Consider the following 72,089-nt stretch of genomic DNA (forward strand, 5'->3'; position numbering starts at 1 on the left):
TGCGGGGCGCTGCCCTGGACCCCTTCCTCCGCGGGTGTGCTCCCCTGGACCCCTTCCTCCGCGGGTGTGGAGGGTGCTGGCAGCCTCAGATGAAGTCGGAGCCCTGTCTCGCCCATACCACCTGGTGGTGTCTCCTGGGGGGTGACATTTTTTTGTGTTTGTTTGTTTTTCCCTTCTCCTCTCATAAAGGAGACCCAGCCGCTTGGACACCTCGGGCCAGGCCTCCCAGCACAGTCCCCGGCCCCACAGAGGGTGGCGGGGGGCGGGGGGGGGGAGCTGGGAGGCTGAGGGGCGGACCCGGGCCGGCACAGCAGCGGCCAGCACTTTGTCCACCATGAGTAGCCGCTCATTTTACTAAAACGGACTCGTCCTCCAAGAGGCGCTGTGACGCCCACGTTAGAGATGAATCAGGTGCAAAGAATTACAAACAAGTCATTGGAAGCGCCCTAAGGAGTGCCTTACCTCTGGTTGGCTCCTGCCTGGTAATGAAACCGATGAAACCGAGCATTTCTGTTCGTGTCTCACCGCTCCATGCAAGGGGGGAAGAGAGGAAGGAGGAAGGGAGGCTCTAGATAGGAATAAGGAAACAAAGCGCCTAGTACCGGGGATCCTGGGACACTCTGCTCCGAGAAATAAGCCAGGCACAGGCCGGCAGTGCGGGCCACCAGGAGGCACCGAGCAGCCAGCTCCTAGGCGCAGAAGGCAGAGGTGGCCAGGAGTGGGGGAGGGCCTGGGCCTTAGGGTTCCCCTTTGGGAGGCAAGGCGGAGCGCTGGGACCATGCTGCCGGCTGTACAGGGGATGTGCTTGATGACATTGAACTGTACCTACAAGCGCTGGGATGATAGCTTCCGTATTATATATATTGTCACTACTTAAAATTCTTTAAGGAGCAAACAATAAATAAAATAAAGAGCAGCTAGATGTTGAGTTAGGACCTGAGCATGATGGGGGAAATATGCAACACTAGGTCACCTCGGAATATAAACCCTAAAAGTCCAGAATGTGTTCTTATCCCTTAAGATCCCCCAGACACTCCACACCACCCACCGCCTGGGAGGCAAGGCCAGACCTGCCTGACCCTCTCCCCCTAACACTTCCTGCTCCGCACTCCCTCCTGGGCCACTGTTCTCCCAACTCAGCCCTCCTGTCGTGGTGGATGCCCTTCCAGCCCCTGTGACTATGAGGGCCTGCTTAGACTGTAGAGCAAAATACCACCAACTGGGCACTTACCCACAATTGAAACTCCTTCCTCACAGTTCTGGGTGGTGAGATCAGGGTGCCGGCACGGTCGGGGGCTCTTCCAGGTGGCCGACTTCTCATGGTGCCCTCAAGTGCAGAACCGGCAAGGGAGCTCCCTCGGGCCCCTTTATCAGAGCACTAACAAGGCTCCTCCTTTGTGACCTGATCACCTGCCAAGGGCCCACCAACTAATACCAGGCGATTGGGTGCTCAGATTCCAACAGGTGAATTTGCTGGGACACACACATTCTGGCCAGAGCAGCCAGTTTTTGTTTATTTACTTAATCCCTCCCTATTTCACCCAGCCCCACAACAGCTGTCAGTCTGTTCTCTGTATCTGTGAGTCTGTTTCTATTTTGTTAGTTTATTTTGTTCATTAGATTCCACATATCAGTGAGATCATATGGTGTTTGTCTTTCTCTGACTGGCTTATTTCACTTAGCATAATACCCTCCAGGTCCCTTCATGCTGTCACAAATGGTAAGACTTCCTTCTTTTATACAGCCATGTAGTATTCCATTGTGTAGATGTACCACAGCTATTTTATCCCTTCATCTACTGAGGGGCACTTGGGCTGTTTCCATATCTTAATAATGCACATAGGGTTGCATATATTTCAAATCAGTGTTTTGGGATTTCTTTGGAGATATTCTCAGAAGTGGGATGGATGGTCATAAAGTAGTTCCATTTTTAATTTATTGAGGAAACTCAATACTGTTTTCCATAAAGGCTGCACCAGTCTGCATTTTCACCAGCAGTGAACTAGGGTTCCCTTTCTCCACATCCTCACCAGCACTTGGTGTCTGTTGATTTATTGATGATAGCTATTCTGACAGGTGTGAGGTGATATCACATTGTGGTTTCATTTGCATTTTTCTGATCATTAGTAACATTGAGCATCTTTCCCTGTCCTCTTTGGGGAAGTATTTATTCATGTTCTTTGCCCATTTTTTAATTGAATTGTTTGTTTTTTGGTGTTGCGTTGTATGAGCCCTTTATAAATTTTGGATATTAACCCCGTATCAGATGCATCATTGGTGAATATGCTCTCCCATTCAGCAGGTTGTCTTTCCATTTTGTTGATAGTTTCCTTTGCTTTGCAAAACCTTTTAGTTTATTGTAGTCCCAGTTGTTTATGTTTGTTTTGATTCCCTTGCCCGAGGAGTTAAATCAGAAAAAAAAAATTGCTATGAGAAATATCTAAGATTTTACTGCCTGTGTTTTCTTCTGGGATTTTTATGGTTTTGAGTCTAACATTTAAGTCTTTAATCCATTTTGAATTTATTCTTGTGTGTTGTGTAAGGAAGTAGTCTAGTTTTATTTTTATTTTTTGCATGTATCTGTCCAATTTTCCCAATACTACTTATTGAAGAGACTGTCTTTACCCCATTGTATGTCCTTGCCTCCTTTGTTAGATATTAATTGACAATAGCCATGGTTGATCTCTGGGCTCTATTCTGTTTCATTGGTCTATGTGTCTGGTTTTATGCCAATACCAGGCTGTTTTGATTTCTACAGCCTTGCAGTATAGTTTGATATCAGGTATCTTCAACTTTGTTCTTCTTTCTCAAGATTACTTTGGCTATTCAGGGCCTTTTGTTGTTCCACATAAATTTTTTGGAATATTTGTTCTAGTTCTGTGAAATACACCAGTGGTATTTTGATAGGAATTGCATTGAATCTGTAGATTGCTTTGTGTAGTATGGACATTTTGATGATGTTAATTCTTCCTATCTATGAACACAATATATGCATCCACTTACGTGTATCTTCATCCATTTCTTTCTTCAGTGTCTTATAATTTTCTGAGTACAGGTGTTTTATCTCCTTGGTTAAATTTATTCCTAGTTATTTTATTTTTGTTGTTACAGTTGTAAATGAGATTGTTCTCTTAGTTTCTCATTCTCATAGTTCATTATTGGTGTATAAAAATGCCACCAGTTTTTGAATATTAATTGTGCACCCTAGCAGGCCACTTTTTAAGGCTCAGTGTCATTTACCACAGAATGGGCTCCTCAAGTTAGGGTCCTTGAAAGCTGTGATAAGAGTGACAGCTAATTTTTAGTATCAAGAGTCTTTGTGACTTGTTACATCATGACCTGCCCTGCGATGAAGGGCTAGCTAACTGAAAGATCACTTTGTTTTACTTGGACCATAATGACATCATCTTGGGTGATAATTATGCCTCTCACATGTTGCTCAGCATTATGGCTGACTCGAGCCAGATGGAAAAACAAGTGAAGTGTGACTTATTTTGGTTTGACAGATTAAGTCTTTCAAAGCATTGAGCTCACCAGAGGGTGATTAATGGGCAATTACAGTGTCGCTACTGTTAACCCCACTGGTCTGGGTGACCTCTAAGTCGCTTCCAGTTTCACCTGCTAAGACTGTAATCATGGCTATATATTTCACAGACAGCACATATCCCCTAAGGACAGGGCCCTGTGGACACTGGTCAGGCATAAAAACTGACATTCTCCTTGCCAGCCCTCCAAGCCCACACCCCGCCTCCTGCCCTCCCCGATCACCAGGCTCCCAGCTCTGGTCTCACAGGTGCCACACCATGTGCAACTTCCTGACATTTGAATTACAAGCCCATAGCGCCCTGGGCCCCATTTCTCAGGGGCTCAAGTCTACTCCATGTTCAGCAAATGTTCACGGGGTTCAGAGCCAATAAGTTAATGAGGGCCTTCTAGAGAGGGGATGTCTTTCCCTAAAGAAGCATCTCTACCCAAAACAAGCAAATGAACACAGTCCCTCTTGCCCTACTGGTGTGGCTCAGTGGCTGAGCATCGACCTATGAACCGGGAAATGACGGATCAATTTCCCATCAGGGCATGTGCCCAGGTTGCAGGCTAGATCCCCAGTGTGGGACATGCAGGGGGCAGATAATCAATGATTCTCTCTCACCATTGATGTTTCTATCTCTCTTTCTCCCTTCCTCCCTGAAGTCAATAAAAACATATTTTTAAAACAAAAACAAAACACAAAAATAAACACAGTCTCTCTCACAAGTCCACAATGACAGACCCCAAGTTCTGGTGGGCTGAATGCAGTGCACCTTGTCCAACTGTGAGCCACTTCCTGAGGGCAAACTCTCCATCGTGGGGTAAAGACCTCACAGGTGGCCTCCCGCTTGCCAGCTGTTGCCAGCTGTGAGGTCACAGGGCGTGAGCTTCAGCAGCTGGCCGGAGAAGGTGGTGGGAACCTTTTGGGTGGCATGCGGTATCTCACTTTTTTCCAGAACCTGGCCTTTGCACACGGTGACTCCGCTGTGAAGTCCCTGCTCCAATGGACGGACCCATGCTTCTGTCTGAGATACTGGATCGACTCTGGCATGGATGCATAGCTCTGGACTTTCTCCACCTCAATCAGAATGACCTTCATCCCATGCTGGATGAGAGCATTGTAGATTGCAATTTGTTCTTCGGACATGTTCTTTGGGTCAAAGCCCAGCGGTTCAGGAGCTAAGATGATGATCAGTCGCCTGCACAGCTTAATGTTTTCATCGATGACATTGGCCACAGCTGCACACAGAGAAAAAGAAGCAGAAACCTCATGAGTAAAACAGCCTGGATCTTAATGCTCTTGAGAGCATTAGAAATGGACCCTAAGAATGAACGTTAAAATAGACATGACTTAGCCATGGATTAACGAGAGTTGTCTTTTGACATGCATCACCCTCTCTGTGAAAACTTCCTCACTGTCCCTGAAACATTGGTCTTTTACACTCACGAACCATGTGTTTTGATAGTAGTTGCTGGTATGTCACTTTCCTTAGCTCACACAGGCACCGATTGCTCAGAACAGGATCTGATCATGCTAGTTTTGCCAGGCTTAGCTGAAGGTCTGGTATAAGATGATGAACATATTTTTAAAAAATAAATATGTTTTAAAAGAATAAGAAGTTATCTCAAATGTCATTTTAATCTTTATTCGTGTTTTCCTCTTATGCTTTATAGCTATTTAAATGACCAGGATTTATATATCCTGATGGTTTCTGGTGGCAGGGAAGGGAGAGTTCCTGAAATAAGTTGGTCTTTTTCAGAATAAAGACCAAGTTTTATATCCTCCTTATTCTTAGAATATATGAATAGATAACAACCTCCCCAAAAGCAGGCTTTTTATTTTTGGTTAGTTTTAACATTTCTAGAACACTCCCTGGCTCAATAAATATTTGTTGAATAAGTGAATGAATGAAGATTGATCTGCTTATGAAATAAGAGCTCTTCCACATGTTTATCATAAGCACTGGACTGAATTTTCATTTCCTCATAGAGGGTGATTTCAGAACATGGAAAGTTCTGGGTGGAGATATAGCTGTGGTCGCTCTGAGGGTATAAGTAGCCTATAAATCCAAAGAAGTTAGAAACCTTTTAAAGCAGCCCAGAATAAGCCACTACCAAATGCAATAAAGTAGTAATTTTGATTTCCTGGTGACTGGAAAATGAGACTTATTTCAAATTTCAGCCACTGACTTTATAGCCATCAAAGGGGGGATCTTTGTCCACTGAATGTCTAATCAGTACTGCTTAGGTTTAAACTCATTTAATTCTCTCAACCAAGTCAGGGAAGTATTCTTATCCCCATTTGACAGATGAGCCAAACTGAGGTTCAGAGATGTCAGCTACACAGCCCAAAGCTATACTGCTATTAAATGAGAGAGGTAAATACCTGTTCTATTTAAGTAGGGGAGGGTTAGGGGTTGAGGGTTAGAAAATCCACTTTAAACATGAGCTTATTTATATGTTCAAACTGAAAAAAATACTCAGCAGTTAGTCTCAAGGACATCAGGGCAAGCGACTACTTTCAGTCCTGTGCCACCCACCACCTGTGCACATGGAGGGGTCCAAGCCTATGCCACCCACAACCTGTGCACATGGGTGGTTTAGCCATATCCTTGCTCAGTGTGAGAGTCATGGTGTTTCAATCAGGGTCTCTGTTATCCTGTTGCAGGAATGAAATGAACGGGAGAAGAGAGTTGGGTTCTAAGCTCCCAGCTCAGGGTTGAGAGCTGGGAGGTAGAAGACTACCTGTGGTTTGCTGGGGAAGGCAAGCAGAGTCCCTACCATTTGTAAAGTAAAGGAAGGGAAAGTTTCCTTTAATTTTTTTATTCATTTGTTGTTTTTCTACCTCAATTAACACATACCTTGTCCAGGAAATTCATCCCTGCCAAATATAAATAGCTTATATCCACACTGCCTCTCCAGCACCTCGGGCAGAGCTCTCAGAACCAGCGTGTCCACATCAGAGCTCCGGCAGTCATGGGGAGACTTGGGGTACAAGACGTACGCATCATACAGCTTCCCGTCTGAAAGAGAAATGTGGCGAGTTCATGGAATGATTCCTACCAAGTCCTTCCTACATGATCAAGGTGGAAATCGGAGTTGCTACCATGCTGTCCTCTTTGCTCAGGTCTGATGGCTTCAGAGTGCCCAGCTGGCTGACTTGGTGCCCAGCATTGCTGCTCTCAGCATCTCATTCCTTTGACATTTAAATATTTCACTTCACTGGCTTCTTGCTTGCATGGTGTCTGAGAAGTTAAACATAATCTACATCTTTGTTTCTCTATGGTTAAGGTGACTTTTTGCCTCTGGTTTCTTTTGGGATGTTTTTCCTTATCTTTGATTTTCTGTAGTTTGAAAATAATGTGCCTAGGTGTATGTGAGGTGTTTTTGTTTGTTTGTTTTTTGTTTTTTTGTTTTTTTTTTTGTGGGTTTTTAAAAATATTTATCACACTTGGTGTTCTCTGAGCTTCCTGGATTTGTGGTTTAGTGTCTAACATTAATTTGGGGAAATTCTCAGTCATTACTGTTTCAAACATATCTGTTCCTTTCTCTCTTTCTTCTCCTTCCAGGACTCCCATTAGACTTTACCCCTTCTGTGGTTGTACCACAGTCATTTTATGTTTAGTTTAGCTGTTTTGTTTTACAGTCTTTGTTCTCTTTACTTTTCAGTTTGGGGGGTTTCTACTTAGTTATCCTCAAGCTCAGAGACTCTTTGCTGGGCCATGGCCTATCTAACAAGCCCATCAGAGGCAGCCTTCATTTTTGTTATACTACCCCCTGTGGTGGTGCAGCTGAAAAGGAGAACTGGAAGCAAGACTCTCCATCAATATCACTGTCGATGGGTCCTGTGCAACAGAGTGCCATCCTAACTGCACCAGGTGAAGTGGGCCAAATCCTCACAATTTAGCCCCACCGGTGAATCCCATCATTCATTCATTGAAACTGCACACTACTCTACAGAAGACTCTAGGAATTGGCTGTGCGATGCTAAGACCTCAAACACCATAGCACGTCACCATGTCAGAGTGAGCCAGTGTGTACTGACCAGCCACAGGCCACAGCCACTGTGTTCACAGTGTACAGATGAACAAGACCCAGATCTAATCAGAAGGCCATTCATAGATGTAGAAATAAACAGCATGCAGCACTGTAAGTAAGCAAATGGCTGAGTGAACAGAAGAGACCCAGCAGTTCCTCTTAAAGGGCTAGGTACATGAAGTTACACAGTTCCACTTCTCCTGAGCACCAGCTCTGGGTGGAAGCTTTGGGGGATCCAGGGACATATGGGGAGCAACTGGATTATCTGGCATCAGGGCAGGAACTCGGGGGTGGCTTTCTTGCAGACAGGGGTGCTCATAGGTGTCATTGTCCCCCATTCCAGAGCTGACTGGCAGCCATATCTGAGTTTCCATCAGCATGGCCACCATGTTCACCCCACCCTAGTGATTCCCTGAGACCTTGCCTCATCCAACTTGCAGGCCCACCCAAGCTGTTCACAGAGGCTTTTCCATATGAATGGCCTGTCCTGGCTCAGGCTTCAGACTTTGCTAAATTTTCTCAAACAAGCAGAAGGTAGCATCAGCATGCCCCAATAAAAGGCCCCAGACTATCAATAAAAGGCCCAAGACTTGGCACTAGCACCAGCCTGCCTTGCTTCACAGCTTTGCCTCGCCTGGGCACTTCCAAGCCCAATACAAGTAGCAGCCATCTGCAGATCTCTCTCTGTAGCTCCTGATGGGTGGCCCCAGGCAGTGTCTGAATTTGTACTTCCCAGGAGACCCTAGAGCCAGTACACCCAGTGGTCAGCTTCAGACCACAACAGATTACAACTGTACACATCCATAAGCAACACACTCAAGGAGAAGACTCAGTGAGCACCAAAGCTCCAATGAAGCAAGTCCTGCTCCAAAAGGGTATCTCCTGCACAGCAGCTCTCCCACTGTAGTCACAGTTGGTCCTTACAGCCAATTGGCCTAGAGGTCAACTCCTCCCAGTGATGCCAACAGCAATCAAGGCTCAACTACAAGACTGTGTGCACAGCCCACACAGGGGCACACCTACAGTGCCCAACTCAGGTGACTGGGGAGACTGAGCCACTGGGCCCTATAGGACACCTACTACACAAGTCCACTCTACCAATTCCAGGAGACATAGCAGCTCTACCTAATACATATAAACAAACACAGGGAAACAAAATGAGGAGACAAATAAACATGTCACAAATGAAAGAACAGAAGAACTCTCCAGAAAAACAAGTAAATTAAGTAAAAGCAAGCAAATTACTAGATACAGAGTTCAAAAACATGGTTATAAGGTTACTCAAGCACATTCATGAGAGCTTCAAGGGACTTAGTGAGACTTTCAAGAATCTTAGTGAGAATTTAAGACATGAAAAAGAACCAGTCAGAAATTAAGCATAGACTAACTAAAATAAAGAATAATTTATAGGGACTCAACAGTAGAGTACAGGATTCTGAGAATCAAATCAACAATTTGGAATATGAGGAAGCAAGAAAACAACCAATCAGAACAGCAAAAAGATAAAGAATCCAAAAATATGAAGATAATGTAAGGAGCCTCTGGGACAACTTCAAGTGTGCTAACATTTGATTATGGGGGTGCCAGAAAGAGAAGAGAGAGAGCAAGATATTGAAAACTTATTTGAAGTAATAATGACAGAAAACTCCCTCTACTGGTGAAAGAAATAGACTTGCAAGTCTAGGAAGCATAGAGAGTCCCAAATAAGAGGAACCCAAAAAGGACCACACCAAGACACATCATAACTAAAATGCCAAGGGTTAAAGACAAAGAGAGAATCTTAAAAGCAGCAAGAGAAAAGCAGTTAGTTACCTGCAAGGGAGAGCCCATATGACTATCAACTGATTTCTCAACAGAAACTGCTGGCCAGACGGGAGTGGCAAGAAACATTCAAAGTGATGAATAGCAAGGACCTACAACCAAGATTACTATACCCAGCAAAGCTATCATTTAGAATTGAGGGACAGATAAAGACCCTCACAGACAACAAAAAGCTAAAGAAGTTCATCATCACCAAACCAGTATTACATGAAATGTTTAGGGGTATTCATACACACACACACACACACACACACACACACACACACACACACACTAGTGGCCCAGTGCATGAATTCATGTATGGGTGGAGTCCAACAGTCCTGGCCCCAATTGGGGTGGATCGGGGCCTGGCCTGTTGGGTGGTGGGAGGTTGGCCAGCTGGCCCGCCCTGATCAGGGCCAGGTAGGCTGCAGGGAGGGGCTGTGGGTGATTAGCTGGTGGGCCCCGCCCCCGATTGGGGTGGAAGGGCCAATTTGGGGTGTTGCCACTGTGGGGAGGGGCCATGGGAGGTTGGCTGGCCAGCCCCACCCCCTATTGGTGTAGGGGGGGCTGATCAGGGACAGAGCTGGCTGGGGGGAGGGGCTGCAGGCCAATCAGGGTGGTGGGGGCTGATCGGGAGTGGGGCTGGCCGTGGGGAGGGGCTGTTGGCAGTGGGCCTGCTGGCCCTGCCCTACCCCTCGAATGGGGTAGCAGGGCTGATTGGGGGACTGTGGCCTGGGGGAGGGGCCATAGGTGGTTGGCCGGCTGGTGCTGCCCCTGATTGGAGTGGGGGGGCCGATTGTGGGTGAAGCTGGCTGGGGGAGGGGCCGCAGGCCAATCAGGGTGGTGGGGGCCCATTAGGGCTGGGGCCAGCTGGGGGGAGGGGCCACAGGCAGCTGGCCAGCTGGCCCCAACCCCTATTGGGGTAGGGGGGGTATCAGGGGTGGAGCTGCCCAGGGGGAGGGGCTGTGGGCCAATCAGGGTGGTGGGGGCCCATCGGGGGTGGGGCTGGCAGGCCAACCTCCTTGCAGCCCCTCCCCCCCAGCCAGCCCCACCCTCTATTGGGGTGGGGGGGGGTGATCAGGGGTGGGCCAGCCGTGGGGAGGGGCTGCAGGCCAATCAGGGTGGTGGGGACCCATCAGGGTTGGGCCAGCCGGGGCAGGGGCTGCAGAAGGTTGGCTGGCCAGCCCTGCCCCCTATTGGGGTGGGGAGGCAACCAGGGTTGGAGTCGGCCAGGGAGGGGCTGTGGGCCAATTGGGGTGGTAGGTGCCCACCAGGGGCGGGGCTGGCCAGGGGGAGGGGCCGCAGGAGGTTGGCCAGCCGGCCCCACCCCCCACACCTCCACCCCCAATCGGGCCAGTTCGCTGGCGGCAGTGGGCATCATAGCGACCAGTGGTTCCCATCATTACAATGTTCTGGTCACTGGCTTTTTTTTTCTTTTTTTTTTTTATTGTTTGAAGTATTACAAATCGTAGTACATATGTCTCCTTTTTTACTGGCTTTTTATACATAGAGATTTTTTATTGATTTCAGAGAGGAAGGAAGAGGGAGAGAGAGATAGGAACATCAATGATGAGAGAGAATCACTGATTAGCTGCCTCCTGCACACCCCCTACTGGGGTTGAGCCTGCAACCCGGGCATGTGCCCTTGACTGGAATCAAACCCGGGACCTTTCAGTCTGCAGGCTGATGCTCTATCCACTGAGGCAAACCAGGTAGGGCTGAGGGGCATTGAAGAAAGAAAAAGAAGAAGAAGGAGGAGGAGGAGGAGGAGGAGGAGGAGGAAGAGGAGGAGGAGGAGGAAGAGGAGGAGGAGGAGGAAGAGGAGGAGGAGGAGGAAGAGGAGGAGAGGAAGAGGAGGAGGAGGAGGAGGAGGAGGAGGAGGAGGAGGAGGAGGAGGAGGAGGAGACCGGGGAAGAAGGAGGAGAAAAAGAAGGAGAAGAAGAAAAAATCATTAACAATAAAATGGCAATAAATACATATCTATCAATAATTAAATCTAAAAAATAGAACCAGAGGCATGGAAACATCAAACAGACTGATGAACCTTAGAGGGAAGCGGGGAGGGGTGCGGGAAGAGATTAGCCAAAGATCTTATATGCATATATGCATTACCTATGGACACAGACAATAGGATGGTGAGGCCTGGGATGGGACAGGAACCAGGTGGAGCGGGGGTAATGGGGAGGAAAGGTGGACATCTGTAATACTCTCAACAATGAAGAATTAAAATAAAATAAAAAGAAAACAGTAAAAAAAAAAAATGTTTCTTGCAAAATTGTCCCCAAAAAGGCCATGTGCTCTCAGGAGCGACTGAAAGGTTTCCTTGAATAGCACATGAGGAAGTACATAATCGTGTTTGCTTCTAACGCAAGCTCACCTTTAAAACCTGCCCAAGCCCTGACCTGTTTGGCTCAGTGAATATTTGCGCCAGCCTGTGGAATGAAGGGTCCCAGGTTCAATTCCGGTCAAGGGCATGTACCTTGGTTGCGGGCACATCCCCAGTAGGGGGTGTGCAGGAGGCAGCTGATCAATGTGTCTCTCTCATTGATGTTTCTAACTCTCTATCCCTCTCCCTTCCTCTCTGTAAAAAATCAATAAAATATATTTAAAATAAATAAATAAATAAAACCTGCACAAGATTTGTCATAACTGTACCCTGGCTTGATTTTACCATTTTCCTTTTTTCCCCTGTGTTCACTGTACCTACTTGGGTTTTTGGTTTTATTTGTTCTGTTTACGGGAACTTTCTCACACATACACATCCCTTAAGGTTTGTGAGTCAGTCTGCATGCTTTGTACACATGCACCCCTGGCAGGAGGGTTTGTAAAGCGCCTCCTATGAGGAGAATAGACAGAACTCGTGGGCTTTAGCCAGGCCTATGGATGGGAACCCACTTATAAAACTGTGACTTATACACAAGTAACTGTGAGTCACGCATAAAGCCTGACTAATCCCTGGGATAGATACTGGATCATAAGAAGGGCAGCTTCTCTCTCCTCATTGTGTTTGCCATCCATTACTTCACAGGCTCCCAGGCAACCAGGCTGTCCTCCAGGAAGGAGGGCTGCAGGAGCTCGGACTCCTCGCACCGCCACCGGCTGGCTGTCCAGGCCAGCACTCCACAGGGGCTTACCCGAGAGCATGCATAGCTGAGCTGTGGAGAACTTAATCACAAAGTGCCCTAGACTTTTATGGATTAAAAAAAAGAGGAAGAGGACCACTGGCTGACTGTGGGTTCCCATCTCCCAACCCTCAGCCCCAGGGCGGGGCTCGGATCCTCTCCTCTGCTCAGCTCAGCCCGGGGCAGTGTGAGTCAGCTGCTTCCTTCGCCTCCTGCTAAGCTGGGCCTCACTAACCAGGACTCACCACCCTCCTTACTTAGCTCCTGGAGCTGCAGAGTCAGGGAGTGACAGAGTTCTGGGAACACGGCTGAGCTGCCAGTTCGGGACCGACAGCAGCGAACCGTGCACAGCTATACCAGAAAGGACAAGTGGGGCTCTCACGCTGGCCTGGAGCCCACAGCCAGGATTCTGCAATGTAATTTGTCATCATAAAAACATTGGTTTCTTTTTTGTTGTTCAAGGGCTGCCACGTTTGAATTCTAAAATTTCATGTAGAATAAAGTCCAAGTTAGGACATGTAACCCAGGCATGTGGGCAGTTCTGTTCATGTTATTCCCCATGCAAAGCAGGCACTCAGAGTAAAGGATGATGAGTAAAGGATGCCGTCTCTGAACAGGGACTCAGAAGACCATTCCATGCCTGCTTTCCTGCGCCCCTGCTCTTGTGAGCATTGCGAGGGTCTGGACTGGAAAGACTTAAACCCGTGTCTCTTCATGCACGTGAGCTGCACACGGGTCTTGCAGTCTTCTAGTAATCTTTCCACCCAGTCAGGGGATCTGAAGCAGATTTATTACTTTACTCAAGGCCGGAATAAGTCACGTCCATTCTGAGACAAGTATGCAGGGTGCAGCAAAGTAGGTTTACAGTTATTTGTAAGGAAAATAATACAATCCTATTTAATAAAGAGGGAATATGCTAATTGACCATCACACCCTCACAAAGATGGCAGCATCCACAGCCAATAAGGAGGGAATATGCTAATTGACTGCCCCACCCTCAAAGATGGCAGCGCCCAGTCCCCTCAGCCTTGCCGGGGCGGTATGTGGCAAGGGGGCGGGCCCAGCCGTGCTGCATGCCTGCCTCCGGAGTACCCCAGTCCCTTCAGCCTCCCAGCCCCCCAGGGCTGCCCTAGGCTCAGGTAACCAGGGACGGCCAAGGCTTGTGCTGCCGGCAGTGGCAGCAACAGAGGTGTGATGGGGGGGTCACCTTCCCCTGATCGCCAGGTCACCTCCTGCCCCTGAGGGCTCCCAGACTGTGAGAGGGGGCAGGCCGGGCTGAGGAACCCCCGCCAGTGCATGAATTTTCATGCACCGGGCCTCTAGTAATTAATAAATGTTAATACAAGAATAAGCTGTGTTTTGTGTACTCACAGCTGTAGACCTACTTTTGCTGAACCCTGTATATCACAGTTAAAACCACACAGGTGGTGATGCTGGCTCCTTGGTTTCAGGGTCACACTGAGGGTTTCTGTGCTGAATAGCACCGACAGGGCCCAGATCCAGCCACCCAACTGAAACCTCCAGCAGAGCAGCCCAGCAGCTGGCCTTGACCTCAGGGCAACAGGGGAGCCCACCTGTGCCAATGTGCCTGCCCAGTGCCTTTCTGGACTTCAATTCAGTTGCTCCCGTAGCACTCTGTAAGACAGGTCTGATCTGTTTCCTTCTTGCCCTCCCTCCCGCCTTCATTTTTCTCATTCCGTAACTAGGAAAGAGAAAACATAAAATACTTTCCAGGCTCACACAGGGAGTGAATGGAGATCTAAATTCAAACTCACTCTGTATCTCTTCACACTGGAGCGTTGGCGACTTAGATTTTCCAGGCACCAAGTACCCGGCCTGCACCACAGGCAGCAGGGCGTCCCCCAGCACCCATCCTGCCCGCGCACCCGTCCTGCCTACACACCCACTGTGCTGAGGGCGGTTCCTGGGTGAAGAGCACTTTGCTCCAGGAGCAAGTTCCTGCTTTTGCTCACACCAGTGGATGTGAGATCCCTTCTAAAGGCTTTGCCGGGGGACCTGGGGAATTTGCCCCCTGGGTCGCTGTGGCCTCAGGCGGGTGTGGCCGACAGCGCTGGCATGGGAAGGCATTTCTCACCATGAAAGTCGGGGGAGAGGCCTGCCTCCGAATGTGCCAACGACATAAAAGGCAGCCAGCAAAGCATGACCAAGTGTTTTCACAGTGGCCACACAAGTGGGCGAACACCAAGACGAGACCCTCGCAGGGCCTCCCCGCACTTACCTGCTATGGTCCCGGTGGAGTGGAAGGCACTTCGATACCAAAGCGCAATGTCGATCCTAAACCTGCTGGACACGCACAGGAGGAGCGCAGCCGCGCCCGCGAAGGCCAGCAGCCCGCCCATCAGGTAAGCTCGCCTGTCTGGCGCTGAGAGGAGAGCAGAGGAACAACAGGCCTGTCAGTCCTGCTTTCCTGCAGACCCCGCCGCACAGGCCAAGGGCGTGCATCCACATCAGTGAGGGAAGCGTCCTCCCCTTCCTCCTTAAGTCACAGGCCCGAGAGTAGAGGGCTCTGGTCTGACCCTGAGCCCAAGGAGGGCGGTGCTGCAGCCCGTTGCATGAGGATGCCGCCTCCCCCCATGAAGATGCCCCCCACGAGGACGCACTGCCCCCCAGTAGGACGCCGCCCCCGCATCCCCCGCATGGCTGGCCCACTGTCAGCCTCCAGATGTGAAGCCAGCACAGTGTTGGAAAGCCCCCCAGCTGGCACTGCCACACGTTCTTGATTATAATGTTGCTACAACTGCTACTCAAAATTGAGCAGCAGAACTCGTGCCAGAAATACAGAGCCTTCAGTTGCCTCCGAAGCCATCTCTTTTGGTTCCACAAGCCTGGCCTGGAGCCAGTGCCCGCCCCAGCCTCCGGGGCCAGCGCCCCAGAGGGCGGGTGTGCTGCGCTGCTGAGAGCCCCCTGCGGAGCAATTATGGAAAAAGTTGTGGGCAGCACTTGATCAAGGAGCAGACCAGTTCCCCTGGACGCTGTGTGCACAGAAACACGCTCCTTCCCACGTATCTGACAAGAGGAACGGCCCGCTTTCTTCCTCACCGCAAGCCAGCCCTGTGCTGCCAAAGGAGGCGGCTCCCAAAAGAACAGAATAAGAAAAAGGGAAGGAGGGGAGGGAGAGAAATCCTTCCCATTCTTGGGATCCACCCTACAGGCCACTTCCTCCATGGGCCCTTCTTGATCCTCCAGTCCCCCAAAGAAGGACGTAAGGGAGGGAGGAATTCACTTCTCTGAATTTCCAGAGCACTTTCACTTTAAACGAGCTTATCACAACCAGCCCTAGGCCACACCAGCTGCCAACACTCTGAGGTCAAGGACCTTCCCAGCCACCACTGCAGGTCTTCGAGTACGTGGCCCAGGGAGGCAGTATCTGGAAACAGTCTGTGTCACCACAAGGGCGACCCACTAATTCCGCCCCAGCACGGCCCGCGGGGCTGCCTACAGGGTGGCTGGTGCCCAGCTGAGCCTGACCACTTCTTTGAGCCTCTACTTTCTCGTCTTCTATGCTGCTGCCTTCCTCCCATCCTCCGCGTCTTTGCTCTTTCCCAGCTCTCTGGACGCCGAGGCCCCCCTCCCTTTGGAAGGCTCTGTTCTGGGAACCCTGACTGTACAGCTAGGGGTCTCGGTCCGGTGAATGGTCACGCTGAGGAGACCACGCTCACACAGCGTGTGAGCCTCGGAAGCCCTTGGTGAGCAGGCCGAGTGGCGGCCTGAGGTCCTTGAGCCTGCCAGTCACTGCATTCGGGAGCAGTGGCGCCCTTTGCTTTGTAAATGAGCTAAAAGATGCTGGAGTTGGAAATGAAAAACGCATGACACCTCAGAGGGAGTGTGCGTTTTGGAACTGGAAGAAGTGGAAACCTCGCTGTTGAGACACCAGGTGCCTGTTGAAGCCCATCAGGGTGGTGCTGGCCATTGGGCCCACGTGGCTGCCGCCAGCCTTAAACTGAGATGGTAGCTGAGAGTAAGTGATTAAAGAAATTCACAGAAGGGTGCACCCAATCCAAACAACTTTCTAGTGACCCAGCTTCAGACTCAGATTCATTTGGGATGTGTCTTCAACAAAAATAAGGAAGTCAAATGGAGAAGCTGCAACCTTACCTCTGGCCCCAAGCAAACTCACAAGAGGCTTGGATTTAAGAGGTAATATTTCTAAAAACTCAGGGAAAAGAAAACGAAATGCACCTGTCCAGAAAGACACTGCACGTGAGATGTGAAGTATGGACAGGAACATAGATGGATGTAGTAAAGCACAGATTTCTCAGCTGGCCTACAGCAAAGATGACAAATTTCCCTCTTTCCTCCTGCATGACTGGCAGGTGCTCACTGATCACAGCATGATTCCTCTGAGCCTAGACTGTGCCTCAAGATCCTTCTGAACACAGTGCTTCTAGGTGGCCGTGTGTGTAAGTCAGTGCTGGCGTGAAAGTCTACACTGGAGGAGATGCCACGATGGCTGCAGAGCAGCTGCAGCTCCATCCACTTTCTCCCAGCCCCTGACCTGCAGCTAAATTAGAGAGCAATCAGCTTGAAAAAGCAGTTGAAGTATAGCTGATCTGAAATATTGTAGCCAAGGAGCACGAAGGAAGACAGGAGGAGACTATAGGGGTGTTAAGACATGGAGAGGGTGGGCCACCTCATACAGCTGGTGGCCAGGAAGTGGGGGCAAAGGGGGATCGTGGCTGTGGAGCTCCCTCCTCCTGGGAGCATGGGGTCTCAGCCCTGTGTAAGGATCCCCAATCCACAGCAACAGAGATAGGAAGGGGCCCCAGGTAGCCTCGGACGTGGGAATCAGTGGGCATCCTGTCCACCTGGGAGACTCGGGCAGCACCAGCCCAGGGAAGGAGCGCTCCTATTGTTCCACCACCAGCCTGGGAAGTTCCCGGCAGTCTGCCTGCTGGTGCGTCCACAGGCCACGCCATCTGGTGGAGGGTCTGCAGTGCACTCAGCAGTGACTTTGAGGGGCTCTCTGTTCACTGGAAGGACTGTGGGCAGAGAGCCAGGCAGGGGCTGAACTATGTGGCGTGGGAAGGAGGATGGGTCTCGCCCACCCTGAGTGCCGGGCAGCACCACTCCCCCACCTGCTGAACTACTTGGTTAGCCCGTCCTGCTTTGTTCCACTGCTCAGGGATGTAGAGCAGGGCTGGAAATGTTCACCCAGCCTGCTCTGTGGTGAGACACGTGGAGAAATCAAAGTGCTGCTCAGGGATGATTTTCTTCCCCTACTTTCCTGGTTCCACAGCATGGAGGTGCCAGGGAGACTGCGCCTCTAAGGGAGGCTTCTGTCTGGGAACCAGGCAGGCCAGTGATAGGCTCTGGGGTTGCATTTAAAATTGAAAGTGAAATAAAGTGCTTCCCAGACAACAACAACAACAACAAATGGTTAAAGAAGTTCATTACCACCAAACCAGGATTGCAAGAAATGCCAAAGGGAATGCTGTAAGGAGAAAGAGAGAGAGAGAGAGAGAGAGAAACACAGGCATAAAGAAAAACAATTGCAATAAATAAATACCAATCTACACTAATAAAAGAGACAGATGCAAATTGACTGTATCCGCTACGCCCACCAGCCAATCAGGAGTAGATATGCAAATTAACCTGAAAAGATGGCAGCGTCCCGCCCCCCCAGCTGCTCCAAGCCTGTGGGAGTTGGAGAAGTCCAGCACAAGTGCCTGAGGCTGGCTGCAGCCAGGGAGACCAAGAAGCCACCTGCCCATGATCCCAGGCCGCAGCCAGTAGCAGAAGCCTCATGTCTGCCTGCCCCACATCCTGGGGGAGATCAGAAACTGGGCCACAGTGCCTGAGGCTGGCTGCAGCCTGGGAGATGAAGAAGCCACCTGCCCCATGATCCCAGACCACAGCCAGCCAGAGAAGTCGCCCACACTGCTTCCCAGGGAAGACAGAGAAGCCGTCCACCTGTGTCCAGGCACCAGCACCTGCGGCTGGCTACTGCCTGGTAGATGGAGAAGCCGCCCACCCCGCAGTCCCGGGAGCCAGCACTTGTGGCTGCAGCTCAGGCGAAGCCACCTGCCCACCATCCCCTGCAGCTGCAGCCGGCCTGGGCACCTATGGCTGACCAGAGGGAGGGAAGCCCGGATCCCGGGTGCCTGTGGTCGGCTGAAGGAGAGAATCCTGGGTCCCGGGTGCGGGGCTGAGGCAGAGGTGGTTAGGGGCAATCAAGCCAGCAGGGGAGCAGTTAGGGACAATCAGGCTGGCAGGCAGAGCAGTTAGGGGCAGGCAGGCAGGCAAGCAGTTAGGAGCCAGCATTTCTGGATTGTGAGAGGGATGTCCAACTGCTGGTTATCCCCCGAGGGGTCCCAGATTGGAGAGGGTGCAGGCCGGGCTGAGGGACACCCTTCCCCTCCCCCACCCACCCTCGTGCATGAATTTCATGCACCGGGCCTCTGGTAAATAATAACTTTAAAAGTAAATGGATTCAATGCTCTAATCAAAAAACATAGGGTAGCTGAATGTATAAGAAAATGTGATCCATATATATGCTGTCTACAAGAGACCCACCTCAGAATAAGGGACTCACACAGACTGAAAGTGAAGGGATAGAAAAAAAATTTCCATGCATGCTCTGGTCAGTGTGACCCCAAGTTAGAGTGTCAGCCTATGCAGCAATGGGCCACGGGTTCAATTCCCAGTCAAGGGCATGCACATGGGCTGCAGGTTCAATCCCAGTCAGGGAGTGTGCAGGAGGCAACCAATCAATGTATCTCTCTCACATTGATGTTTCTCTCTCTCTCTTTCTTTCCCCCTGCAATCTCTCTAAAAGTAAATGGAAAAAATATCCTCAGCTGAGGATTAACAGCAACGGAAATATTCCATGCAAATGAAAACAAAAAAGTGAGGTAGCAATACTTATATCTAACAAAATAGACTTCAAAACAAAGGTCATAAACAAGACAAAGAAGGGCATTATATAATACTAAAGGGATAAGTCCAACAAGAGGCTGTAACCCTGGTAAACACATAGGCGCATGCGTGTGCGTGCGCACACACGCATACACACACACACACACACACACACACACACACACACACACATTATTTTTTTGACAGCTCTTGGTGGACTTTAGGGGAGAGCAACAGCATTACTCTCTCCTTCTCATAAAGAAGGAGACTTTAACACCCCACTGACATCATTGGCTAGATCTTCCAGATAAAAAGTCAACAAAGAAACAGAGGCCTTAAATTAGACACTAGATTGGATGGATTTAATTGAAATTTATAGAACATTTCACCCCAAAGCAACAGAATATACATTCTCCTCTAATTTACAATGAACATTCTCAAAGATAGGCCAAATGTTTGACGCAAAATAAATCTTAACAAATTCAAGAAGGTTGAAATCTTATTAAGCATCTTCTTGGATCACAGTGGCATGAAACTAGTAATCAACTACAATTTTAAAAACCCTCAAGAAATTAAAAAAAAATGGAGGCTAAATAGTGTGTTATTAAACAATGAGTGTGTTACCAATGAGATCAAGAAAGAAATAAAAAATTACCTGGAAACAAGTGAAAATGAACACAAAATCTATGGACACAATGAAAAGAGTCCTGAAAGGGAAGTTCACAGCATTGCAGGCCTAGCTCAAGTAGCAATAAAAATCTAAAATAAATAACTGAGCCCTACACCTAAACTAACTAGAAAAAGAACAACAAACAAGGACCAGAAGAAGTAGAATAAAGGAAATAATAAAGAAGAGAGTGTAAATAAATGACAGAGAGACTAAAAAAAAAAAAAAAAAAAAAGCAAAAGATAAATGAAACCAAGAGATGGTTCCTTGGAAAGACAAATAAAATAAGGTTGATAAACCTTTAGCCAGACTCACCAAGAAACAAAGAAAGAGGACCCAAATAAATAAAATCATAAATGAAAGAGGGGAAGTAGCAACCGACACCACAGAAATACAAATAATTTTAAGAAAATATGCCAAAAATAATCCATGAAAAATATCCCCCAAAAATTGGACAATCTGGGCAAAAGGAACAAATTCCTAGAAACATACAACCTTCCAAACTCATTCAGGAAGAATCAGAAAGCCTGAATAGGTCAATAACAACTAATGAAATTGAAGCAGTAAAAAAAAAAATCTCCCAGGAAACAAAAGTCATGGACCGATGGCCTCACAGGGGAGCTTTATCAAGCACACAAGAAGAATTAACACCCATCCTCGTCAAACTATTCCCAAACATTCAAGAGGAGGAAAGACTTTCAAGCTCTTTTTACAAAGCCAGCATTACCCTAATTCTAAAATCAGATGAAGATACTACAAAGAAAGAAAATCATAGGCCAATATTCCTGATGAACATAGATGCTAAAATCCTCAACAAAATATTAACAAATTGGATCCAGCAATACATTGAGAAGATCATAGACCATAATTAATTGAGATTTATTCCAGGTTTGCAAGATTGGTAAAATATTCACAATTCAATAAATATGATATATCATAAAAAACAAATGAGAGAGGGAATAATGGCGGCGGAATAGACAGACGTGTTCCGAGCCTTGTCCTGGAGCAGAAAGAAAGAACAGCTGAGGGACGCACAAGGAGTGTTTGTTGGCTGGTTGGGAGACAGCTGAATTCCAGAAGGAGGTGGGGGACTGCTGAACGGGGTTCCCCTGACCTGGCAGCACCAACTGCGGCTGGGTCCCCTCCCGGAGCTGCGGGCTTGGACACGGAGTCTGCGCCATCTTGATCCGGAAAGTGGAGCTTATCTGAAGCCTGAGAATCCACAACTGCGGCACCCCAGGAACAGCTGCGAGCCCCAGAACAACGCTCCCCAACTGGCGCAAGCACACGGGTTCAGAGGAGCTCTACACTCCACCACGGAAAGGTCAGATTTCGCCTGGGATAAGGTGAGGTCTCTGGTCCCGGCGGGAGAGAGGAACGCGGGTTTTGCGGGAGCTGGAGGACCAGGGAAGTCTGTGCCTAGAAAAATCCGTGGCTGTAGGGGCTGGCGTGATCTGTGATTGTGGAAAGGGGTCCTCAGAGCTGCTAAGAGAAGGGCACTCTAAAAAGCAACCCATTTTGATCTGAAGTGCAGGGACACCCTAAGAATTTCAGGCTGTCCAGACTTAAGCGCAGCCCGTGCGCTCCCTTTGTGCCTGGGTTTACTCGCAGTTCCGGAGTACACACAACTGGGCTTTTTCCTCTTCAAATCCTTGCTTCTGATTACTAAGCCCAATACATAGGATCACCCAGTTGGGGACACCCTGGGAGACTGCAGGGGAAAGTTGTTTTTCTGGAACCTGGGGATCTGAGCGGGGAGTGACCATCAGAGAGTCAGCTCTGAGGCAGACCACGCCCACAGGCCGGTGGCCAGTGCCACAGGGAAAGAAGGCTCTAACACTGCCTAGAGAGGCCATAGATAGACCAGGAAGTCAATCCGGAAACACTGCCACCCAGGGGCTGAATCACAAATTGACTCTTGTGTAATCAAAAATAAAGGAATACGAGAAATTAAGACACACCGCCTGCTTAAAATCAGGACTGGCTTACAACACCGAAGAGCAGTGGATCGCAGGGAACTGCAATACTGTCTGGACTGAGAAACAGGCGTGCCAAACAGAAAAACAGAGGAAGTGAATGACCTTCACTACTTCACATTTTATTTTTACCTTTTATTTTTTTATTTTTTTTATTTTTTTTTATTTTCATTTTTTGCATCTTTTAATCAAGAAACTTTTTTTTTCTTTTTTCATCACTTGATTTTACCTTTTTAATGATTACATTTTTATTTTCAATCCGTATTATTACTACTGCTATTTTATCTTTTTTTTTTTTTTAAAGTGTCATTTTATTTTCTCTTCATTTTATTTTGGGATTAGGGTTCTACATTCTATTTTTTATCTTTCCTTCAGCATCGTTTTACTCTATCTCAACTCTACCTTTAGGCCATCACTCTCTTCCTAACCTCCCCCTTTTCAGTGTCCTGTTTGTCTTACCCTTTTACTGCTTTAGATTTTCCCTATTCTTTCTGTTTACCCCTTGTTAAAATTTCACCCTACTTACATATCTAATCTCTAATCCCCTGCTCCAAGTCCACATACACCTCTCCCTTCGCTGTCTGAGCTATCCATAAACTTGTCCTTCTCTCTGTCCTTTTGTTGTTGTTTGCTTGAATGTAGATTATATCCAATTTTTATGCTGTTTTTGTGAGATTGTTTTGCTTATTCTTCTTTTGTTTATTTTTTTGTTTGTTTTGTGCTTCAGCTTTCCCTTGCCTCAATCCATATTAGTTGGTGTTGTAGTTTGTATTAATCCCCAGGCACTTGTTGCTGGCATTTGCTGGGATTAGTGATTGTTCTATTGGAGTTTTATCCCCAATATATATAGTCTGTTCCCCTTTCTCTCTTAGTCACTTTCTTGTCTCTCTTACTTTTTTTTTTCTCTTTACTTTCCCTTTTCCCAATTTCATTTTCACACTCCTTTTTTCTTTTTTTCTTTCTTTCTTTCTTTTTTCCTCTTCTTCTTTCTCTCCTATCACCTAATTTGCCTTTCTCTGGTGGTCACCTTTATTGGAGGTTATTAATATCGTGACTACATTCCTGTTCAGTGCCTTGTGAGTTGTACCTGGTAGTGCTGTATTTTGTGCCTTTAAATCAACCCAGGAGAGAGAGAACTACATAACCAGACACCCAGAGAAGAGAGACCATGGGGAGACAAAGAAGCAGCCCGCATATGAAAGAAAAGCAGGCATCACCAGAAAAGGAAGTAAACGAAATGGAGGCAAGCAACCTTCCAGAAAAAGAATTCAGAGAAATGGTCATAAGGTGGCTGAAAAGAATGGAAGACAAATTCGACAATATGAGCAAGAACCAAGAGGAAATGAAGAAGAACCAAGAAGAAATGAAAAATGACATTGCTGCTGTAAAGAACTCAATAGAAAGCATCAAGAGTAGACTAGAAGAAGCAGAGGACCGCATCAGTGAGCTAGAAGACAAGATGGAAAAAAATACCCAAGAAAAGCAACTTCTAGAAAAAAAAATTAAAAGGCAGGAGGAGAGTCTAAGGGAACTTTGGGACAACACGAAACAAAACAACATCCGCATAATAGGGGTTCCAGAAGGAAAGGAAGCTGAGCAAGGAATAGAAAACCTCTTTGAAGAAATAATGACAGAAAATTTCCCAGATATAGGGAAGAAAAAACCCACACAAATCCAAGAAGCTCACAGAGTCCCAAGCAAAATGAACCCCAAAAGACCGACGCCAAGGCACATTATAATTAAATTGGCAAACACCAACGACAAAGTAAGAATCTTAAAAGCAGCAAGAGAGAGACAGAAAGTTACATACAAAGGAACCCCCATGACACTAGCAACTGATTTCTCAACAGAAACTCATCAGGCCAGAAGGGAATGGAATGAAATATACAAAGTCATGCAAAGGAAGGGGCTGAATCCAAGAATACTGTACCCAGCAAGGCTGTCAATCAAAATTGAAGGTGAAATCAGGAGCTTCACAGACAAAAAAGGACTAAGGGAATTTATTACCACCAAACCAGCAATGCAAGAAATGCTAAAGGGTCTACTGTAAAAAAAAAAAAAAGAAAGAAAGAAACAGGAAGCGAAGAAGTAACACAGGGGTAAAGAATAGGAATGGCGACAAATAAGTACCTATCAATAATAACTTTAAATGTAAATGGATTAAATGCCCCAATCAAAAGACATAGGGTAACAGATTGGATAAGAAAACACGACCCATATATCTGCTGTCTACAAGAAACCCACCTCAGAAAAAAAGACGCACACAGACTGAGGGTGAAGGGATGGAAAAAGGTTTTCCAGGCAAATGGAACTGAAAAAAAAGCTGGGGTAGCAATACTTATTTCTGACAAATTAGATCTCAAACTGAAGGACATAACAAGAGATAAGGAAGGCCATTTCATAATACTAAAGGGAGCAATCCAACAAGAAGAAATAACTCTGGTAAACATATATGCACCCAATACAGGAGCACCCAAATACATAAAAAAACTCCTGGAAGATATCAAGGGAGACATTGACAGCAATACAATCATAGTAGGAGACTTTAATACCCCACTATCACCATTGGACAAATCCTCTAAACAAAACATCAGCAAAGAAACATCAATCCTAAATGACTCACTAGACCAGATGGAATTAATTGACATCTTCAGAACATTTCACCCCAAAGCCACAGAATATACATTCTTCTCAAGCGCACATGGGTCATTTTCAAAGATAGACCATATGTTGGGACATAGGCAAAGTCTCTTCAAATTCAAGAAGATAGAAATCATATCAAGCATCTTCTCAGACCACAGTGGCATAAAACTGGAAATCAACTACAATAAAAACAACCCAAAGAAATCAAACACATGGAGACTAAACAGCATGCTATTAAACCATGACTGGGTTACCAGAGAGATCAAAGAAGAAATAAAAAACATCATGACAACAAATGACAATGAAAACACTACAATCCAAAATCTATGGGACACAGCGAAAGCAGTCTTGAGAGGGAAGTTCATAGCTCTACTAGCCTACTGCAAAAAACAAGAAACAGGGGTAATAAATTACCTAACCCAACAACTCAAAGAGTTAGAAAAAGAGCAACAAGAAAAGCCCAGTGTAAGCAGAAGGAAGGAAATAATAAAGATCAGAGCACAGATAAACGACATAGAGACCAAAGAAACAATACAAAAGATCAACAAAACCAAGAGCTGGTTCTTTGAAAGGATAAACAAGATTGATGAACCTCTAGCCAGGCTCACCAAGAAGCAAAGGGAGAGGACCCAAATAAACAAGATCAGAAATGAAAGAGGTGAAATAACAACAGATCCCGCCGAAATACAAAGGATTGTTAAAAAATACTACGAACAACTCTATTCCAACAAACTGGACAACCTGGAGGAAATGGACATATTCCTAGAAAAATATAACCTTCCAAAACTCAATCAGGAAGAATCTAAACAGCTCAACATGCCAGTAACTATGGAAGAAATTGAAGCAGTCATCAAAGAGCTTCCGGCAAACAAAAGCCCGGGGCCAGACGGCTTCACAGGAGAGTTCTACCAAACATTCAAGGAAGAACTAAAACCTATCCTCCTCAGACTATTCCAAAAAATTCAAGAGGAAGGAACACTTCCCAGCTCCTTCTATGAAGCCAGCATCACCCTAATACAAAAACCAGATAAAGACAACACAATGAAGGAGAATTACAGGCCAATATCCCTCATGAATGTAGATGCCAAAATCCTCAATAAAATTCTAGCAAATAGGATCCAGCAGTACATCAGAAAGATCATACACCATGACCAAGTAGGATTTATCCCAGGAATGCAAGGATGGTTCAATATCCGCAAATCAATAAATGTGATACATCACATAAACAAATTGAGAGATAAAAATCACATAGTCATATCAATTGATGCAGAAAAAGCATTTGACAAAATCCAACACCCTTTCTTGATAAAAACTCTCAACAAGGTGGGAATAGAAGGATCATACCTCAACATAATAAAAGCTATATATGATAAACCCACAGCTAACATCATACTCAATGGGCAAAAACTAAAACCATTTCCCCTAAGAACAGGAACAAGACAGGGATGCCCACTCTCACCACTCCTGTTTGACATAGTACTGGAAGTATTAGCCACTGCAATTAGACAAGAAGAAGAAATAAAAGGCATCCAAATTGGAAAAGAAGAAGTAAAGCTGTCCTTATTTGCAGATGACATGATATTGTACATAAAAAACCCGAAAGACTCCATCAAAAAACTAACAGACTTAATAAATGAATTCGGCAATGTAGCAGGATACAAAATTAACACCAAGAAATCTATGGCATTTCTATACACCAACAATGAACTTACAGAAAGAGAGACTAAAAAAGCAATCCCATTTTCCATCGCACCAAAAAAATTAAGATACTTAGGAATAAACCTAACCAAGGAGGTAAAAGACCTATATGCGGAAAACTACAGGACACTGAAAAAAGAGATAGAGGAAGATGTAAACAGATGGAAGAACATACCATGTTCATGGATTGGTAGAATCAACATCATCAAAATGTCCATACTACCCAAAGCAATCTATAGATTCAATGCACTCCCCATTAAAATACCAACGGCGTATTTCACAGACCTAGAAAGAACTCTCCAAAAATTCATCTGGAATAAAAAAAGACCCCGAATAGCCACAGCAATCCTGAGAAAGAAGAATAAAGTAGGAGGGATCTCAATACCAGATTTCAAGCTGTATTACAAAGCCACTGTCATCAAAACAGCCTGGTACTGGCACAAGAACAGACATATAGATCAATGGAACAGAATAGAGAATCCAGATATCGACCCAAACCAATATGCGCATTTAATATTTGACAAAGGAGGCATGAGCATACAATGGAGTCAAGACAGTCTCTTTAATAAATGGTGTTGGGAAAATTGGACAGATACATGCAAAAAAAATGAAACTAGATCACCAACTTACACCATACACAAAAATAAACTCAAAATGGGTACAGGACTTAAATATAAGACGGGAAACCATAAAAATACTAGAGGAATCCACAGGCAGCAAAATCTCAGACATATGCCAAAAGAACTTTTTCAGTGATACTGCCCCTAGGGTAATGGAAGCCAAACAGAAAATAAACAAATGGGACTACATCAAAATAAAAAGCTTTTGCACAGCAAAAGAAACCATCAACAAAACAACAAGAAACCCCACTGTATGGGAGAACATATTTGCAAATGGTATCACTGATAAAGGTTTAATTTCCAACATCTACAGGCAGCTTATACAACTCAATAAAAGGAAGATAAATGATCCAATAAAAAAATGGGCAACGGACCTAAATAGAAGCTTTTCGAAAGAAGACAGAAGGAAGGCCAAGAGACACATGAAAACATGCTCAAAGTCACTAATTATCCGAGAGATGCAAATCAAAACAACAATGCGATACCATCTCACACCTGTCAGAATGGCTATCATCAACAAATCAACAAACGACAAGTGTTGGCGAGGATGCGGAGAAAAAGGAACCCTCGTGCACTGCTGGTGGGAATGCAGACTGGTGCAGCCACTGTGGAGAACAGTATGGAGTTTCCTCAAAAAACTGAAAATGGAACTCCCATTTGACCCAGTAATCCCACTCCTAGGAATATATCCTAAGAAACCAGAAACACCAATCAGAAAGGATATATGCACCCCTATGTTCATAGCAGCACAATTTACAATAGCTAAGATTTGGAAACAGCCTAGGTGCCCATCAGCAGATGACTGGATCAGAAAACTATGGTACATCTACACAATGGAATACTATGCTGCCGTAAAAAAGAAGGAATTACTACCATTTGTAGGCACTTGGATGGAATTAGAGAACATTATGCTAAGTGAAATAAGCCAGTCAATGAAAGAAAAATACCACATGATCCCACTCATTTGGGGATAATGAAAAACATTATAAACTGATGAACAAAAAGATAGTTACAGAGGCAGTAAAGCATCAAACAGACTGTCAAATTACAGTGGTAAGGTTAGGGAGAGGTGGGGGAAATAAGAGATCAACTGAAGGACTTATATGCATGTATATAAGAGTAACCAACGGATGCAAAACATTGGGGGGTGAGGGCATATATGGGAGTGGGGTGGGGGTGGGGGGCAATGATAAGATATGTACACATATAATACCTTAATAAAAATTTGAAAAAACAAACAAACAAAAAAAAACAAATGAAAGATAAAAACCACATGATCATATCAATAGGTACACACAAAAATTTTGATAAAATCCAGCACCTATTTATGATAAAAACTCTCAGCAAAGTGGGAATAGAGGGAACATACCTCAGTGTAATAAAGCCCACATATGACAAACCCACAGCCAACATCATACTCAATGGGCAAAACCCGAAAGTGTTTCCCTTAAGATCAGGAACAAGACAGGGATGTCTGCTTTCAGCACCTATTCAACACAGTACTGGAAGTCTTGGCCACAGAAATAAAAGGTATCCATATTGGAAAGGAGGAAACAAAATTGTCATTATTCACCAATAACATGATAATGTGCATAGAAAACCGGGAAGACTCCACCAAAAAACTGCTAAATCTAATATATGAATTCGGCAAGGTAGCAGGATACAAAATTAACATCCAGATCAGTGGCATTTTTATACACTTATAATGAACTATCATAAAGAGAAAATGCCCTAGCCAGTTTGGTTCAGTGAATAGAGCACCTGCTCATGGACTGAGGGGTCCTGGGTTCGATTCTGGTCAAGAGAACATGCCCAGGTTGCAGGCTCGATTCCCCTAGAGGCAGCTGATCAATGTTTCGCTCTCATCATTGATGTTTCTATCTCTCTTTTCCTCTCCCTTCCTCTCTGAAATCAATAAGAATATATTTTTTAAAAAAGAAAGAGATACTATGAAAACAATACCATTTACTATTGCAACAAAAAAATAAAGTACCTAAAAATAAATTTAACCAAGGAGGTAAAAGACCTATACTCAGAAAACTATAGGACATTGAAAAAGGAGCTAGAGGAATATACAAACAAGTGGAAGTATATACCTCTAGTGCACCATGAGCATTCTCAAAGATAGGCCACATGTTATGACACAAAATGAATCTTAACAAATTCAAGAAGGTTGACATCTTGGATTGTAAAAATTAACATCATTAAAATGTCCATACTACCCAAAGCAATCTATAGATTCAATGCAATCCTGATTAAAATACTAATGGCATATTTCACAGACCTAGAACAAATATTCCAAAAATTTATATGGAACCAAAAAGACTGAGAATAGCCTCAGCAATTTTGAGAAAAAAGAACAAAGTTGGAGGGATCATAATATCTAATATCAAACTATACTACAAAATCATTGTAATCAAAACTGTCAGGTACTGGCACAAGAACAGACATATAGGTCAATGGAACAGGACAGTGAGCCCAGAAATCGACCCATGTCTTTATAGTCAACTAATATTTGACAAAGGAGGCAAGAACATACAATAGAGAAAAAAACAGTCTCTTCAATAAATGGTGCTGGGAAAATTGGACAGAAACATACAAAAAAAATGAAACTAAACCACCAACTTACACCATACACAAGAATGAACTCAAAATGGGTAAAAGATTTAAATGTAAATCTCAAAACCATACAAACACTGGATGAAAACAAAGGCAGTTAAATCTTGGACATCTTTGCATAGCAATATTTTTGCCAATATGTTTCCTAGGACAAGGGAAACAAAGGAAAAAATAAATAAACAAATGGGACTACATCAAACTAAAAAGCTTCAGCACAGCAAAATAAACCCTCAACGAAGGGAAAAGGGAACCCACTGCATGGGAGAACATATTCCCCAATGATATGTGTGATAAGGGGTTAATATGCAAAATATATAAAGAACTTACACAACTCAACACCAGGAAGACAAATAATCTAATTTAAAAATGGCAAATGACCTGAATAGACACTTCTCCAAAGAGCACATACAGATGGCCAATCATATATTAAATAATGCTCAACATCTCTAATCATCAGAAAGATGCAAATTAAAACGACAATGAAGTATCACCTCACACCTGTCAGAATGGCTACCATCAGCAAACCAACAAATGACAAGTGCTGGGGAGGATGTGGAGAAAGGAAACCCTAGTGCAATGTTAGTGAAGATGCAGACTGGTGCAGCCACTGTGGAAAATAGTACAGAGTTTCCTCACAAAAATTAAAAATGGAACTGCCTTTTAATTTCACTTCTGGGAATATATCCAGGGAGTCCCCAAACACCAATCAGAAAGAATATACACACTCCTATGTTCGTAAAGCAATATTTACAACTAGAGGCTCGGGTGCACAAAAGTCATACGGGTGGGGGGTGGGGGAGGGAGAGTCCCTCAGCCCGGCCTGTACCCTCTCACAATCCAGAACTGCTGGCTCCTAACCACTGGCCTGCCTGCCTGCCTGATTGCCCCTAACCACTCTGCCTGCCTGCCTCATCGCCCCTAACCAATCTGCCTACCTGCCTAATTGCCCCTAACCACTCTGCCTGCCTGCATGATCGCCCCTAACTGCTCGCCTGACTGCCTGATTACCCCTAACTGCCTCTGTCTGCCTGATTGCCCCTAACCACTCTGCCTGCCTGCTTGATTACCCCTAACCCCTCTGCCTACTTGCCTGATCGCCCCTAACCATCTCTGCCTGCCCGCCTGATCGCCTCTAACTGCTCCCCTGCCAGCCTGATCACCCCTAACCGCTCTCCCCTGCCAGCCTGATCACCCCTAACCACTCCGCCTGCCTGCCTGATCACCCTTAACCGCCTCTGCCTCGGCCCTGCCACCGTGGCTTTGTCCAGAAGGACATCTGGAAGACATCTGGTCTATCCGGTCTAATTAGCATATTACCCTTTTATTAGTATAGGTAACCAAGATCTGGAAACAGCCCAAGTGCCCATCAGTAGACGAGTGGATAAAAAAGCTGTGGTACATTTACACCATGAAATACTATGCAGCAGTAAAAAAGAAGGAGCTCTTACCCTTTGAGACAGCATGGAGGGACCTGGAGAGTATCACGCTAAGTGACATAAGCCAGTTAGAGAAAGACAAACACCATATGATCTCACTAATACGTGGAATCTAATGAACAAAATAAACTGACGAACAAAATAGATCCAGAGGCACGGACACATGGAACAGACTGACAGATCTTAGAGGGGCCTGGGGTGTGGGTGACTGGATGAAAGAAGGCGAAGAGAGTGGCCAGAGAGCATATACGCACAGCCTCCATCAACACAGACAACAGTGTGGTGCAGGTCGGGGGTGGGGGGTGTGAGCTATGGGGTGGAGGTGGCCAAAGGGAGGGGGAACTAGGGGACATATGTAATAGTGTCAACATTAAAAACAAAAGAAAAAGACAAAAAAGAAAATCTATGCTAGTCATTTTTAGTCAAGGTCATTAAACAAAGAACTCACACTTCTAGGTTGACGCTGATTTCAATTATAATTCCTTAAGTCTTGTGCAGTCTTGAAGGCTTCCCCAGTCTCCTCCCTTCTTCTCTCTGGGGTGGCCCTGAGTCCTCTGAGGCAATCCTACTCCCAGGGATATGCCATGGAGGACTGCCTCTCCACCTACCAACTCACAGCCTGAAATGTCCAAGCAGCATTGTTTATGAATAGCTCCAAAGTGGGAACCACTCAAATGATGACATATTTATAGTAGAATAGATAAATTGTGATTTCGTTATTCAATTAAATAGGATTCAGCAATAAAATGAACTACAGCTACATGCTACATCACCGATGCAGCAATGAGCCCCCTAGACCTAAGCAGCAACTGAAAAAACATATGACATCATTCTCTTTCACAAAGTTCAGAATCAGTCCAGCAAGCAGCTGGCAATGCAGGCCACCACGTGGGAGGTGGGAGGGAGGATGCGGCTGGACATGTGGGCTGCACCTGCACAGAGATGACACTGAAGCCCTGAGAGTGGGACGATCATCAGGGATGGGGATGCAGAAAGGACCGCACTGGTGAGAGAACCTCAAGAATCACTCAGATGTGCCACCGAGAGAGACAGATGCACAAGATTATTGGGGGGAAACCATCAAAAATTACTTTCTGCCCAGCCAGCAGGACTCAGTGGTTGAGCGTCGACCTATGAACCATGAGATAATGGCTTGATTCCCTGGTCAGGGCACATGCCTGGTTTGCGGCTCGATCCCCAGTGTGGGGCTTGCAGGAGGCAGTTGATCAATGATTCTCTCTCATCATTGATGTTCCTATCTCCCTCTCCCTTCCTCTCTGAAACCAATAAAAATATTTTAAAAATTTACTTTCTATGACAAGAGAAAGCCCTTGAGAAGAGTAAAAATGAACAATGGTGGCTGATGAGCCCAAGGCTTCTTCCACCTGTTGCAACCCAGAGAGTTCCCATGGGCCCAGGTGAGGAGAGAAGGTGCTGGGCGCTCACGCACAGTTGAAGCAGCTTGGGGCACAGTGACTATGGCCTTCAGGCCATGCACATGCATCAGGACTGCCAGATGCTGTGGGCATATCCCTACTTATTGTCATTGGAAGGGAGGCGATGGACACTCAGGAGGCCAGGGGCCAAGGCACATGCGATAGCTCCACACAGCATCCACTGAGCTAACGTTTGTGTTACATTCCAGAAACACCTCTCCAGTAGGACTTTAGCTAGACACACGCAAGCACGGTTAAACCGATCATCAAGGGACACTGTCAAGGCAAGCCCTCCCTCTTCATGTAGCATGCCAAAGAAACAAGCTGGTATTAATAGAATCAAGAAAAAGGTCTTGCTAAGGTGCACATCAGCATTTTACAGGGTCTTCAAGCACCTGTCCTTGCCCGCTGGCAGTTTAAGCTGTGCCCCAGGTTATGATTACAGCATCACGGTCTCCCCGGGTGTGTCCCATCCAGTGGGCAGCAGTAAGCTCTACACAGCGTCAGGAGAGCCATGTGTGTATATAAGGCTGAAGGCCTCTGCTCAGTGTCAGAATTCAGCCTCTACAGATAACTTTACAAACTTACCTGATAAGAATATACATAAACATTTTACTTTCATATCAAATTATTTATAACAAACCACCTAAAGGCCGAAAATCACAAGCACATGATTATAAACATTGAACAATCAGGTTTGGTACAGGAACACCTGTTTTCCAGAACTTTGGTGGAGAACACCTCCACGTCTGTTAACATGGCACTCCCACACATTCCACGCCTGTTAACATGGCACTCCCCACGCATTCCATATGTTAATATGGCACTCCCCAAGCATTCCACATATATTAACGTGGCACTCCCCACACATCCCATGTCTGATAACATGGCACTTCACATGCATTCCACACCTGTTAATATGGCACACTCCACACGTTCCACATATGTTAACATGGCACTCCCCACACATTCCACATCTGTTAACATGGCACACCCCACGCATTCCATGTATGTTTATATGGCACTCCCCACACACCCCACACTGGAGTCGCAGAGCCTGGAGAGCCTTCTCAGACTCACCCTGGACCTCATGCTGGGTTTGTCTGTATCCCACCACCCTGCTGCCTCACGCTTGCACTTCATGCCACTTGTCTTCCGAGTGTGTCCTTGCCACCATTTGAGCCCTCTGAGCAGTACTTTGGCCATGGGAACATTACCTGGGGGCTTTAGCATGAAGTATGCTGCAGACACACCAGCATGGCATGTGAACGGATGGCTGTAATCTTCCATTTTCACTTCTAAAAAGGTTATGCTAACTGTGTAAACAGCATGTTCCTTAAAAGCAACGTGGGTTCTGTGGAAGAGGAGTCAATCATTAGTACCTGAGTCATATCTTCCCCAACGTGTTTCATGATCCTTCGTCTGGAGAACAAGGTTCTTTCCTAGAGACACTCCAGCCACTGTGTACCTATGAACACTTCCCCGAATAGCTCAGTGAGGTGTGTGCATGGCGTAGTTCTAAACTTGCATTCTCCTGGGGACAGTGTGATAAGGAAGTGTGGTTCTGTTCACTGTAGACTCCATCCTCCGCCCTAAAGGACTTCCCCTCTCCCTCTCCACCTACCCTAATCATTGGTCTGCAAACTCATTAGTCAACAGAGCCAAATATCCAGTACAACGATAGAAATTTCTTTTGAGAGCCAAATTTTTTAAACTTAAACTTCTTCTAACGCCACTTCTTCAAAATAGACTCGCCCAGGCCGTGGTATTTTGTGGAAGAGACACACTCAAGGGGCCAAAGAGCCGCATGTGGCTCGCGAGCCGCAGTTTGCCGACCACTGCCCTAACTTATTGACACTGCAAGGCCCAACACACGTTCCCTGCCCTCTAACCTCATGAGTCTTGTTCCACACCATGCGATTCATACCATCTTAAATCAAGCTCATGCCCTCAATCAGCTAATGACCATGCACTGCTCCCCAAGGGTCCCTGTATTGCCACATGTTTTGCTGCTTAAGGCTGAAGGCCTCTGGTCCATCACGTGCCTGGGAATGAGACTGGTTTTCAGTAGCAGCTGACAGAAACTGATCTTATTCCAGCAGGCCACGCCTCCCGTTCACCTCATCTGGAATGAGGACACAGGAGAGTGATAATCTTTAACAGTTGCTCGCTCACACATAGCACTGAGATCCTCGAGAGACAACGCCAAAGGGAGCGACGAGAAGGCAGTAACCTTCTCAGGCAGCAGTACTAACCCAATCACTGAACTGGAGAAAGTGCCGCTGGCTCGCAGAGAAGCCAGGACAACAAAACACCTACTCGTTTCCTTCTCGGACCCGCTTGGACTCTTGGTAGTACACGTCCACCCAAGTGCTGCCGACCCTCCAGCAGCGCAGGTTGGTGTTGTCCCTCGAGTCTGTGATGGTGCAGTTCACAGTAAGGGTGGAGCCTGAAACCGCATTCACAAACATTCTGTAAAAATCCTACCCAAAGTGACTTGCTTAACAAATACACTCTGGTTTGAGCCTGACTACCTTCTCATCATCAAAACATGCTCCTGTGGTCAGTGCTGATTACTTTACCGGGCAGAGGGCACAAGGGGCACGGGACCCTGTGTCTTCGTTTTTCATCTATAGAGCGATCTATATATTTTTTTTAAATATATTTTATTGATTTTTTTACAGAGAGGAAAGGAGAGGGATAGAGAGCTAGAAACATCGATGAGAGAGAAACATCGACCAGCTGCCTCCTGCACACTCCCCACTGGGGATGTGCCCGCAACCAAGGTACATGCCCTCGACCGGAATCGAACCCGGGACCCTTCAGTCCGCAAGCCAACGCTCCATCCACTGAGCCAAACCGGTTTCGGCGCGATCTATATTTTTATGCTCGTCTAATTTTTGATCTTCTGTGATTTTTTCCACTGATTTTATTTTTTGAAAGTACATCATTCTGGCATTAGATTTTTAAAAAAATGTCTTTAGTTTTTAATGTAACTTTTGTGGTTTTATTTATATACTAGTGGCCTGGTGCACAGATTCATGCACATTGATAAGAAATTAATTAGAAGAAATATTTTAATATCGCTATTCACCCTTTCTCTATAATAGAAGTGTCAGAGATGAAAGAAAATGAGTAAAATGTATATGAAAATAATATATAAATTGATTAATAAATAAATAATAACATGATATAACAACAAAGACATGATATAAAAACATAATATAAAACAACAAAAGCATGATATAAAAACAACAAAAACATGATATAAAAACAATGACTGATAAATTGATTAAACTTATTCTAATATCTCCCTGTATACCACATTAAGAGTAAAAACACTTTGAGAGTGCTTGACTAATTTCCCTTGTGATGATGTATTTACAACTTTAACTTTAATGTCACATGCTCTTTGAACTCAAGAGAAAGCAACATATAACTGACCATGTCTGAAAATGGGTTCAGGTAGAAATATTTCTACTCTGTCTAGAGTTTGTCCTTGTGATTTAGTAATAGTCATTGCAAATGCTGGCATCACAGGTAACTGTCTTTGAATTAATTTAAATGGGAGGCCAGTAATCAGACGGGGACAAATATTGCTCATGCGCAAATCAATGTTTATTTTTAAACTAGAGGCCCAATGCACGAAGTTCATACAAGGGGCTTGGCCCTCGCAGCCACGGTGGCTTGCCTCAGCCCTTGTAGCCCTGGCTTCATCCAGAAGGTCGTCAGGAAGGATGTCTGGAAGGTCGTTCAGCTGTCTGGTCTAATTATCATATTACACTTCCATTATTATAGACTAGAGGCCCCGTGCATGAAATTCGTGAACGGGGGGTCCCCTCAGCTCAGCCTGCACCCTCTCCAATCCAGGACCCCTTGGGGGATGTCTGAATGCTGGTTTAGGCTGGCCTGGTCACCCCCAACTGCACCCCCTGCATGTGCAGTTGCCCTCAACTGCCCCCCTGCCGGCCTGGTGGCCCCCACTGCCCCCCCTGCTAGCCTGGTCGCCCCTTGCACCCCATGCTGGCGTGGTCGCCCCCAACTGCCCCCCCCTGCCAACCTGGTCACCCCTCACTGCCCCCCTCTGCCAGCCTGGTCACCCCTCACTGCCCCCCCCCCTGCTGGTCTGGTCACCCCCAACTGCCTCCCCTGTAGGCCTGGTAGCCCCATGCAACCTGCTGCTTAGTCGTTTGGTCACCCTTCACTAACCCCCCTGCCGACCTGATCGTTCCATGCAGCCTGCTGCTTGGTCATTTGGTCGCCCCTCACTAACCCCCCTGCCAGCCTGGTTGCTCCACACAGCCTGTTTGGTCATCCATTCGGTTGTTTCAGATGCGATGGTCACTTAGCCTTTTATATATATAGATTGCCAGTGTGTGTCATATGTACCAGCTGGTCAGTCAGTCGGACGCATGGTCAGTTACTTAGCCTTTTATATATATATATAGATATTTCTTTAATTCATCAAAAATGTATTTTTGTGTCTATTATAAGATAAAGAATGAACTACATAGTCTTCAAATTTAACAAGTTATGTTAACTTCATATATATACTATATTTCTCTTTCCCTACACATTTTTAAATGCCCCAAATCTGTTTTACTAAATTTCTATATATTCCAGCATCTGTTTATTGTTTTATGTTACTTTAACCTATTTGTATGCAAATATCAACATTTATTTATTATCCTATCTAATAAAGACAGAATATGCAAATTGACTGTCACTCCGCAACAAAGATGGAAGCGCCCACAGCCAATAAGGAGGGGATATGCAAATTGACATGATAAAGATGGCGGCGGCCGGGCTGGGACACCTTCTATGGGGGGTTAGGGGGTGGAGGGAGTACAGGAGGGCAGCAGGGCCGGAGTGAAGGCAGAAGGCAGTGGCCAGAGTGAAGGCCTGGGTCCCGGGTGCCAGAAGGAAGCTGGTGCTGGCAGCCAGGGGAAGGAAGGCCTATTCTTACATGAATCTTCATGCATTGGGCCTCTAGTAACTTTATAATATACTTTAATATATAGTATATTTCTTCTATTTGATTATTTCTTTGCTGACTCTTGCCAGCATTTTTTTGACATGACTTTTAGAAAAGCTTTGTCAAGTTTCAGGAAATTCAGTGGCATTTAATTGGTGAGATATTAAACGCATACATTAATCTGGGAGAAATAACCTACTTCTGATACTGAGTGCCCCATTTGGAAACATGCTAAGGAATCACTAAGACTTGTCTTTTTTAATGTCCCTGCCTAAAATGTTACAAATTTTTTTATGTAGGCAGGTCTTCCAAATTTCCTGTTCTTTTTATTTCTTAATATTTTGCTATTTTATTGCAATTTTGAATGCCATTTCTCTAATTACATAATATACAATTATTTTAGGCATAAATAGTCTATTAACTTTGAAAGTTTATTTTATATTGGAATTCCTTACGGAAGAATTGTGAGTGATCATAGTTTTTTAGAGAATTTTTTTATAATTTCCAAGTAGATAACCATAGGTCATTTAAAATAATTATATGTTTACCCCTTCCTCTTTCACAGTAGTTTACATCTCTTTTCTCTTTATTGTCTAAACACATTGGCTAGAATTTTCAAAGACTAGAAGGGGGAAAGTTAATTAAGAGAGTCAATAACAGATATACTCATCTTTTCTGGGTGTTTGCGAAATCCACTGGTGAAGTCACATGGTGATATGTAGACAAATATCCTCTGTTATGAGCTTTATTATTTCCTTGAAAGTTTATAAGACCTTTATTAAAATACGTATGTAGGTCCAAAGCCTTTTAAAAGATTTTATCTCCTTTCCACTATTGCTTGATAAGCTTTCTCATTTCTTTTATATTTGAGTTTCTCTACCTTTGGGGGGTTACATTTACTGGAGGTTCTCTATCTTCTCTTTTTATCTCCCCCGCCCCACCCCACCATGAGCCCTTCTATCCCAGAACCAACCCTGGAACTTACCCTATCTAATAAAAGAGTAATATATAAATTGACCGTCACTCCAAGAGGAGGGCAGTTGGGGGAGACCAGGCCACAAGATGGCTGCCCCCATGTGGTCAAAGATGGCTGCCCCCATGTGGACACAAGATGGCCACCACAAGATGGCCTGCAGGGGAGGGCAGTTGTGGGCAGTTAGGGGTTACCAGGCTAGCAGAGGAAGGCAGTTGGGGGAGACCAGGCCAGCAAGGGAGGGCAATTGGGGGGGACCCAGGCCTTCAGGGGAGGGCAGTTGTGGGTGATCAGGCAAGCAGAGAGGGCAGTTGGGGGAGACCAGGTCAGCAGGGAAGGGCAGTTGGGGGACCAGGACTGCAGTGGAGGACAGTTGGGGGAAACCCAGGCCTGCAGGGGAGGGCAGTTGTGGGCAATAAAGCCAGCAGGGAGGGCAGTTGGGGACCAGGCCTGCAGGGGAGGGTAGTTGTGGGTGATCAGGCCAACAGGAAGGGCAGTTAGGGGTGACCGGGCCAGCAGAGGAAGGCAGTTGGGGGAGAACAGGCCAGCAGGGAAGGGCAGTTGGGGGGGACCAGGCCTGCAGGGGAGGACAGTTGGGGGGGACCCAGGCCTGCAGGGGAGGGCAATTGTGGGGGGACCAGGCCTGCAGTGGAGGACAGTTGCGGGGGACCCAGGCCTGCAGGGGAGGGCAGTTGTGGGCAATCAGGCCAGCAGGGAGAGCAGTTAGGGGTGACCAGGCCAGCAGAGGAGGGCAGTTGGGGGAGACCAGGTCTACAGGGGAGGTCAGTTAGGGGTAACCAGACTGGCAATGGAGGGATGTTAGGGGTGACCAGGCAAGCAGGGGAGGGCCGTTAGGGGCAATCAGGCTGGCCGGGGAGCAGTTTGGAGTTGATCAGGCTGGCAGGGGAGTGGTTAGGGGCAATCAGGCAGAGGCAGGCAAGCGGTTGGGAGCCAGCAGTCCTGGATTGTGAGAGGATGTCCAACTGCCTGTTTAGGCCCGATCCCAACGGGTGGTCAGACATCTCTCAAGGGGTCCCAGATTGGAGAGGGTGCAGGCTGGGCTGAGGGACACCACCCCCCATGCATGAATTTCATGCACCGAGCCTCTAGTCATTGAATAAAGTCATTATCTTTTTACTTTTACCTTTGTTATTTTCTGCCATGGGTTATTTTGTTGCCCCTTTTTATAAAGTTAAATGATTAGTTTATGCATTTTTATTATTTCTGCACTTACTATTGATAATGATGATATTTATATCTTGTTTAGATTCAGTGTTGGTTGCATTCCATGAAGCTTGACATGTGTTTTTTTAAAGCTTGACATGTTTTCACTCCCATTATTTTCTAAGTAATCTGCAACTATGACTATGAGTCAAATCTAACCAGCAAAGCAAATAAATAGAAGTTAGAGTTGTTGATTTCCTCTTCTGGGACTCTGAGTTTTTCATAATTTGTATTAGTGTGATTTATTTAATACATTATTCTTATCATGTTACTATAATTTTTCAGATCCTGATTTGACTAACAAATTAGTCACATCCAGAGTATGTTAAAATCTCCCGCTATAACTGAAATAATTGTATTGTCTTATCATATTGCTTTTGTATATCCAAGCGTTTTAGCTTCAAATATTCTGATGCACTGTTATTTGACACATAGCTTTTTTGGGGGGGATGAAGGGGGTAATTATAATTTTATTAGTATCAAATAATTCAATTTGTCATTTATTTTTTTTTGCATTGAAAGACATTTATCAGATTAAAAGATTCATATTGCCATACTGATTTCTTTGTGTTAAGTTATACAAGGCATATGAATATATATTTAATCTTCTAGGTCATGTATTTTAGAACTATGTCTTTTAAAAATAGCATGTAACCGGATTTTAATATTTGATTTAACCTCAGCATTTATCTTTTCATAATAATTTGTTTAATTTACTTTTTTCTTCAGAAAGTATTCAACTAGTATTTTATTAGTAATTATCATTACATTTTTAAAAATTATTTGAGCTCCTTTTTCTTCACTTAGATCATAAACTGAGGCAATGTTTACTGTCTCCTTCCTAAGTAAAATAAGGAAAATAACATGATAACTCTCACTACTCCTGTAAAATAATTTCCAGTGCGAGATTATATCATTCAGAATTCTTGACCAACATTAGTAGTTTTATCATCTCTTTCAGGAATTATATTTACATTTTCATAAGCAAATTTACAATAATGATTTAGACCAGTGATTTCCAATCTTTTTCGATGCATTGCACACATAAACTAATTACTAAAATTTGTAGCACACTGAAAAATATATTTTTTGCTGATCTGACAAAAAATAGGTATAATTTTGATTTGTTCACCCTGGATAGCTGTTGTTGTATTAACTGTTGTTAGTTTTTAATTTGACAGTCTAAGGCAGTGGTCGGCAAACTGTGGCTCGCGAGCCACATGCGGTTCTTTGGCCCCTTGAGTGTGGCTCTTCCACAAAATACCACGGCCTGGGCGAATCTATTTTGAAGAAGTGGCGTTAGAAGAAGTTTAAGTTTAAAAAATTTGGCTCTCAAAAGAAATTTCAATCGTTGTACTGTTGATATTTGACTTCGTTGACTAATGAGTTTGCCGACCACTGGTCTAAGGGAAGAGGTCAGTGCCTCTGACTACACATCAGGTAGTGCAGGTTGTAAAATGCCTAAGGCCAGCAGGTTGAAATTCGCTTTCTTAGGCGGCCGTGCTCACTGCCAGGCCTTTGATACCACCACTGCTCAGGACTCAGCTCCCTGGGTTTGTTGTTTCATGCCTCTCCCGAGGAGCTCAGGTACCTCCAAGCTGGAAAACAGGATGTGTATGGAATTTTCTTCATCCTTGAAATTCAAGAACTTCACTAGGCTGTGGATTTCTGCCCTTAGTGATTTCAATGGCTTTCATAACTTTACTCACCAAGTTGTGCTTCAATTGTATTGTTTATTGGATATGTTATTTTAGGGATTCTTCCTTCATGTCCAACATTTTCTGCTAAGAAATCATACATGAAATTGCATTAGAATCACTACAATACATTCCCAATTACTTTAATGTGATAATAGCATTAAAAAACTTGCAGACCTTCAAAAAACATTTGTCAAGAAAAATCAGAACTCATGCTGTGACAAAGTGTCACTCTATAAATGCATATTTTTAAACCAAAAATAATTGAATTGCTAAGGAAAAACCTAAAAGCTGGCCTACCAAGAGAGTTTGCTTTGCCATTATTCTATCTAATAAAGAGGAAATATGCTAATTGACTGCCACGCCCTCAAAGATGGCAGTGCCCAAAGCCACAAGATGGAGGAGCATGGCCGGGCCCGCCCCCAGGCAATCTGGCCATGCTGCGCACCTGCCTCCAGAGTCCCCTAGTACCCTCAGCCCCCAGCCACCCAGGGCCTGCCCGAGGTGCAGGCAAGCCTCAAATGGTGGCTGCCCAGCTGCCCAGGGATGGCCTGAGGCGCAGGCAAGCCTCGGATGATGGCTACCCAGGGCTGCCCGAGGCTCAGGTAACCAGGGCCGGCCAAGGCTTGTGCTGCCGGCAGTGGAAGCAGCAGAGGTGTGATGGGGGGTGTCACCTTCCCCTGATTTCCAGGTTGCCTCCTGCCCCTGAGGGCTCCCAGACTGTGAGAGGGGGCAGGCCAGGCTGAGGGAACCCCCCCTCCAGTGCATGAATTTTCATGCACCAGGCCTCTAGTATCCTATATAATAAAAGGCTAATATGCAAATTTCCCCCTCGACTGGGAGTTTGACCAGGGGGCGGGGCCAGCTGGCCAACCTCCCACATCCCCTCCCCCAAGCCAGCCTGGCCTGATCAGCCCTGATCAGGGCAGTCTGGCCAGACCCTACCCATGCACAAATTCATGCACCAGGCCTCTAGTATTTATATATTTGGTATAAATATAAACTGATGAGATCTATATATATAAAACCATAATATGCAAATAGACTGAACAGTGGAACAACCAAACAACTGAACAACTGGTCACTGTGACATGTGCTAACCACCAAGGGGCATGCAAGGAACATGACAGGTGTCAGCCGTGACGGGTTGGTGGAGAGCAGGTGAGCAGGAGCACCAGACCAATGCGGGGCACTGGTCGCTGTCATCCGGGCAAGCCTCTGGTGGTTTCTGAAAATTCTTTACTCCCACGTGCCCCAGTCCTGCCCCGCGCTTGCACCTGCTGCAGGCGCTGGTCCCACTTGCACCCACTGCTGGTGCCGGACACTGGTCCTGATAGCCTCAATTGTCCCTGAGGGCTTTTCCACCTCCCCCTGCTCCTAAGAGGCAATCGGGGCAGCAGCCACCACTTGCACCTGCTGACGGTGCCAGCTCCGCTCACACCCACTGCTGGCGCTGGCCCCAATCTCTCCACACTGTTAGCGGGTGCGAGCAGGGCCAAGACCCGCCCCTGTGCCCACTGCAGCCTCACAGCCCACAGTTCCTTTCAAGGTGCACAAATTCGTGCACTGAGCTCCTCGTTATGTAATAAAAATCTCTGATAATCTAAATATACCCTAAAGCAGGGGTCCTCAAACTACGGCCCACGGGCCACATGCGGCCCGCCGAGGACATTTATCCAGCCCGCTGGGTGCCACTGCCTGTCCTGCTTAGCAGCCGACGCGTCCTGGGCCCACAGTGCGCATAGGAATTTGTTCATAGTTTTTTTTTTAAAACTATAGTCTGGCCCTCCAACGGTCTGAGGGACAGTGAACTGGCCCCCTGTTTAAAACGTTTGAGGACCCCTGCCCTAAAGCATTGGCTAATATTAAAGCTCTGGCCTAGGTCCTAGATAGAGAAAAAGAATGACCCTAATGTTTTGTCTTTAGTCCCATTCCTCCATCCCCCAACCCCGCTTTTTCATGTCCTTTCTGTCCTTTCCCTCCTGCTTTTCTTTAGCTCTTTCATTCCTGCACCCCACTTTATAATTGCTTACCTTATATGACATGGACCCCCTCACCCTTTTGTCTTTCTGTACTTCTTCCCTTCCTCATTTGTCCACCAAAATTTAGCTCTCTTAGTCCCATATTCTTCCTATCCATTTGGTGGGATGTGGAAAGTTATAAAAAAGGAAACTAGGAAAATGCAAAAACATGCATCCTTTATGATGGCAATAATATTTGCACCTTCTAAAACTATTCAAATTCAGTACATCCCAAACAAAAGTCATCACCAGCTAGATAATGTGTCGCCTTCCACATGACCACACACATCTAAAATCTGAAAGTCATTCTAGGCAACAGCTTTTCCTTTACCTTCTTCAAGTGACCAGTCACCAAGTCAAACTAATTTTACCTCTTAACATTTCTCAGTCTGTGACTATTACTCCTAAACCCTCTATTTTCTGCTCTCTACTCTTTCCCTAGGCACTCTCATTTACATCCAGCTCTTCAATTACCATCTCAAGGCCAGTGACCTTGTAAGCTGTACTATCTCCAGTTCTTTCTCTAAGATCCAGACCCACATAGGCCACAGCCTACTCAATGTCTCCACTTGAGCATCTCAGAAGCACCAAGTACTCACTTTATCTTTGTACTCACGTTATCCATGTACTCACTTTATCCGGGTACTCACTTTATCCACACATTATCCATGTACTCACTTTATCCATGTACTTATGTTATCCATGTACTCACTTTATTCATGTACTCATGTTATCCACACGTTATCCATGTACTCACTTTATCTGTGTACTCATGTTATCCAGGTACTCACTTTATCCATGTACTCACATTATCCATGTACTTATGTTATCCATGTACTCACTTTATCCATGCACTCATATTATCATGTACTCACTTTATTCATGTACTCACGTCCATGTACTCACTTTATCCATGTACTCACTTTATTCATGTACTCACATTATCCACACATTATCTGTGTACTCACTTTATCCATGTACTCATGTTATCCATGTACTCACTTTATCCATGTACTCATGTTATCCATGTACTCACTTTATCCGTGTACTCACTTTATCCGTGTACTCATGTTATCCGTGTACTCACTTTATCCATGTACTCATGTTATCCATGTACTCACTTTATCCATGTACTTATGTTATCCGTGTACTCACTTTATCCATGTACTCATGTTATCCGTGTACTCACTTTATCCATGTACTCATGTTATCTTTGTACTCACTTTATCCATGTATTCATGTTATCCATGTACTCACTTTATCCATGTACTCACTTTATCCATGTACTCACTTTATCCGTGTACTCATGTTATCCGTGTATTCACTTTATCCATGTACTCACGTTATCCGTGTACTCACTTTATCCATGACCAAACTCATGATCACATTCCTCACCCCAGTTTTCCTCTAAAGTTAACTTATTTTATTGAATAATATCATCATTCAATCACTTGTGTATGTCCAAAAGCCTAGCTTCCTTGATCATGCCACATCCCTCACTTCACATTCAATCCAACACTAAGACCTGTGGATTTTACCTCCTAAAATGCCTCTAATCCATCACATCACATCTCTCCATCTTCAGGGCCATCATGCTGCCTGTACTTACTTGACCTCTCACTTGCATTTCTTCACTTGCCTACTAACCGCCACTCCTGTTTCTGTGGGGATCATCCTGTGCACAGCAGCCACAGTGAGTCACATCAGCTAGCCTGCTCTCAACCTCTCTGCCAATTGCTCTTAGGATAAATCCATGCTCCCCACTTTAGAGTGCATATTCCCACCGAATCTTGGCTCCTGACTATTTCTGCAACTTTATAACCCACCATGATTTCCCTCACTCGCCATAGCTCCAGCCAACCTGACTGCTTTCCACCCTTCAGACATGCCATTGTCTGTATTGTTATAGGGCCTTCACTTGGCTGCACCCTCAGGCTCAAAAAAGCTCACCCATTCCATCACTCAGTGAATACTCCTGACCATCGTCACTACTATCAGGAAGCTTTCCTTGACTTTTCAATAGGTCCTTGTCTGTTTGATCTACCTTCCTTTCCTTCATTGCATTCATTGCCTTGGTTATTATCATTAGTACACTATCTGATAAATGTCTCCCTCCCTCCCTGCTCAGGCTTCAAAGCCCTATCAGAGCAGTGGTCCTGGCTGTTTTCCTCACCATCATGTTCTCGCTGCCTAGCACAGGACCTGGCCTTGTTAGGCACTGAGTGAAGAGTCGCTGAATGACTGCCTGAGAAGAAGCCCTACCACTTACATCCAAGTCTACATGATCAACACTCTTTTGGACGTTGAAGAAGTATTCTAAATGGTCCAGGCCTCGAGACCCTCTTCAATTCCTGCCCAAACCATCTCAAAACGTTCACCATCACAAACACAGCCTTGTTGCTCTGTACTTGCACCCGACCCAGGGCTCTTCAGAAGCAACATGATACATCCTGCATGTAACTGGTCTCCTTGACCTTGCCCATTTGACTCTATGGCCTCCTCACCTGTACTTACATTTGCTCTAACAAGATTAGTTTTACTTCCAACATAATCTACAATGGCAGACACTTGTATGCTTTACCTTATACTCTCTCTGCCCCTCCTCACTCTTCTTTATTTCCACAAACCCTACTCATCCTTCACAGTTCAGCTCAGATGATGTTTCCTTTCTAAAGCCTTCAGGCCATTTACTTGCCCCCATAGGGCAACTTCTGAGTCTTTTCCTGCTCCCTCAGACACTGTCTATACCTCTGTCTTCACTACATAATGTGAAATGCTCTCTAGCTCCGCTACCACTAGGCCAGTGGTCAGCAAACCGTGGCTCGTGAGCCACATGCGGCTCTTTGGCCCCTTGAGTGTGGCTCTTCCACAAAATACCACAGCTTGGGTGAGTCTATTTTGGAGAAGTGGCGTTAGAAGAAGTTTAAGTTTAAAAAATTTGGCTCTCAAAAGAAATTTCAATCGTTGTACTGTTGGTATTTGGCTCTGTTGACTAATGAGTTTGCCAACCACCGCACTAGGCTGAGAACTTCTCAACAGAAAAAACAAAGTGTAGTTTTTAAAATTTTTTGTTTATCAAATTTTAACAATTTGGAGTATACAATATAGATCAAAAATAAATGTTTACTTCAATTACATAAAATTAGACTCTTGGATTCAGTGACCTCTGACTTATTCTTCAGATGCCTTTAAAATTTTGCCTTTCAAAGAGTTCCCTCTGCTACAGATAAAACTAAAGTATAGGAGTAGTCAATTATTCAGTTCAGACATAGATCTGCGTCTAACGTGGGCCAGGCACTGGGTTCAGTGTTAGGGATTCAACTGTGACCAACACAAAGTGCCTACTTTCAGAGTTGTATCACTTAGCATAAAACCCAAAGCATAAAAATCATAACAATGAATGCAATTAATTTTCATAATTAAGGGGCTCCAGGTGGGAAGCAGGAAGCCACTCAAGCTGGACACACCTCCGCAGACAACCACACCATCAAGAAATCTCTAAGCATCCCCAGGACATGAAGGCTGACAGAAATCAGGGACAAACATGAAGAGGCAAGGCAAAAGACATACATACAGACATGCAGTTTACATAAGGTTATTAACCAATGTTACCCAATAAATTTAATGTTAAAATAAAGATGTATTAGCCTTCAGTTCTTCCCATTTAGCGGAGTAAATATAAAAAACAACTCTCTACTGGGGAAAAAGCCAAGGCAGTGAGCAGAAGCCCCTGCTGAGTGTGTTAGAGGGAACCGCTGCCTGGCCCTGCGGCCTGGGTTCGGGTCTGTGGCCACCACTAACTGCTTTGTAAGGGCGGGAGGCCATTCTCCTCCTGGAACTCTGCAAACTTAATGGCTCGAGCGACATTGCTAGTTCGGGTTTCTTGTACCCCTAAGATTCGGCTTTAAAATTTTCAGGGCATGTGTTTAAGAAATCCAGCACTCTGGGCTGGGAACTAAGACCCCATGGGCATGAGACATCTGGAACCAATTCCAGAGACCAAGGCTGGCATGGCCACCGAAAGAGTCACACAGTGAGGGCTCAGGGAAACAGAGTACTTTTCACAATATCCACCACTCACTAAATCCCTATTCTTGGCCAGGCATCCCAGTAGCTACTCTACATACAGGATATGTGTGTTTCAATTACGGTGGACCAAGGGTTTTGAGTATTCTGTTTTCTCAGATGAGGAAATTAAACTGCTCGTGCCTCATTCTTTCTACCCTCTGATTCTAATAGTGACATGTGAGAGCCTGCTAACCTTCAGGAGAATCAATCACTCGTCTCAAAGTCAGAGTGCCATCTCCCACAGAGCTGCGGGCTCAGGCAGCAGCCACAACATACTTACTGACATTCACAGCAATTCTCCGGGACACGGTGAACTGCCTCCCTGCGTGTGTCAGGCTGGCTTCGCAGGCATAGCTCCCCCTGTCTTCTGCCGAGACATTGTTCACTGACAGCTTTATTCCCCAATAAGTAAACCGCTCTCCTTTAATCTCTTTACAGTCCTAAATATATATAAAAAAAAGAAAATTCAACTCAAAGAGCATTTTGGGATCAGTTACATTCCCAGTTGGCAGCATTCTATAAACTGTGGGGAGATACAAGAAACTGTGTGGCCCCTAGACGTTAGGTAGTTTACAACCTACTGAAGACTGTATAACCCTCTCCAGGAAGAGTTGACAGAGAACGTTCAACAGGCTGAAATGAGTGTTACAAACATTCATTCTAATGAGAGTCGATGGACAGAGACCTCTGCAGGCTGGAGAAAGACTCTATAGAGGAAGACAGGCTGGGCCATAAATGCATTCAGTGGGAGGATGTGGACAGGCAGAGAGTCCTCCACCCGCAGGGCCTTCTCTCCCAATAGGCCACCATCTGATGGCACCACGCCCCTTGGCCAAGGACTGCTTCACTGTGTTACAGGCCCTATTGTACCTGCACTTATCAAGGGTTGGCCTTTACAGAGGTCAAAAATAACTCATTATCAACATTCTATTTGGAAGTCTGAACCATAGTCAACGTGTGCTGATGAGGTTTATGAACAGCAGATGCCATGCCACTTCTCACACCCCCTGCTTCCACCGCATCCACAAAAACACCCTCACCCACCCCAAACCCACTGAAGGCTGGTTAGTCTCAGGACGCCTTTCTCACCTGTCATCCTCAGCAGCTACCCAGAGCTCAAGTCTCACACCCATCCATCCTCCCAGAAGCTCACATTCTATGCTGATTACTACTTCTCCATCTCTCCCACTTCTATGCTGATTACTACTTCTCCATCTCAGCCCACTTCTGAAAGCTCAGATCTTCCCCCATCTTCAGGAAGCTTCACTCTACAAAGTGACTTCTTGGACAAGGGAGCCCATTTTAGTCACTCAGCATTTAAGTTCCTGCTCCTGGCTAGCACTGTGAGAGGCAGGAGGAAGATGCAGCCCTGCCGCAGAGAGCGCACACTCCTGATGACAAAGAAGACAGACATTCAAACCCTTAACTTACAGATAAAGATTACATTGCCCAAGTTTTAGACCTCATTCTCTGACTTTGGAGCAGTGTTAACAAATCTATCTCAGAAGGTGAAATGCAGTAATGCCAGGACAAGCACTCGCTTACTTACCATGTAAACTACAACTTCCTAGAAGTCTTTCATTATTGCTCTATAAACATCTTCATGGGAAACTAAGCTGTAACTGGACAATGACTTACCCATGGGACGGGAGTGGATGAGAGTCAGAGAGGGGAAAGAATCAGACTCTGATAGTGTGATGTCACCTTCTTCAGAGGAGAAGCAGAAAAAGCTGGAATCTCTGTTCTGTGGAAACCTCTTCCCTACGTGGGCTTAGAGAGGCACAGTGTCTGGCCTCGCTTTCTATGTTTCCATGGCTGAGCCGTCCCCTTTGCAATGGGCAGGATGCACAAATATTTAACCATATTGAAGTTTAGCCTTGCTAGCTTAAGAGCCATTCTATCCTTTTATGGTAACTAGGATGGCCTCTAATATAAAGCATAATTTTAGAGTCTAAATTATCATAAGGCTTTGATTTTTATTTAACAATTCTTGGGTGATAGCTCACTAATAAGATTTAAAATTTAAAAATGCATAATAATGGCCAACATTGGAATGTGTTTCATATTTCAAGCACTAAAAAGAACTCTCCTGGCCCAGCGTGTACAATGGTTCTGAGGCATAAAATAGCCCAGAGATCTGACTGAGATGTTGTGGTGAAGCATAATAATCCCTCCTTTGGAAAAACTGCTGTTTGAAATTCTATGCTATTTTTAGATAGTCCCTTGCTCTGTAAGTCAATTATGTTATTTTTAGAAAGTCTCTTATTCTGTAAAATATAACTTTGTTTTTTTAGCTTGAATAATAGAAAAGATAAACTTAACTGTCTGACCTTGCAAGCTAGCCATCTAACATAAGGGGCTGATACGCTGATACTGATGCCAGGTGTCTGTATAAATATGATATGTACTCAAGGTTACTGGTGTCTGTATAGATATGATATGTACTCAAGGTTACAAGTTGTCTGTATAGATATGACAGATATTTGTTAGATATGATATATACTCAAGGTTATAAGCTGTCTGCAAAAATAACTTACACAAAGATTTAGAAGGATATAAAAAGGGAATATTTCTTCCTGTGTTTGTTCAGAATTTGACAGACGTATTCTGCTCTGAGCCTGTGCACAATAAAGATGATTCCTACCTAACAGGCTCATTAAGGCATCTTGTCTAGCTCGCTGATTGACAATACAACAGTGGCTGTGGGAGAGTGTGAAGATGAAACCAGTGGGACAGGCAGGGGCTGTCATCGGAAACCATGGGAAGGGATGCGCTTTGGAAGCCTTCTAAGCAAGGGAATAAGATTATTACACTTGTGTTTGAGACTAATCTATCTGGTTGTGTGGGAAAGGATTAAAGATGGATGATCAAAAAACTAGAAAAATTTTAGAAAGTTATTTCCATAAACTAAGGCTAAACAGAGCATGAACTAAGGCAGTACAGGAATGCCAGCAAGAAGAGAACACAAAAACAATGATTTTAAGCAATTCCAATCCACAGAATTCAGTGACAAATTTGGAATATGGAGAGAGAACAGGATTTTCATGACCCCATTTTGGTTATGCAAATGTGTTGTTAGCTAGGAGAGAGAATGTAAAGAAAATACAAAAGAATGATCAGATTTGGGGGTGAGACAAAAGTGGCTCTAAATATGGTGGCAATGGTTGAGTTATGGATGGAAATGTCTAAGAGGAATACATGTTAGGCCATTGGACAAAGTATTTGGAGGTTGAGAGAAATATCAAAGTGGGAGAAAGAGTTGGGAGCCCTCTGGTATGAATGGTTCCATGAGCCATCCCCATTTGAATGTAATCAAGGCAAGAATAGAAGATGACCGTGGCTGAAATTAAAACCCCAAAATCATGGCCTTAGAGGATGAGAATCCAGTGATGGTTGCTAAGGAAAGAATGGGGGGTTTGGAGGAGCAGAGATTTTTTTTAAAAAAATGAGTCTCAGGTAGAATAGAAGAGAGAGTTCTTAGCTGGCAAGAATGTCCAGCAGTGATGAATGCTACTAGGCTATCAAGCTTAGGACTGAAAATAAATGTTAGATTTGGCAGTGGGAAAGCCAGTGGTAACCTCACATTACAGATTCCACACAATGGTGAAGAGGACATTGTTGTATTGAGTAATTTGGAACCGAAAAATATGGAGACATACTTTTCCAAGTGTAAGCACTTCCAAGTGTAAGCACTTCTCTATCTATTCATAAGAATGGGTGTTTTAATGTCCAAACCTTCTCCCCATAACCCCTTCAATTTCAAGGACAACCTTTATTTCTCCCAGCCCTCAATTCTCCCAGCCACAACTTTAACTTTGTCTTTGTCCATAACTACTATGTCTCTAAACTCTTAAAAACAAATATACTATTCTGATTATAATGTTTACTATGCCACCTCTTCATCCCTTCATTTTTACTAAATAATAATATCTAATAATGTTTGTTAAAGTAATTACTATGTTCCCACAGTGAACTAAATGCTTAGTGGATAGATTATTTCATTTAATCTTTAAAACTCTATGAGGTCCTAGCTCTCAGACTGGATTTAGTTGCAAGAAACAAAAAGCATTCTGGCTACTTTAGGCAGAAAAGGATTCAATACAGGATATCAGGCGCTTACAAAATATTAAGAAGTAATCAGGGAGTGAGGTCTGCTCCAGCACGGCACTGTAGAACCAGCTCATACAATAGCTGCTACCTCTACCACAATCATGATGGTGGGACCCAGATTGGAAATACACCAGCTGCAAGTCAGAGACCAGGAGCGGCTACTCTGCCACTGTCCTGTGTGAAATCGTGTCACGTCTGGTGGAGCCAGCCCAACAAATAACTCAAAAGACACATGCACAGCCTCCGCCCCACTGCTGCGCAGCCCAGAGCGGCTGCAGGAAGCTCGCCACCCTCACGCCAGCCTCCAGGGAAGCCAGGGACACATCAAGGACTGCAGCTGCAGGCACCCTGGGAGGCGTAGGGGTGTTGGTTGCTCTGTCTTACTTTCAGCTTTCTGGTCTCTGTGGTGGAAAGAGGCTCACCATGGTTGGAGAGTGTTTGCCACCATATCTGCCATATTTCCTACCTGAATTTTCTATGCATCTAATCCAATTTTTTATCTTAATTTGAATCAGTTCCCTTAACACTTCATTTTCTCCTAATTTCTAGTTTCCTTCTGGCATTGTTTCCTTTCTAAACCAACCTAGACTCCCGGTGGCTACAACTTTAATCACTGCCTTTTCAGTCACTGAACTCTGTAGCCCTTTGCCTGCCAGTGTATCCACCCTGCAAACCTGCACCAGGTCAGTCCTGTGGTCCCGCCCGCAGCCAGCTGAGCACTGTGGGAGAGCATCCCCATGGGAGGGCATCCCCGTGGGAGGGCATCCCCGTGGGAGGGAAGCATGGGCCACTACAGATGCAGGGTCTTCACTACAACACTCACCACTCACCCTGCTGCCTTTTCAAACCTTCTGCGTAGCACCTCCCAGTGAGCAGAGAAAACTGAGGCTTTACAATGAGTGACCTCCGCTGACCCCGCCTTTCCTGCATTCTACCAGTTCCACTTCATACACTTTTTAAAATTATCCCCATTTTTTATTAAATTCTAAAATAGCCTAAATAATCAACACGCCATCATCATCAAGTCCTTCCGATTTATTCACTATAGTGCCCACACGAAGACTTCCCTCAAATGCAAAGTTGATCATGTCATTATCCCTGTGGTGTGGTTTGCTGTTAAAATACTGTGAGTGGGAAAGGCTGTGTGTAAGTTAGCATGCAAGGTCTCCTACTCCTAATACCACCTTAGCCCACGCTTACATGTACCCGAAACTCTAATCAATGCCCCAAACCAGTGGTCGGCAAACCGCGGCTCGCGAGCCACATGCGGCTCCTTGACCCCTTGAGTATGGCTCTTCCACAAAATACCACGGCCTGGGCGAGTCTATTTTGAACAAGTGGCGTTAGAAGAAGTTTAAGTTTAAAAAAATTGGCTCTCAAAAGAAATTTCAATCGTTGTACTGTTGATATTTGGCTCTGTTGACTAATGAGTTTGCCGACCACTGCCCCAAACCATTCTCTTTCTCACTGATACCTTTTCACATACTGTTCCCTTAAATTCCCATCCTCCCTTCCTTTCCCCCAGGTTAGCTGTCAATCATTCTATAAACACAGCTCAGCAGCCACCTCCCCCAGAAGCATTTCCTCAGAAAGTCCTGTGACTGATCTTACATTGCCTCCTTTGTGCTCACCTCGTGCTATAATGAAACTGTTCAGTTTGTTTGTCTGCCCTTCTGGGAAACTATAACTATTGGAAGGCGAGGGCTCTCTCTCATCATTACATGCCCAGGCAGATAATAAGCTCTAAATAGTTTCATAATTTATTCCAACCCTCTCATTTTACAGATGAAAACACTGAGGCCCAAAGGGTGACCCAAGGTAACTAGTTAGTGGCAAAAACAGAGCCATAACTGAGGTTGCTGGGTCTGCACAGGTTGACACTGGAGAATGGTCCCGCCTTCTTATATTACCTGCCTCCTAGCTTCCTCCTGTCTTCTCAGGCTGAGTGGTTATTTCAAAATGAAATATGTCTGAGTCTCCCTCGTGCATAACCTAGTTCGGTAGCAGAGAAAGAGGCCAAGCACCTGCTTTTTAAAAAGATCCATAGGTTAAGGGTTGATGCCCACTTAGGACCAATCATCGAGCTCTGGGTTCATCTCCGTGTCTTACAGAAATTGACATTCATTTTAAGTAGTGGTGAGGATTATAATACTGCTTAAACTGCTAACAATCACCCAGTTCCTCTAAATCTGATCACACGGGAGTGGGAGAGAATAGGTTTTGCCCTCAGGCTAGTGGCCGTGGGATTTGGAAAGCCTTCTGAAATCATGTGGTCCAGACTCTCATTTTCTAAGTGAGGAATTAAGGTGCAATGTATCTGCATCTTGACACTGGGGTAGCAGCAGAGTTGATGCTAAAAATCTGCCTCTCAAATGTCACTGCTTTCACATCTATGATCTCAGCAGGTGCAGGTCAAGCCGGAGTCCTCTGTGAAGCCCCTACCCGGTCACACTGGTGCCAGGTGGGGCTGCAAGGCAGTGGTGGAGGCCAGAGGCCTGAGGAGCAGAGTCTAGGGAGCCACGAGAGGGAAGTGGACACTGGTTCCTGAGAAGTCAGGCTGAGCTTCAGAAGTGGGTGAGCCACACTCCAAAACCTACACCCACCGAGGGTTACTTCTGCATCTCTTTCTAAGTAACTAAAAGAAGGAGGCGGGAAGTGCATTGTAGACTTGAATAACAGAATTAACAAACCCAAACTGCAGCACTCTCATTCTTTTGAATAAGCCTGAGGCATTTACAAACATGGAACTTGAAGGCAGTCTCACCAAATTTCAAACTATTTACAACATATAGAGTAGATTCTCTGCCATAGTGCAATTAAGCTTACTACCACAAACAGAAAAGTAACTTTTTAAAAATCCACTATATTGCCCTGGCTGGTGTGCTAAGTGGTTAGAGCATCGGCCCACACAACAAAGGGTCATGGGTTCGACTCCCAGTCAAGGGCACAAACCTGGATTTTAGGTTCACTCCCTGCCCCTAGTTGGGGCGTGTGAGAGGCAAACCAGTCAATGTGGCCCTCTCACACGGATGTTTCTCTCTATCTCCTCCTCCCTCCCTTCCTTTCACTCTGAAAAAGCAATGGAAAAACATATCCTTAGGTGAGGATTAACAACAACTAAAATCCACTATATTTGCAAATTAGGCAATTCTTAAAAATAATACAGAGTTCAAAGAAGAAATAACATTAGAAATTAGAAAATACTTTTAAGTGAATGATAAGAATATACTATATATCAAAAGTGTAGAAAGCAGCTAAAAATGAGTTTAAAGAAACATGACTTTAAATGCATATAGTAGAAAAGAAGAAAGGCTTATAATTAACTAGAGGCCCAATGCACGAAATCCGTGCAAGAGTCTCAGCCCTCACAGCCCCGGCTGCCTCGGCTGGCCCTCGTAGCCCCTTGCAGCCTCAGTAGACCCTCGCAGCTCCGGCTTCATCTGGATGGTCATTCTGCTGTTCAGTCTAATTAGCATATAGGATGATCCAAAAATCCATCTCATAAAGTTATTAAAATAACAGCAAATTAAAACCCAAGAAAACAGTGGGGGGGGGCTCTAAATGACGGCAGAAATTAATGAAACAGAGTTAACAAAGTTAGCGCTTTGAAAAAAACTATTCAAGTTGATAAACCTCTGGCAGGAGTCATCAACAAAACAAAACAACAAAGACAGAGAGAGAAATATGACACCAGATATGAAAAAAGAGACATCACCTCAAATCCTACAAACATTAAAAAGGTAATAAGAGTATATTTTGAACAATTTTAGCTCAATAATTTAAAAATTATAAAAATAAAATGAAAATTTCTAAGCAAGCACAATGTGCTAGATTTGCTATAAGAAGAGGTAAGGCATCTGAGTGGTTCTATAATTAAGGACACTGAATTCTATAATTTAAAACCTTCCCTCAAAGGAAGTCCCAGTCTTACATAACTTCACTATAAACACTAAAAGCATGTAGCAGAAGAAATAAAATCAATCTTAAACATTCCAAAAGAAAGTAAAGATTACTTCCCAAGTTATTTTCCAAGGTCAGCATATCCTTTATACCAAAATTTGACAAGGACAAAGCAGGCAACAAAAATTACAAATCAACCACTTTATGATTTAGATGAAAAAATTTTTAACTAATCAGGCAGGCCAAATAAGGCAACATATAAAAAGGGTTACATACCAATTTAGATTATTCCAGTAATGCAACATTGGTATAACATTCACAAATCAATTCCTGTTATTCAGTACAGTAACAGAGTAAAAAGAAAAAAATCCTATATAATAAGGAGGGAATATGCTAATTGACTGTCCCACCCTAAAAGATGGCAGTGCCCACAGCCACAAGATGGCGATGTCCAGTCCCCTCAGCCTTGCCGGGGTGGCAGGCGTGCGGCAAGAGGGTGGGCCCAGCCGTGCTGCACGCCTGCCTCCAGAGTACCCCAGTCCTCTCAGCCCCCCAGCCGCCCAGGGCCGCCCGAGGCTCAGGTAACCAGAGCCAGCCGAGGCTTGTGCTGCCAGCAGTAGCAACAGCAGCGGTTTGATGAGGTGTCGCCTTCCCCTGATCTCCGGGTTACGCTGTGTGATTATTGCCTCATGTGCATGTGAGGGCTCATTCAAACAAATGAATTAATTAATCTGTTAGAAAAGAGAAACAGCCAAGGATGGTCTGAAAAGTAAGGATGGTAGGGGGGAGGTGGAAGATACAAATAATAAAATATTACAAAGCTATAATAACCATAAATTTAAACATAAATAATTAGCAGATAAGATTGGCAATAGCAATTAGCTAACAAATCTGTCTGAGATACATAATCTCTTTACTAATTTTGCCTTAAAAATACAACTTAAATTGAAAAAACAAGTGGGTTTTAAAGAAAAGAAGAGAAAGTAGTAATAGGAAAATCCTTTTTTTTTTTTTTACCTTATACCACTTTACTGAGTCCAAGACACAACTCTTCGGGAAATTCAGATGACACGTCAGGCTGTCATCTTTCCCAAGATGCAATATTTGTTCGTGCCCATCTGGTAAATTCATTTGACTGTTTCTGGAAATGCGACACCCATATTTTTCAAACACAGTTAGGTTTACATGTACTTGGCGACACATGTCTGTATCACTGTAAGAAAATAACAGAGTGGATCCTCATGAAACAATCACAGAGCCAAATAATGCTGGTTATCTTCAAATACGTGCAAATCCTCCGCGAGGCACAGTGCAAACACGCCGCCTCCAGCAGGACAAGCGCAGCGCACGGGCCATTGAACACCCAGGGGAAGTGCTGACACATGGAAACATTGGGAGCACCCAACTTGGTGACCAGCACGGACATGGCCGGGCCGGCAGACACAGGCGCCGCTGAGTGTGGCCTAAGAGGACACAGACCCCTGTCATAGTGTTCCAACCGGGGAGGCTCGTGGAGAAAGAACCCAAATTAGGGATTTAATATAAAACAAGTTCCTGTGCTCCTTCAAAATGTCAGTGTCGTGAAGAACAGCCTGAGGACCTGTTCCAGGGAAAAGAGCAAAAGCACATGGCAACCAAAGGCAGGGCATGCTCTTGCACAGATCCGCTACTAGAAGAAACACGCGTGCTGCTCCTCACTGAGAGGACTGGCAAAAGTAGAATGCGCATTGAGGGTTTGATAAAAACATTGTACAACGGTAAAATTTCCTAAATGTGTGATCTGTATGTGATTAGTAAGAACATATTTTTATTGATAGAAAATACACATTGAAATAGTAAAGGGTCAGAGGTCATAATGCCTACAGCTCACATGATTTGGGAATAATGATTTAGAAAACTTATCATGTGTGATGTACAAATATATGGAGAGAGAATAATTAGGTAAATGTGGCAAAATATCAAATAATGGGAAATCTAGTTAAAGGATAGGTTCTTTATACTAGTCTTGCAAATTTTATGTGAATTTGAAAGTATTTCAAATATACAGTTTACTAAATATGTATCATGTCTATATACGTATATGTTAAAATTTTGTGAAAATTCTTGTTTATTTTCTTATATTACAGACAATATCTGTTTCCTTTCTATGAAAGATGATTTTCCCCATTTCCCAGCTCCCAGGTTTAAATATTTTAAGTTCAGTCTAGATTTCACAGTGAATTTGTGTGACATACAATCTCCACCTCTAGTTAGTGTATAGCCGAGAGTAATCATGGGAAAGCAAACCTCCCAGCACGATGGGCGTGGTGAGTGAAACTGCGGAAAGAGGCCAGGTACATGGGCTACCAGCCACTTCTGCTTCTGTACCACTGAGTGATTTTGTCCCGTAGGTCGATCTGACATATGAAAATGAGGAATCTGGCATGAATCAGAGCCAGGCACAGAAAGGGACCAGCAGATACCACAGAAACAGAATGAGAGGGAATGCAGCTCCCTTTCAGAGGTGCCTACTTCCCATGACCTCAGCTCACTTCACTTCAGCCCTACCAAGCTGCCATGCGTCCCATTCTGCAGATAAGAAAACCAAGCCTCAGGGAGGTCAACGCATTCGTTCAGCTCATGCACATGCATGTCAGTAAAGGAAGGTCACAAAATGGGGCCCTTGGGCAAAATTGGGTCCAAAGGTGTGTTTTATTTAGGCCATGCACACAAAGCTATTGAAAAGTTACACACGCACTGATTTTCATGTTTCCTCGGAAAACTGGAAAATAGACTTGAGCTGAATAAACTGCCACCTTCAGTGAGGCATGCTTCCACCTGCTCAGCTGTCTCCCACCAGAGCTGTCATTCATTCATACAGTGCTACTTTCCAGCACAGGGCACACTGGGCCTGGAACACGCTTGGTGCTTGTCACTGTTCCATTTCCATAGCAGATGCCTTACAAAACGGTGCACAAAGGAGGCTGGCTCCTCTCTGGACAGGCAGTCTATCAGAAGCACACTGGGCATGCGGAGAAAGAAGGCAGCAACAATAATATTGGGAAACACCAGCTTTGGAAGTTGGTCTGTCTGTGGCATCATTTCCACAGGAAAAGCTGTATTTCATGTTCTAACAATTGATTTACAAATCTTCTCTGCTTTAAAATGTTTTCATTGGAAATTGTTTTATAACAACTATAAAATTATATTTTATTCTTCTCACTGAGTTTTTAAGTTCTTAAGAATTTATTAAGAATTTTCCTAAGAGAATTATAGAAATATAATTATAACATGTAAGTGAGAGAGAGAGTGTGCTAGTGCTAATTAAGGGAGGGACTTACTTTATAACACACTGGTAGGTCCCTGAGTCCCCCCAGGCCACGGGGAGGAACACAATCCAGCTCTGCTCCTGGTGGATCCTAGCCTGCCTGTTGGTGGAGACTGGGACTTTGCTAGGGTGTCTGTACCAAGTTACACGTGCTTTGGAAGTCAGCAGAGGGAATGTGCAGTTAAAGGCAAAAGGCTGATTTGCTGAAGGTGCCTCGGTTAGCACACTGATGTCCTGGCATTCATCTAGGGAGAGGAAGGGAAAAGTAATCATGAAAGAGAACTTGCTGTCATTTATTAATAGTTTAACAAATGTGTCAATTCCTAGCCAATTTCATTTGAGAGCTTTCTCAGTGTGGGAATTTCCCCATAATAGTATGTTGATGTGAAAGCAGAATTCAGTCCTCCCAGTGTGTCCATAGGACTGAATTCCTGCCTCCTCCCCATCTTCAGCCTCTGGAATGAACCTCTCTCTCCCTTCCTTTGGAAGGCCTTCATTCTTCTCCTCCCCTCAAAGGAAACCTTCCTGCTCTCAGCCCTCCTTGTCCTGTTTTCTGTCACCAGCTATTTTGTTTAAAAATCCGCTCCTTTAAAGTTCCTTTCCACCAAATTGCTTAGTCGTAGAACGGCCCTGTCACATAACATAGATAGCACTACATCCATTTGACGTTTGAACCCAAGTCTGGACTTGCACCTTTGCCTAACCCTCCTCCTCTCCTAAGTCACCTCAAAGCTCTAAGTCTAAGGGGACCTCTGAGGCCCAGCATCAGGCGTTGGAAGGGAAGCTCCCACTCCGCCTGCTTGGTCCCCTGGGAAAGGTGAGCTGCACAGCTCAGAGCTCCCCCTCTCCCAGGTCCACACACGAGGCGGGCGGAGCCGCAGGGACATATGGTGAGGTGTCCAGAGGCCCAAGGCAAAGCCAACATACCTGCGCCAAGAAGCAGTGGGAGGGCCATGGACAGGCACAGCAGCAGGGATGGCGCCCCCATAGCAGGCTGCGGGGAAGAAAAGGGGTGGGTGGCAGGGGCCGGCTCTGGCGACCTCTGAACCTCGGGCATCCCACATCAGCCACTGGCCTTCCCTTCCTCCTGGGGTGCCCTCCACCTGTGGCCCCGCGTGTACCCTCCCTGCCCCTTCCTATTCTTGGGGCCGACCTTCAGGATCAGGGTGGAGGATCCCTGGGTCAGCGGGGCGGGCGCAGGGGGGAGGCGGGGCGCAGTGGGGGCAGGATCGGGTCCCCTCTCCAGGGAGCGCCATCGCTTCCTGGGGAGGAGGCGGTACCCCTTTCCCCTGGCAGCGAGGTGGGATCGGCATCCTCCGTGGGAGGCTTGCCCCCAGCCGCCTCAGCCCTGAGGGTCCGGATCCCCTGTGCGTGGTGCGTGGCCTCCCCTGCGCCTGAGGCCTCAGGTCCGCAGGCCTGAACCCAGATCCCAGCCCGGCCCACCTGGGAGCAGGTGAGATCCACCTGGGAGGGGCCAGTGAGGGCCACCAGGGAGGGGCTGGCGGGAGGGCAGGCAGATGCTGGTCCCCCAGCTGGTGGGAAGCCGCCCGGGTCTGACCTTTGGCCTCAGGTAGCACACGTTTCGCCACCTTGTTCCCCGCACACCTACCTGGGCGCCCCCGCGGCTGTCAGGGGGCGGACCGGAGCCTGGGACTGGGGCGCGCGGAGCTGGCTCCGGGCGGGACGGCGGGCACCTCCAGGCCCGGCTGCTCCCCGCCACCACCGCCGCGGGCGGGGCGGGCACCTCCGCGTGCTGGGAGGCGCGGCCTTGCGCGGGGGCGGGTCCGAGGCCTCCTGCACGCCTGGCCGCCCGGGAGTCCCCGCCGCAGTGGGTTCCGCTCCGTCCTGCGCGCTGCGCGATCCCCTGCAGCCCCGACCCTGGCCCCGGCCTTACTGAGCGCCCGCTGGGGAAGCCGTCGCAGGCGGCTGGGGGGATCGGCGGGAATTTCCCTGATGCACAGAGCCGCGCTCGGTAACCGGGAAAGCGGGCAGCCAGGGTGACGCCCCAGCCCTGGAGCACAGACGGCTCGGGTCCGAAAGGTGGAGCAGGGCTGCCGCAGGGGCCTGTGGCCCTGGCCGCGGGGACACCCCAGCGCTCTCCCTCAGGCCGCTGAGTCTCAGAAGGAAATGTAAAATGTAATCATTATTCCGGATATCCCTGCCAGGCCAGGCTGCGGGGGGGTGGGGGGGAAGGAGGGGGCTGCAGCACCGTCCCGTGCACCACAGAGGATGCGGTTCAACCCCAAGCTGGGCACAGACCTAGGTGGTGGCTCTATTCCGCCCACCCCTTTTGGGCACGTACGGGAGGCAACCCATCAAGGGTGCTCTCTCACATCCATGTTTCTCTCTCTCTCTCTCTCTCTCTCTCTCTCTCTCTCTCTCTCTCTCTCTCTCTCTTCTCTCTCTCTCTGTTAAAAAAGAAAAAACTCAATAAAAGCATATTCTCAGGTGAGGATTAGAGAGCGAGAGGCCTTCCCCGCCAGGCTGTCCCTGGGCGCTGAGGGAAGGGCCGAGGCAGCAGCACCGGGCGGGAGGAAGGAACAGGCACCCCCGGGTGTGTGGCCAGTGGCTTGCAAATGCCCACACGGTCCGGTTCCTGAGGCCCATGCTTTGTGTCTGTGGGTGTGTCTGTCATTATTTGCTATATTAGAAATTAAGCAGAGAGTGTTTGAACATTTACTTTATCCATTTTAAATAACATTAAAAATGCATTATATGTGCATAAGATCATAAATATCAGACATTTTATGAAAAATAACTATACTTTCCAAAACAAACAGGCTTACTGAGAAAAATGACACTGTTCTACAAACCACTGCATACCCATGTGCAATATTTGGAAATCTCTTTCCAGCCTTGGGCAAACTACGGCCTGCGGGCCGGATCCGGCTATTCTATCCGCTTGCTCTCCCCTCCGCTCCTTTACTTTGAATTTATATTAGTTCTCACAAACACTCCATCCATGCTTTTGTTACGGCCCTCCGGTCCAGTTTAAGAACCCATTGTGGCCCTCTAGTCAAAAAGTTTGCCCACCCCTGGATAGAAGAAAGCAGCGTTCTAGAATCTGCTTCTGCATTTCTTCCGAGGGAACATGTTGTGTAGCCCCTGCAGCGCCACCGCCCCTGGAGAGAACGCTCGCTCCGTGACTGTAAGTGGAGGACTTCATTCTGTCCCCTAACAGCCTTAGGTGAGCTTCCTCTGCACAGAAACAATTTACCAAGGCAAACGCCCCACCCAAAACAAACAAACAAACAAAAAAAAACAGCGTTACTATAAAAAAAAAAAGTCAAGCACTTGCACTTACAACTGTTGTTATAAGCAGAATCTTTTTATTTTGTCCTTTTCAGTTTCTACTTTATGAAGAGACAAACTTGTTGCCCCATCTTGTTGCTATGGTTTGAGGGTGAGTATGTGTGCCAAATCTAATCAGTACAGGTGCCCCAAAGCATAGGAATTTAAGAAGGGCCATCCCAGCCCTTCCACCTCTCTCTCTTATTGGATATTTCTGACATTTTACTTTACTAGTGAAGCTATGGACCTATCACTTGGGGACTGTGAACTTTGCAATTGAAAAACCAAAGACCAAAATTTAGGACAGTTTCTCAATTACCTTGGAGAAATCGTTTGCAAGGAGAATGGAAAGGAAAGAATTCAAACAGAATTTATTTATGGAGGTCCCAGGTGCAGAAGCTCAGGTTTGCTTTGTTCTGACCACCAGGAAATGCTGTTTTATGCTGAAATTTCCTAAATTGAATTCTTTATTTTTTCTCTCTAATTTTCACTTTTGATGTTTTTAAATGTGTATCATACAATATTTAAGAGCTAAATAACTCAAAACAGGGCATATTTTATGTAAGCAAGACCCAGCAGCAGAAATAAGAATTAGCAGTTTTTCTCTATATACCTCTCCCATCCACTAAATGTGCTATCCTCAGCTTGGTGCTTATTATCTTAAAATGTGTGTGTGTGTGTGTGTGTGTGTGTGTGTGTGTGTGTGTGTGTTCCTTGAGCAATACACAGTATTGCTGTTAGTCTTTATAAAACTCTGCTCTACACTGTAACTTGCTTTTTCTCACTCAGCATTCTATTTGTGAGACCAAGCCCTTGGAGGCGCATAGCTCTCATTCACTTGGAATATGTATCACATTCCACTGCATAACTAGACCCCCATTTATGTATCCATTGCCTTTGGACATTTAAGATGTTTCAAATTTATATGTTGCTCTTAAAAGTAGTGCTGTAGTGCAGGTTTCTGTAATGTTCTCTGTGTTGGTTTTCAGAGGTTGGCTAGTGAGTGAAATTACAGGATCATTGGTAGGTGTGTCTTCAATTATGTTAGAATATCCCTGATTTTTCTCCACATCTGTGTCCTTTGGAGGATAAGGGTTTCCTGCTTCATGTGCTTGCCAACATATTTGGTCATGTCACACTATTACCTGTTGCTAGTTTTGTCAGCCCAAAGATGTAAAAGCTATCGTCTGATTTTATTTTGCATTCCACTATTTACTACTCAGGTGGGACATCTTTGGCCACATGTGTGTTCTCCGTATGAAATTCCTTCTCATATGTTTGCCCTTTTGCCCACTTGGTTTGTCTTCCTTTCATTAATTTGTAGAAAACTCAGTGAGTTCTATCTCCGAGTTCTACCTCCTGGTCCTCTCCCTGACAAGAGCGCACACCAGCAGTACCTCTTACTTACAAGACAGAGGTGACTAGGCCCTCTTCTCAGAGGTGACATTTGTGAAACTTCCTTAGCAGGGTATCTGAGGTTATAGATCCCCAATGAACCAGACCTCTTTATCATCATCTTCTCACCAACTCCTCCTGTCACAATCTTTCCAATTGCAGATGTTTTTGCAATGCAAATATTCTTAGAAGCTTATGCTATTAGTCACAAGGGATGGGTCCTTTCCGCTGTTAGTCACAGCAATGGGTTATGGACTCTTTCCATTGGTTTATGTTTTTTATGAAGTGAAGCAACTTCCTCTGCAGGTCACTGCCTCCTCCTGAGAGCAGGTGTAAAGCACTACCTCTGTGTTCTGGAGGCGTTGCTGAGTTCAGGTTTGTGGAATTTTACCTTCAATCTATTTGATTATCAAGCCAGGATGGGATACATATTCAGAAGAGCAGCGAGGCAATTATTTATATTAGCGATGGGATACACGGATGTATATTTTATACATAGTACCTTTTATTTGTTTTAACTAAATATCAGCGCTTTCCCAACTCTAAAGAGAAAGTTTATAGTGAGAATGAAGCAGAAATATGTTTGCATGTCATGGTCAAATGTTCCACAAGCGGCTATCAGGCTGGGCTGGGAGGTTGGGGCTCCTCGAAGCTCTCTACACCTTTAAGGCTCTCTGTCCTCACATTTTTCCTGCGACACTTGAGAATGCAAAGACGAAGCAACTCTATAGCATACTTTCATTGCTGAAATGAATGAACTTCTAGAGATGTAAGACGTACAGGAGTGACAGAAGAGTGATGCTAAAAGCATTTGGTTTCCTGAGGTTCTAGGCCTAATTTCTAATTTCTCCCTCAACTTCCATCTTCAGTCCATTCATTCACTCGAGTATTTGTACATTCCTCCCATGTGCCGGGGCATTCTAGGTGCCAGAAGCCAAGCTGAAGAGGAGAAGGCCTCCTCAGAGCTTGCAGTCTTGAGTTGAGCCTGTGGAGTGGGGAATGGGAAGGTGCAGGGAGGGGGGACACTAAATAAGAAACTTTAAAGAGAAGATTTCAGGTTAGTGAGACATGAAAGATATGGAATCTGATGAAGGGGTAGCGAGGGTGTTGGTGAGGCTCTCCTACCTAATTGACAGTATAGCTGAGGCTGAGTGGTGAGGAGCCACCAGGTGGATAAGCGCACGGATGAAGAGCTCTCCTCACAGGAGAAACAAAAACTCTCAGAAGGAAGAAAATTTGGAAAATTTTAAATAACAGAAATGAAGTCTGTAGAATACAGTGACTAAGCAGGAGTGTTGATGGATACAGTCACTGAGGCAGGAGGAAGCCCAGGGCCTGTGGGCAATAAAAAGAAGATTGGATTTTATTCTAGGCAAAATTAAAACCTGTTAGGCAGTTTAAAGCATAAAAGAGATATAATCTAATTTACCTTTTAAAATATCATGCTGATGATTAAAATCCCACTAAAACGGTGAGTTACAAAGACTGACAATGCCAAGTGTAGAGAACATGGAATGACTGAAGCTGTCACACTCAGCACTTAGGAAAATGATTTGTTATTATCTACTCCAGCTAACTCAGCCAGTCCCTGAGGCATACACCAGATAGAAATACATACATACTAGGATATTCAACAAAAGAGATATTTGCTAGAATGCTCATGGCAGTAGTATTCATAACATTAAAAAACTAGAATTTACCCAAGTTGCCATCAACAATAGAATAGATAGAATGACATGAGTACCATCGTGGGGAAGTGAGATGACCCTTTTGTATCTCCCTTCCAATCTACAACTAGTTGGACATTTCTAACCCAACAAAGGCTCCTCTGCTCAGGACATCACTGCCTCTGAAGGTAGGTATTTGGGCACATGTTGTGGGGGCAGGGGAGGGGGACGGACAAAGACAAAGCCTGTCTCCCCCGTTCTTTTGGCTCAGCCTCAGCCCCAGCAAACATGATAGCAAAGGAGTTGGTGTACAGCACCCACACCACAGCCCAGCAAAGGGTGAGCAGGGCAGAGTAGTGTCAGCGCACAAGAACCCAGTGCCCTTCTGTGATCCCAGTACTGCTCACATCACCAGAGAGCCTGGCAGCAGTGGCCATGGAAACCAGGGTAGCCACATGGCAGGGTGGCAAACTCAGCTCCTCCACACACACACCTGCCACATCCCCCTCCCGTTATGCTGGTGTTGCCCCAAGACCCAGGCAACCCAGACACATCTAGGTTACCCATCACCTTGGTCACCCAAGCAGCCAGGGAACTCAGAGACACAAGCAGCACCCAAGTAAGAGAAAACTAAAGTTGCACTATAGCACCATCTACTGGGAAGCAAATAAAAAGACCTTTATCAATCTGCTAAATCCTTAAAAACAAAATGGTACCTAAATAAGAAAAGTGTTCACTACTTCAGATGCGTCGACTCACTTTGAACAGAGAAGACACAGTATTGCAGAAAGCAATGCCAATTCTCCAGAAACCAAACTCAAAGCCATGGAAGATTGTGATATAAACGATAGAGAATTCACAATAGCAGTAATAAAGAAACTCAACAGGATACAAGAAAACTGAGAAAGGCAGCTCAGTGAGCTCAGGAATAAAATTAATGAAGATGAGCACTTTAACAGAGATATTAAAACTCTAAAAAGTAACTAAACAGAAATTTTGAAGCTGAAGAAATGAGATGAAGCAGACCATATGAAAGATATAATTTGTGAGCTCAAAGATAGAAATCTAGAATTGATTCATGTGGAAGGGGAGATAGAACTAACACTTTTTTTAAAATGAAAGAATACTAGAGAGAGTTTAAAAATGGCAGCAGAGTGGGGAGGGGACAATGGGGGAATAAGGACACATATGTAATACCTTAATCAATAAAGGGAAAAAAATGGCAGCAGAGTAAGTGTAAGCTACACTGACACTCTCCCAGGACTAAACTGGAAATACAACCAAAATACAGAAAAATCACCCTGAAAAATCAACTGAAGATTAGCTGGAGAGAACCCTGGCAGTCAAGGGTGGAAAGTGGAGACCGCACAGAGATTGGTAGGAAATGCAGAGGGGTGAAAGGCTGGCAGGGCTCCCACAGACAGTAGCTGGAGGTCCAGAGGGCTATCTTAGCTGTGGGGGGTTCCCACTGAGGACTGAAAAAGAAACCACAGAACATCTCGCTGTGAAAAGCAGCAGGGTTGCTGTCTGCCAGCCAGAGATGACTAGAAAAGCAGGTACCCTCTTAAAGGGCCAATGCAAAATATTTGGTGTGCAGCTACTCACCTTGGGCTCCGAGAAAGGGAGAGCAGAGTGGACTGAAGCTGTGTGAGGAGAGTTCAGGGTTGGGGGCCCTGGGGTGAAGCTCAGAGGGCAGCCACCCCGGTTTCCTGTGCTGAGTCATTCCTTCACACTTTGGAGGACATCTTTCTCAGGCAGAACTTTGTTATCCAGATGGTTTTTGCCTGGAGAAAAGGCAGTTACCCCACCCTGTTGGAAGACCCTGTGGTCTATAACCGGAGCCAAATTAAGACTCTGAGAATAACAGTCAGACTGCAGACAGAGGTGGATGTCTGGAGGCTTTGAGTCTTTGCCTGCTCTCCTTCTGGGCCCAGGGCTAAAAAAAAGTAGAACCTGCTTGGTCCTTTCCAAAGGCACTCGGCCCAGCAGAGGGAGCCACAAGCTGTGGTTTGCTGATAGCTCCAAACAGGGGACCCAGGGCCAATCAGAAACAGCTGTCTGACATGGTCCTGCACTAGAGGTTGCGAGTTGTAACATATCGACCTTATACATAGACACAAACCCAAACAGGCATCCAAAATTGGGAGACAAAGATAACCTAAATGGAAGAACAAGAGAATTCTCCAGAAGGAAAAATAAACAAAATAGAGATAAGAAATTTATCAGATATAGAGTTTAGTATAATGATGGCAAAGATGCTCAACAACATGAGAAAAGATATAGTAACTGTGAAAAAAGAACAGTCAGAAATAAGGAATGACATAGCACAAATAAAGAACACACTGGAAGGAATACACAACAGATTAGGGGAAGCAGAGGATCAGACCACTGAATGAGAAGACAGGGTATTCTAGAAAAAAATTACTCAATCAGAGAACCAAAAAGAAAAAAAAACAAAAAACAGGAGGGCAGTTAACCCATTGTACGCCATAAGCATCTATAGACACAAGCAGCGGACCTTCCCCACACGCCACATGCGTCTATAGCCGCACACCTTGCACATCAACTCTGGTCACCCAATTTTAAAATCAGACTTGTTAGTGACATCTCTGGGTTTGTAAAGAAAATTATGGTAACTTAAATTAATAATATTCCAGTGCATATGGAAGAAATTCCAATACCGATATATAGGGCTGCCACTCAGATGCGCAAGAGATAAACACTGCGACACTTGAGATGTTCTTTTTGTTCATTGTGACACTTGAGATTTGTTTTTGTTATCATGAATTTCATGCCTAAAATGGTAAACATGGTGTGCATTCTTCATTATTTTTTTACAGATTTCGTCTTTGGAGCATCAACAAAATTTAGTGTTTTCGAGGCTTTTCTTGTCAATGGTTTATTTTTATTTCGTGTTCGCTTTTGTTGATATTTTTGTAGAATTGAAAATTATCATTATTTTATTATTGAATTTATTGTTGTAATCCATAATAAGAAAACCGTAATATGCAAATCAACTGAACAACCGAACAGCAGAACACCTGTCTGGATGACCATGCTATGACACCTACTGGCACCAGGCCAGCCAAGGTGTGATGCTATTGGTCGGGGGCACGGCCATCGCCCCATGATCGCCCTGTAGAGGAAGGCCCAAGCCACCGACAGGCAGGCTGCAGCGCGTGGGTGGGGCCTCCCTCTATGGGGACGATCAATTGTGGGGCTCTTGGACTGTGAGAGGGCATAGGCCAGGCTGAGGGACCTCCCCCCCCCCCCACCCAGTGCACAAATTTCATACACCGGGCCTCTAATATATTATATTGTGCAAATAAAATTCAATCCCCATAAATGGCAACAGATGAAGAAATAATCAAACCAAGCACCTCACAAGAAGAAAAAGATGACATCCTTTATTCAACTTTAGAGTCAGATGATTTTTTAAATTAAATTCAAAATATTGTGGTGTGTGGAGATGGTGGCAGTTAATAGGTTAAGGGAGCTGAGGAACAATGTGAAACATGACAATATTTGCATAGCAGGTGTGCCAGAAGAAGAAAACAGTAAGCAAGGGATAAAAAACATGTTTAAAAAAATAATGGCAGAAACCCCCATCCTGCTGGAGTAAAAAGTCAGACAAGTACAGGAGGCATAGAAAGTCCCAAGCAAGGAGAACCCAAACAGGCCCATGCCCAGACACAGCATAATTAATATGCCAAAAATTAAAGACAAAGAGAGAATCTTAAAGGCAGCAAGAGAAAAGCAATTTGTTACCTACAAAGGAGCTCCCATAAGGCTATCAGCTGATTTCTCATCAAAAACTACAGGCCAGAAGGAAATGGCATGAAGTAATAAAGGTAATGAAAAACAAGGATCTGAAACCAAGATTGAACAAAAATACTGAACCAGCAAGAGTGAATTAGAAGACAGGGTATTCTAGACACTTTCCCAGGACTAAAACAGATGGTGAAATAAAGAGCTTCCCAGACAAAAATAAGGCTAAAAAAGTTTATCACCACCAAATCAGCATTGCAAAAATGCTAAAGAGACTGCTGCAATGAGAAGAATACATATAGAGAGAAATCTAGGCATACAGAATTAAAATGGCAGTAAATAAGTACTTATTAATAATAACCTTAAATGTAAATGGATTAAATGCTATAATAAAACACATAGGGTAGCTGTATGGGTAAGAAAACATGACCCAAGTATATGCTGTCTACAAGAGACCCACCTCAGAACAAAAATCTCATACAGGATGAGAATGAATGGATGGAAAAAATTTTCCATGCAAATGGAAATGGGAAAAAAAAAAGCTGGAGTAGCAATACTCATATCTGACAAAATAGACTTCAAAATGAGGCCATCACAAGAGACAACAAAGGTCACTACATAATACTAAAGGGATCGATCCAACAAGAGGATATAACCCTGGTATACATATATGTGACCAATACAGGAGCACCTAAATATATTTTAAAAACTTTTGGAGGATTTAAAGGGAGAGATCAACAGCAATACAGTCATATAGAGTAGGGCACTTTAAAACCATGCTGACTTCACTGGATAGATCTTCTAGACAAAAAATTAACAAGAAAACAGAGACTCTAAATGACATACTGGTTCAGATGGATTTAATTGACATTTATAGAACATTTCACCCCAAAGCTGCAGAATATACATTCTTCTCAAGTGCACATGGGTCATTCTCAAAGAGAGACCACATGTTAGGATGCAAAACAAGTCTCTACAAGTTCAAGAAGATTGAAATCATATCAAGCATCTTCTCAGGTCACAGAGGAATGAAATTAGAAATCAACTACAGTAAACACACTCAAACACATGGAGGCTAAATAGTATGTTATTAAATAATGAATGGGTTACCAATGAGATCAAGAAAGAAATAAAAAAACATCCTGGAAATAAATGAAAATGAACACACAACAACCCAAAATCTCTGGGACACAGCAAAAATAGTTGTGAGAGGGAACTTCAGGACTACCTCAAAAAACAAGAAAAATCAACAATAAATTATTTAAACCTACAACTTAGAGAATTAGAAAGAGAACAACAAGAAAACCCAGAGTAAGTAGAAGGAAGGAAATAATAAAGATTAGAGGAGAATTAAATGACATAGGGACTAAAACAAATAAACAAACAAACAAATAAATAATAAATAAATAAATAAATAAATAAATAAATAAAACCAAGAGCTGGTTCTTTGAAAAGATAAACAAGATTGATGAAACCATTAGCCAGATTCATCAAGAAACAAAGGGAGAGGATTCAAATAAGTAAAATCAGAAATGAAAGCAGAGAGGTAACAACTGATACAACAGCAATACAAAGGATTATAAGAAAATACTCTGAACTACTATATGTCAAGAAGCTGGACAATGTGGATGAAATGGGCACATTCCTATAAAAATACTGAATCAGTGAGAATCAGAAAACCTTAATAGGCCAATAACAACTGAAGAAATAGAAGCAGTAATCAAAAAAACTCCCAGCAAACAAAAGCTTAGGTCTGGATGGCTTCACAGGGGTGTGGGGAGGGTTACCAAAAATTCAAAGAACTAACAGATATACTCTTCAAATGATTAAAAAAAAAAAAAAAAAAAAAAAACAACCAAGAGGAAGGAACACTTCCAAGCTCCTTTTATGAGGCCAGCATTATTGTAATTCTAAAACCAGATAAACACACTACAAAGAAAGACAAATACAGGCCAATTTCCCAGATGAACATAGATGCTAAAATCCTCAATAAAATATTAGCAAATCAGATGCAACAATATATTAAAAAGATCATACAACATGACCAAGTGGGATTTATTTCAGTGATGCAAGGGTGGCAAAACAATAAACGTGATACATCACATAAACAAATTGAAAGGCAAAAATCACATGATCATATCAATAGAAGCATATAAAGCATTAAACAAAATACAACACCTAGTTTTGATAAAATCTCTCAGCAAAGTGGGAATAGAGGGATCATACCTCAATATAACAATAGCCATATATGAGAAACCTACAGCCAACATCATACTCAAAGGGCAAAAACTAAAACCATTTTCTCTAAGACAGGAACAAGACAGGGATGCCCATTTTCACCACTCTTGTTCAACATAGTACTGGAAGTCCTAGCCATAGTGATCAGATAAAAAGAAGAATTAAAAGGCATCCAAGTTAGAAAGGAGGAAGTAAAACTCATTATTCACTGACATGATATTGTACACAGAAAATCCTAAAGACTCTATCAAAAAGCTACTAGATTTAATAAATGAATTCGGCAACATAACAGAATACAAACTTAACACCCAGAAATGTATGGTATTTTTATACACCAATAATGAGCTCTCAGGACGAGAAACTAAAAAGCAACCTTATTTACCACTGCAACAACAAAAAACAAGATACTTAGGAATAAAGTTAACCAAGGAAAACTACAGGATATTGAAAAAAGAGATAGAGGAAGACATAAACAAGTAGAAGAATATGCCATATTCATGGATTGGTAGGATCAACATCATTAAAATGTCCATACTACCCAAAGCTATCTATAGATTCAATGCAATCCCCATTAAAATACCAACAGCATACTTCAAAGACCTAGAACAATCTCTCCAAGTAGTATATGGAACCAAAAGAGGCCCCAAACAGCCGCAGCAATCCTGAGAAAGAAGAACAAAGTTGGAGGGATCACAATACCAGATATCAAGCTATATTACAAAGCTGCTGTTCTCAAAACTGCCTGAAATACAAAGAACAGATATATAGGTCATTGGAACAGAACAGAGAACCCAGAAATCAACCCAAGCCATTACACTCAATTAATATTTGACAAAGGAGGCAAGAGCATACAATGGAGTCAAGATGGTCTCTTCAATAAATGGTGTTGGGAAAATTGGACAGGTACATGCAAAAAAATGAAACTAGACCACCAACTTATACCTTATACAAGAATAAACTCAAAATGGATAAAAGACTTACATATAAGTAGTG

General features: G+C 44.7%; 1 protein-coding gene across 1 annotated transcript; it reads right to left on the minus strand.

Moving 5' to 3' along the window:
• Window positions 1-3,081: 3,081 nt before the first annotated feature.
• On the minus strand, window positions 3,082-60,471 carry IL1RL2 (interleukin 1 receptor like 2). The gene is made up of 11 exons (XM_080683912.1): window positions 60,347-60,471; window positions 59,665-59,731; window positions 58,751-58,982; window positions 56,448-56,643; window positions 47,701-47,860; window positions 41,344-41,418; window positions 34,782-34,911; window positions 33,680-33,816; window positions 14,731-14,874; window positions 6,390-6,551; window positions 3,082-4,767 (listed from the first exon to the last, which is right to left on the minus strand). Exons 2-11 carry the CDS (start codon window positions 59,723-59,725, stop codon window positions 4,418-4,420), a joined length of 1,647 nt encoding a protein of 548 aa, XP_080540038.1. The 5' UTR covers window positions 59,726-59,731; window positions 60,347-60,471; the 3' UTR covers window positions 3,082-4,417.
• Window positions 60,472-72,089: the final 11,618 nt, after the last annotated feature.

This window comes from Plecotus auritus (genome assembly GCF_963455305.1).
Source record: "Plecotus auritus genome assembly, chromosome: 8".
NCBI classification, from domain to species: domain Eukaryota; kingdom Metazoa; phylum Chordata; class Mammalia; order Chiroptera; family Vespertilionidae; genus Plecotus; species Plecotus auritus.

What these genes read in the sequence shown, in the direction of transcription:
- IL1RL2 (XM_080683912.1), bottom strand. Translation starts at nt 59,725, where the DNA reads ATGGGGGCGCCATCCCTGCTGCTGTGCCTGTCCATGGCCCTCCCACTG. An exon ending in CTTCATGCTAAAGCCCCCAG is followed by an intron (nt 14,875 to 33,679) that starts GTAATGTTCCCA and finishes CTCTCCTCTCAG; the next exon opens with CGCCAGACAGGCGAGCTTAC. An exon ending in CTCCACCGGGACCATAGCAG is followed by an intron (nt 6,552 to 14,730) that starts GTAAGTGCGGGG and finishes TTTCTCTTTCAG; the next exon opens with ACGGGAAGCTGTATGATGCG.